Genomic DNA, 72089 nt, shown 5'->3' with positions numbered 1-72089 from the left:
GTAAAACCGAGTTGGAGCTAGTACCACCCCATATATATGTATGGAGTGGAGTTTGCAACTGAAAAGAAACTTTGTGTTCCCCACAAGCTAGGTGAAGGACGGCTTCCACACACACATGTCTCTCAGAACTGAGCATGTGGACAGACGTTCGTTCATCTAGAACAAAGGGAACGGGTTGTAGGAGAAACTTTTACTCTGGTTTCTCAGTCTGTTTCATAGTGCCGGTTTGAAATTCCTGCAGTTTTCACTGTAATACCGAGTTGGAGCTTGTACCTCCCCATATATATGTATGGAGTGGAGTTTGCAACTGAAAAGAATCTTTGTGTTCCCAACAAGCTAGGTGAAGGACGGCTTTCACACACACTTATCACTCAGAAATGAGCATGTGGAGAGACGTTCGTTCATCTAGCACAAAGGAACGGGTTGTAGGAGGAACTTTTACTCTGGTTTCTCAGTCTGTTTCAGAGTGCCGGTTTGAAATTACTGCAGTTTTCACTGTAAAACCGAGTTGGAGCTAGTACCTCCCCATATATATGTTTGGAGTAGAGTTTGCAACTGAAAAGATACTTTGTGTTCAAAACTAGCTACGTGAAGGACGGCTTACACACACAATTATCTCTCAGAACTGAGCATGTGGAGAGACGTTCTTTCATCTAGCACAAAGTGAACGGGTTGCAGGAGTAACTTTTACTCTGGTTTCTCAGTCTGTTTCCTAGTGCCGGTTTGACGTTCCTGCAGTTTTCACTGTAGAACCGTCTTGGAGCTAGTACTTCCCCATATATATGTATGGAGTGGAGTTTGCAACTGAAAATAAACTTTGTGTTCCCAACAAGCTAGGTGAAGTAAGGATTTCACACACACTTATCCCTCAGAAATGAGCATGTGGACAGACGTTCGTTCATCTAGCACAAAGGGAACGGGTTGTAGGAGAAACAATTACTCTGGTTTCTCAGTCTGTTTCCTAGTGCCGGTTTGAAATTCCTGCAGTTTTCACTGTAAAATCGATTTGGAGCTAGTACCTCCCCATATATATTTATGGAGTGAAGTTTGCACCTGAAAAGAAACTTTTTGTTCCCAACAAGCAAAGTGAAGGACGGCTTTCACACACACTTATCTCTCAGAACTGAGCATGTGGAGAGAAGTTCGTTCATCTAGTAAAAAAGGGAACGGGTTGTAGGAGAAATTTTTACTCTGGTTTCTCAGTCTGTTTCCTAGTGCCGGTTTGAAGTCCCTGCAGTTTTCACTGTAAAACCGAGTTGGAGCTAGTACATAACCATATATATGTATGGAGTGTAATTTGCAACTGAAAAGAATCTATGTGTTCCCAACTAGCTAGGTGAAGGACGGCTTTCACACACAATTATCTCTCAGAACTGAGCATGTGGAGAGACGTTCGTTCATCTAGCAAAAATGGAACGGGTTGTAGGAGAAACTATTACTCTGGTTTCTCAGTCTGTTTCCTAGTGCCGGTTTGAAGTTCCTGCAGTTTTCACTGTAAAACCGAGTTGGAGATAATACCTCCCCGTATATATATATGGAGTAGAGTTTGCAACTGAAAAGAAACTTTGTGTTCCCAACAAGCTAGGTGAAGGACGGCTTTCACACACACTTATCTCTCAGAACTGTGCATGTGGACAGAATTTCGTTCATCTAGCACAAATTGAATGGGTTGTAGGGGAAACTTTTCCTCTGGTTTCTCAGTCTGTTTCCTAGTGCCGGTTGGAATTTCCTGCAGTTTTCACTGTAAAACCGAGTTGGAGCTATTACCTCCCCGTATATATATATGGAGTAGAGTTTGCTACTGAAAAGAAACTTTGTGTTCCCAACAAGCTAGGTGAAGTACGGCTTTCACACACACTTATATCTCAGAACTGAACATGTGGACAGACGTTCGTTCATTAGCACTAAGGGAACTTGTTGTAGGAGAAACTTTTACTCTGGATTCTCAGTCTGTTTCCTAGTGCCGGTTTGAAGTTCCTGCAGTTTTCACTGTAAAACCGACTTGGAGCTAGTACATACCCACATATATTTATGGAGTGGAGTTTGCAACTGAAAAGAAACTTTGTGTTCCCAACAAGTTAGGTGAAGTACGGCTTTCACACACACTTATCTCTCAGAACTGAGCATGTGGAGAGACGTTCGTTCATCTAGCACAAATGGAACGGTTTGTAGGAGAAACTTTTACTCTGGTTTCTCAGTCTGTTTACTAGTGCAGGTTTGAAGTTCCTGCAGTTTTCACTGTAAAACCGAGTTGGAGCTAGTACCTCCCCTTATATATATATGGAGTAGAGTTTGCAACTGAAAAGAAACTTTGTGTTCCCAACAAGCTAGGTGAAGGACGGCTTTCATACACACTTATCACTCAGAACTGAGCATGTGGACAGACATTCGTTCATCTAGCACAAATTGAACGGATTGTAGGAGAAACTTTTACTCTGGTTTCTCAGTCTGTTTCCTAGTGCCGGTTTGAAGTTCCTGCAGTTTTCACTGTAAAACCGAGTTGGAGCTAGTACCTCCCAATATATATGTATGGAGTGGAGTTTGCAACTGAAAAGAAACTTTGTGTTCACAACAAGCTTGGTGAAGGACGGCTTTCACACACAGTTAACTCTCAGAAATGAGCATGTGGAGAGACGTTCGTTCATCTAGCACAAAGGGAACGGGTTGTAGGAGAAACTTTTACTCTGGTTTCTCAGTCTGTTTCCTAGTGCCGGTTTGAAATTCCTGCAGTTTTCACTGTAAAACAGATTTGGAGCTAGTACCTCCCCATATATATGTATGGAGTGGAGTTTGGAACTGAAAAGAATCTTTGTGTTCCCAACAAGCTAGGTGAAGGACGGCTTTCACACACACTTATCACTCAGAATGAGCATGTGGAGAGACGTTCGTTCATCTAGCACAAAGGAACGGGTTGTAGGAGAAACTTTTACTCTGGTTTCTCAGTCTATTTCCGAGTGCCGGTTTGAAGTTCCTGCAGTTTTCACTGTAAAACCGAGTTGGAACTAGTACCTCCCCATATATAAGTATGGATTGGAGTTTGCAACTGAAAAGAAACTTTGTGTTCCCAACAAGCTAGGTGAAGGACGGCTTTCACACACACTTATCTCTCAGAAATGAGCATGTGGACAGACGTTCGTTCATCTAGCACAAATGGAACGGGTTGTAGGAGAAACTTTTACTCTGGTTTCTCAGTCTGTTTACTAGTGCAGGTTTGAACTTCCTGCAGTTTTCACTGTAAAACCGAGTTGGAGCTTGTACCTCCCCGTATATATATATGGAGTAGAGTTTGCAACTGAAAAGAATCTCTGTGTTCCCAACAAGCTAGGTGAAGGACGGCTTTCACACACACTTATCACTCAGAACTGAGCATGTGGACAGACGTTCGTTCATCTAGCACAAATTGAACGGATTGTAGGAGAAACTTTTACTCTGGTTTCTCAGTCTGTTTCCTAGTGCCGGTTTGAAGTTCCTGCAGTTTTCACTGTAAAACCGAGTTGGAGATAGTACCTCCCAATATATATGTATGGAGTGGGGTTTGCAACTGAAAAGAAACTTTGTGTTCCCAACAAGCTTGGTGAAGGACGGCTTTCACACACACTTATCTCTCAGAACTGAGCATGTGGACAGACGTTCGTTCATCTTGCACAAAGGGAACGGGTTGTAGGAGAAACTTTTACTCTGGTTTCTCAGTCTTTTTCCTAGTGCCGGTTTGAAATTCCTGCAGTTTTCACTGTAAAACCGAGATGGAGATAGTACCTCCCCATATATATGTATGGAGTGGAGTTTGGAACTGAAAAGAATCTTTGTGTTCCCAACAAGCTTAGTGAAGGACGGATTTCACACACACTTATCACTCAGAATGAGCATGTGGAGAGAAATTCGTTCATCTAGTACAAAGTGAACGGGTTGTAGGGGAAATTTTTACTCTGGTTTCTCAATCTGTTTCCTAGTGCCGGTTTGAAGTTAATGCAGTTTTCACCGTAAAACCGAGTTGGAGCTAGTACCTAACCATATATATGTATGGAGTGTAATTTGCAACTGAAAAGAATCTATGTGTTCCCAACAAGCTAGGTGAAGGACGGCTTTCACACACACTTATCTCTCAGAACTGAGCATGTGGAGAGACGTTCGTTCATCTAGCACAAAGGGAACGGGTTGTAGGAGAAACTTTTACTCTGGTTTCTTAGTCTGTTTCTTAGTGCCGGTTTGAAATTCCTGCATTTTTCACTGTAAAACAGAGTTGGAGCTAGTGCCTCCCCATATATATGTATGGAGTGGATTTTGGAACTGAAAAGAATCTTTGTGTTCCCAACAAGCTAGGTGAAGGGCGGCTTTCACACACACTTAACACTCAGAAATGAGCATGTGGAGAGACGTTCGTTCATCTAGCAGAAAGGAACGGGTTGTAGGAGAAAGTTTTACTCTGGTTTCTCTGTCTGTTTCCTAGTGCCGGTTTGAAGTTCCTGCAGTTTTCACTTTAAAATCGAGTTGGAGCTAGTACCTCCCCATATATATGTATGGAGTGGAGTTTGTAACTGAAAAGAAACTTTTTGTTCCCAACAAGCTAAGTGAAGGACGGCTTTCACACACACTTATCTCTCAGAACTGAGCATGTGGAGAGAAGTTCGTTCATCTAGTACAAATGGAACGGGATGTAGGAGAAATTGTTACTCGGGTTTCTCAGTCTGTTTCCTAGTGCCTGTTTGAAGTTCCTGCAGTTTTCACTGTAAAACCGAGTTGGAGCTAGTACCTAACCATATATATGTATGGAGTGTAATTTGCAACTGAAAAGAATCTATGTGTTCCCAACTAGCTAGGTGAAGGACGGCTTTCACACACAATTATCTCTCAGAACTGAGCATGTGGAGAGACGTACGTTCATCTAGCAAAAATGGAAAGGGTTGTAGGGGAAACTATTACTGTGGTTTCTCAGTCTGTTTCCTAGTGCCGGTTTGAAGTTCCTGCAGTTTTCACTGTAAAACCGAGTTGGAGCTAGTACCTCCCCGTATATATATATGGAGTAGAGTTTGCAACTGAAAGAAACTTTGTGTTCCCAACAAGCTAGGTGAAGGACGGCTTTCACACACACTTATCTCTCAGAACTGAGCATGTGGACAGAATTTCGTTCATCTAGCACAAATTGAACGGGTTGTAGGAGAAACTTTTCCTCTGGTTTCTCAGTCTGTTTCCTAGTGCCGGTTTGAAGTTCCTGCAGTTTTCACTGTAAAACCGAGTTGGAGCTAGTACCTACCCGTATATATATATGGAGTAGAGTTTGCTACTGAAAAGAAACTTTGTGTTCCCAACAAGCTAGGTGTAGTACGGCTTTCACACACACTTATATCTCAGAACTGAACATGTGGACCGACGTTCGTTCATCTAGCACAAATTGAACTGCTTGTAGGAGAAACTTTTACTCTGGATTCTCAGTCTGTTTCCTAGTGCCGGTTTGAAGTTCCTGCAGTTTTCACTGTAAAACAGCGTTGGAGCTAGTACCTCCCCATATATATGTATGGAGTGGAGTTTGCAACTGAAAAGAAACTTTGTGTTCCCAACAAGCTAGGTAAAGGACGGCTTTCACACACACTTATCTCTCAGAAGTGAGCATGTGGACAGACGTTCGTTCATTAGCACTAAGGGAACTTGTTGTAGGAGAAACTTTTACTCTGGTTTCTCAGTCTGTTTCCAAGTGCCGGTTTGAAGTTCCTGCAGTTTTCACTGTAAAACCGACTTGGAGCTAGTACATACCCACATATATTTATGGAGTGGAGTTTGCAACTGAAAAGAATCATTGTGTTCCCAACAAGTTAGGTGAAGGGCGGCTTTCACACACACTTATCTCTCAGAACTGAGCATGTGGAGAGACGTTCTTTCATCTAGCACAAATTGAACGGATTGTAGGAGAAACTTTTAATCTGGTTTCTCAGTCTGTTTCCTAGTGCCGGTTTGAAATTCCTGCAGTTATCACTGTAAAACCGATTTGGAGGTAGTACCTCCCCATATATATGTATGGAGTGGAGTTTGGTACTGAAAAGAATCTTTGTGTTCCCAAAAAGCTAGGTGAAGGACGGCTTTCACACACACTTATCACTCAGAATGAGCATGTGGAGAGACGTTCGTTCATCTAGCACAAAGGAACGGGTTGTAGGAGAAACTTTTACTCTGGTTTCTCAGTCTGTTTCCGAGTGCCGGTTTGAAGTTCCTGCAGTTTTCACTGTAAAACCGAGTTGGAGCTAGTACATCCCAATATATATGTATGGAATGGGGTTTGCAACTGAAAAGAAACTTTGTGTTCCCAACAAGCTTGGTGAAGGACGGCTTTCACACAAACTTATCTCTCAGAACTGAGCATGTGGACAGACGTTCTTTCATCTAGCACAAAGGGAACGGGTTGTAGGAGAAATTTTACTCTGGTTTCTCAGTCTGTTTCCTAGTGCCGGTTTGAAATTCCTGCAGTTTTCACTGTAAATCCGAGATGGAGCTAGTACCTCCCCATATATATTATGGAGTGGAGTTTGGAACTGAAAAGAATCTTTGTGTTCCCAACAAGCTAGGTGAAGGACGGCTTTCACACACACTTATCACTCAGAAATGAGCATGTGGAGAGACGTTCGTTCATCTAGCACAAAGGAACGGGTTGTAGGAGAAACTTTTACTCTGGTTTCTCAGTCTGTTTCCGAGTGCCGGTTTGCAGTTCCTGCAGTTTTCACTGTAAAACCGAGTTGGAAATAGTACCTCCCCATATATATGTATGGATTGGAGTTTGCAACTGAAAAGAAACTTTGTGTTCCCAACAAGCTAGGTGAAGGACGGCATCCACACACACTTATCTCTCAGAACTGAGCATGTGGACAGACGTTCGTTCATCTAGAACAAAGGGAACGGGTTGCAGGAGAAAGTTTTACTCTGCTTTCTCAGTCTGTTTCCTAGTGCCGGTTAGAAGTTCCTGCAGTTTTCACTGTAAAACCGAGTTGGAGCTTGTACCTCCCCATATATATATATGGATTGGAGTTTGCAACTGAAAAGAAACTTTGTGTTCCCAACAAGCAATGTGAAGGACGGCTTTCACAAACACTTATCTCTCAGAACTGAGCATGTGGAGAGACGTTCGTTCATCTAGCACAAATGGAATGGTTTGCAGGAGAAATTTTTACTCTGCTTTCTCAGTCTGTTTCCTAGTGCCGGTTTGAAGTTCCTGCAGTTTTCTCTGTAAAACCGAGTTGGAGCTAGTACCTCCCCATATATATGTATGGAGTGGAGTTTGCAACTGAATAGAAACTTTGTGTTCCCAACAAGCTAGTTGAAGGACGGCTTCCACACACACATGTCTCTCAGAACTGAGCATGTGGACAGACGTTCGTTCATCTAGCACAAATGGAACGGGTTGTAGGAGAAACTTTTACTCTGGTTTCTCAGTCTGTTTCCTAGTGCCGGTTTGAAATTCCTGCAGTTATCACTGTAAAACCGAGTTGGAGCTAGTACCTCCCCATATATATGTATGGAGTTGAGTTTGCAACTGAAAAGAATCTTTGTGTTCCCAACAAGCTAGTTGAAGGACGGCTTTCACACACACTTATCACTCAGAATGAGCATGTGGAGAGACGTTCGTTGATCTAGCACAAATGAACGGGTTGTAGGAGAAACTTTTACTCTGGATTCTCAGTCTGTTTCCGAGTGCCGGTTTGAAGTTCCTGCAGTTTTCACTGTAAAACCGAGTTGGAGCTAGTACATCCCAATATATATGTATGGAATGGGGTTTGCAACTGAAAAGAAACTTTGTGTTCCCAACAAGCTTGGTGAAGGACGGCTTTCACACAAACTTATCTCTCAGAACTGAGCATGTGGACAGACGTTCGTTCATCTAGCACAAAGGGAACGGGTTGTAAGAGAAATTTTACTCTGGTTTCTCAGTCTGTTTCCTAGTGCCGGTTTGAAATTCCTGCAGTTTTCACTGTAAAACAGAGATGGAGCTAGTACCTCCCCATATATATGTATGGAGTGGAGTTTGGAACTGAAAAGAATCTTTGTGTTCCCAACAAGCTAGGAGAAGGACGGCTTTCACACACACTTATCACTCAGAAATGAGCATGTGGAGAGACGTTCGTTCATCTAGCACAAAGGAACGGGTTGTAGGAGAAACTTTTACTCTGCTTTCTCAGTCTGTTTCCGAGTGCCGGTTTGCAGTTCCTGCAGTTTTCACTGTAAAACCGAGTTGGAAATAGTACCTCCCCATATATATGTATGGATTGGAGTTTGCAACTGAAAAGAAACTTTGTGTTCCCAACAAGCTAGGTGAAGGACGGCTTTCACACACACTTATCTCTCAGAACTGAGCATGTGGACAGACGTTCGTTCATCTAGAACAAAGGGAACGGGTTGCAGGAGAAAGTTTTACTCTGCTATCTCAGTCTGTTTCCTACTGCCGGTTTGAAGTTCCTGCAGTTTTCAGTGTAAAACCGAGTTGGAGCTTGTACCTCCCCATATATATATATGGATTGGAGTTTGCAACTGAAAAGAAACTTTGTGTTCCCAACAAGCTAGGTGAAGGACGGCTTTCACAAACACTTATCTCTCAGAACTGAGCATGTGGAGAGACGTTCGTTCATCTAGCACAAATGGAATGGGTTGCAGGAGAAATTTTTACTCTGCTTTCTCAGTCTGTTTCCTAGTGCCGGTTTGAAGTTCCTGCAGTTTTCTCTGTAAAACCGAGTTGGAGCTAGTACCTCCCCATATATATGTATGGAGTGGAGTTTGCAACTGAAAAGAAACTTTGTGTTCCCAACAAGCTAGTTGAAGGACGGCTTCCACACACACATGTCTCTCAGAACTGAGCATGTGGACAGACGTTCGTTCATCTAGCACAAATGGAACGGGTTGTAGGAGAAACTTTTCCTCTGGTTTCTCAGTCTGTTTCCTAGTGCCGGTTTGAAATTCCTGCAGTTTTCACTGTAAAACCGAGTTGGAGCTAGTACCTCCCCATATATATGTATGGAGTGGAGTTTGCAACTGAAAAGAATCTTTGTGTTCCCAACAAGCTAGGTGAAGGACGGCTTTCAAACACACTTATCACTCAGAATGAGCATGTGGAGAGACGTTCGTTGATCTAGCACAAAGGAACGGGTTGTAGGAGAAACTTTTACTCTGGTTTCTCAGTCTGTTTCCGAGTGCCGGTTTGAAGTTCCTGCAGTTTTCACTGTAAAACCGAGTTGGAGCTAGTACATCCCAATATATATGTATGGAATGGGGTTTGCAACTGAAAAGAAACTTTGTGTTCCCAACAAGCTTGGTGAAGGACGGCTTTCACACAAACTTATCTCTCAGAACTGAGCATGTGGACAGACGTTCGTTCATCTAGCACAAAGGGAACGGGTTGTAGGAGAAATTTTACTCTGGTTTCTCAGTCTGTTTCCTAGTGCCGGTTTGAAATTCCTGCAGTTTTCACTGTAAAACCGAGATGGAGCTAGTACCTCCCCATATATATGTATGGAGTGGAGTTTGGAACTGAAAAGAATCTTTGTGTTCCCAACAAGCTAGGTGAAGGACGGCTTTCACACACACTTATCACTCAGAAATGAGCATGTGGAGAGACGTTCGTTCATCTAGCACAAAGGAACGGGTTGTAGGAGAAACTTTTACTCTGGTTTCTCAGTCTGTTTCCGAGTGCCGGTTTGCAGTTCCTGCAGTTTTCACTGTAAAACCGAGTTGGAAATAGTACCTCCCCATATATATGTATGGATTGGAGTTTGCAACTGAAAATAAACTTTGTGTTCCCAACAAGCTAGGTGAAGGACGGCTTTCACACACACTTATCTCTCAGAACTGAGCATGTGGACAGACGTTCGTTCATCTGGAACAAAGGTAACGGGTTGCAGGAGAAAGTTTTACTCTGCTTTCTCAGTCTGTTTCCTACTGCCGGTTTGAAGTTCCTGCAGTTTTCACTGTAAAACCGAGTTGGAGCATGTACCTCCCCATATATATATATGGATTGGAGTTTGCAACTGAAAAGAAACTTTGTGTTCCCAACAAGCTAGGTGAAGGACGGCTTTCACAAACACTTATCTCTCAGAACTGAGCATGTGGAGAGACGTTCGTTCATCTAGCACAAATGGAATGGGTTGCAGGAGAAATTTTTACTCTGTTTTCTCAGTCTGTTTCCTAGTGCCGGTTTGAAGTTCCTGCAGTTTTCACTGTAAAACCGATTTGGAGCTTGTACCTCCCCATATATATGTAAGGAGTGGAGTTTGCAACTGAAAAGAAACATTGTGTTCCCAACAAGCAAGGTGAAGGACGGCTTTCACACACACTTATCTCTCAGAACTGAGCATGTGGAGAGACGTTGTTTCATCTAGCACAAAGGAACGGGTTGTAGGAGAAACTTTTACTCTTGATTCTCAGTCTGTTTCCTAGTACCGGTTTGAAGTTCCTGCTGTTTTCTCTGTAAAACCGAGTTGGAGCTAGTACCTCCCCATATATATGTATGGAGTGGAGTTTGCAACTGAAAAGATACTTTGTGTTCCCAACAAGTTAGGTGAAGGACGGCTTCCACACACACATGTCTCTCAGAACTGAGCATGTGGACAGACGTTCGTTCATCTAGCACAAAAGGAACGGGTTGTAGGAGAAACTTTTACTCTGGTTTCTCAGTCTGTTTCCTAGTGCCGGTTTGAAATTCCTGCAGTTTTCACTGTAAAACCGATTTGGAGCTAGTACCTCCCCATATATATGTATGGAGTGGAGTTTGCAACTGAAAAGAAACTTTGTGTTCCCAACAAGCTAGGTGAAGGACGGCTTTCACACACACTTATCTCTCAGAACTGAGTATGTGTTGAGACGTTCGTTCATCTAGTACAAAGGGAACGGGTTGTAGGAGTAATTTTTACTCTGGTATCTCAGGCTGTTTCCCAGTGCCGGTTTGAAGTTCCTGCAGTTTTCACTGTAAAACCGAGTTGGAGCTTGTACCTCCCCATATATATATATGGATTGGAGTTTGCAACTGAAAAGAAACTTTGTGTTCCCAACAAGCTAGGTGAAGGACGGCTTTCACAAACACTTATTTCTCAGAACTGAGCATGTGGAGAGACGTTCGTTCATCTAGCACAAATGGAACGGGTTGCAGGAGAAACTTTTACTCTTCTTTCTCAGTCTGTTTCCTAGTGCCGGTTTGAAGTTCCTGCACTTTTCACTGTAAAACCGAGTGGAGCTAGTAACTCCCCATATATATGTATGGAATGGAGTTTGCAACTGAAAAGAAACTTTGTGTTCCCAACAAGCTAGGTGAAGGCGGCTTTCACACACACTTATCTCTCAGAACTGAGCATGTGGAGAGTCTTTCGTTCATCTAGCTGAAAGGGAACGGTTTGTAGGAGAAACTATTACTCTGTTTTCTCAGTCTGTTTCCGAGTGCTTGTTTGAAGTTCCTGCAGTTTTCACTGTAAAACCTATTTGGAGCTAGTACTTCCCCATATATATGTATGGAGTGGAGTTTGCAACTGAAAAGAATCTTTGTGTTCAAAACAAGCTAGGTGAAGGACGGCTTTCACACACACTTTTCCCTCAGAACTGAGCATGTGGACAGATGTTCGTTCATCTAGCACAAAGGGAACGGGTTGTAGGATAAACTTTTACTCTGGATTCTCAGTCTGTTTCCTAGTGCCGGTTTGAAGTTCCTGCAGTTTTCAATGTAAAACCGAGTTGGAGCTAGTACCTCCAAATATATATGTATGGAGTGGATTTTGCAACTGAAAATAAACTTTGTGTTCCCAACAAGCTATGTGAAGGACGGCTTTAACACACACTTATCACTCAGAACTGAGCATGTGGACAGACGTTCGTTCATCTAGCACAAATGGAACGGGTTGCAGGAGAAACTTTTACTCTGGTTTCTCAGTCTGTTTCCTAGTGCCGGTTTGAAGTTCCTGCAGTTTTCATTGTAAAACCGAGTTGGTGCTAGTACCTCCCCATATATATGTATGGAGTGGAGTTTGCAACTGAAAAGAAACTTTGTGTTCCCAACAAGCTAGTTGAAGGACGGCTTTCACACACACTTAACTCTGAACTGAGCATGTGGACAGACGTTCGTTCATCTAGCAGAAAGGGAACGGGTTTTAGAAGAAACTATTACTCTGGTTTCTCAGTCTGTTTCCTAGTGCCGGTTAGAAGTTCCTGCAATTTTCACTGTAAAACCGAGTTGGAGCTAGTACCTCAACTTATATATGTATGGAGTGTAGTTTGCAACTTTAAAGAAACTTTGTGTTCCCAACAAGCTAGGTGAAGGACGGCTTTCACACACACTTATCTCTCAGAACTAATCATGTGGACAGACTTTCGTTCATCTAGCAGAAAAAGAACGGGTTTTAGGAGAAACTTTTACTCTGGTTTCTCAGTCTGTTTCCTAGTGCCGGTTTGAAGTTCCTGCAATTTTCACTGTAAAACCGAGTTGGAACTAGTACCTCCCCTTATATATGTATGGAGTGGAGTTTGCAACTGAAAAGAAACTTTGTGTTCCCAACAAGCTAGTTGAAGGACGGCTTCCACACACATTTATCTCTCAGAACTGAGCATGTGGAGAGACGTTCGTTCATCTATCACAAAGAGAACGAGTTGTAGGAGCAACATTTACTCTGGTTTCTCAGTCTGTTTCCTACTGCCGGTTTGAAGTTCCTGCAGTTTTTATTGTAAAACCTAGTTGGAGCTAGTCCCTCCCCATATATATGTATGGACTGGAGATTGCAACTGAAAAGTAACTTTGTGTTCCCAAGAAGCTAGGTGAAGGACGGCTTTCAAACACACTTAATTCTCAGAACTGAGCATGTGGAGAGCAGTTCGTTCATCTAGCACAAAGGGAACGGTTTGTAGGAGAATCTTTTACTCTGGTTTCTCAGTCTGTTTCCTAGTGCCGGTTTGAAGTTCCTGTAAATTTCACTGTAAAACCGAGTTGGAGCTAGTACATCCCCATATATATGTATGGAGTGTAGTTTGCAAATGAATAGAACCTTTGTGTTCACAAAAATCTAGGTGAAGGACGGCATTCACACTCACATATCTCTCAGAACTGAGCATGTGGACAGACGTTCGTTCATCTAGCACAAATGGAACGGGATATAGGAGAAACTTTTACTCTGGTTTCTCAGTCTGTTTCCTAATGCCGGTTTGAAATTCCTGCAGTTTTCACTGTTAAACCGAGTTGGAGCTAGTACCTCCAAATATATATGTATGGAGTGGAGCTTGCAACTGAAAAGAAACTTTGTGTTCCCAACAAGCTAGGTGAAGGACGGCTATCAAACACAGATTTCTCTCAGAACTGAGCATGTGGAGAGACGTTGTTTCATCTAGTAGAAATGGAACGGGTTGTAGGAGAAACTTTTACTCTGGTTTCTCAGTCTGTTTCCTAGTGCCGGTTTGAAGTTCCTGCAGTTTTCACAGTAAAACCTAGTTGGAGCTAGTACCTCCCAATATATATGTATGGAGTGGAGTTTGCAACTGAAAAGAAACTTTGTGTTCCCAACAAGCTAGGTGAAGGACGGCTTTCACACTCACTTATCTCTCAGAACTGAGCATGGGGAGAGAAATTTGTTCATCTAGCAGAAAGGGAACTGGTTGTAGGAGAAACTTTTACTCTGCTTTCTCACTCTGTTTCCTAGTGCCGGTTTGAAGTTCCTGCAGTTTTCAAAGTAAAATCGAGTTGGAGCTAGAACCTCCCCATATATATGTATGGAGTGGAGTTTGCAACTGAAAACAAACTATGTGTTCCCAAAAAGCTATGTGAAATAACGCATTCACACACACTTAACTCTCAGAACTGAGCATGTGGAAAGACGTTCGTTCATCTAGCAAAAAGGGAACGGGTTGCAGGAGAAACTTTTACTCTGGTTTCTCAGTCTGTTTCCTAGTGCCGGTTTGAAGTTCCTGCAGTTTTCACTGTAAAATCGAGTTGGAGCTAGAACCTTCCCATATATATGTATGGAGTGGAGTTTGCAACTTAAAAGAAACTTTGTGTTCCCAACAAGCTAGGTGAAGGCGGCTTTCACACACACTTATCTCTCAGAACTGAGCATGTGGATAGACTTTCGTTCATCTAGCTGAAAAGGAACGGTTTGTAGGAGAAACTATTACTCTGTTTTCTCAGTCTGTTTCCGAGTGCCTTTTTGAAGTTCCTGCAGTTTTCACTGTAAAACATAGTTGGAGCTAGTACCTCCCCATATATATGTATGGAGTGGAGTTTGCAACTGAAAAGAAACTTTGTGTTCAAAACAAGCTAGGTGAAGGACGGCTTTCACACACACTTATCTCTCAGAACTGAGCAAGTGGACAGACGTTCGTTCATCTAGCACAAAGGGAACGGGTTGCAGGGGAAAGTTTTACTCTGGTTTCTCAGTCTCTTTCCTAGTGCCGGTTTGAAGTTCCTGCTGATTTCACTGTAAAACAGATTTGGGGCTAGTACCTCCCCGTATATATGTATGGATTGGAGTTTGCAACTTAAAAGAAACTTTGTGTTCCCAGCAAGCTAGGTGAAGGACGGCTTTCACACACACATATCTCTCTGAATTGAGCATGTGGAGAGACGTTCGTTCATCTAGCACCAAGGGAACGTGTTGTAGGAGAAACTTTTACTCTGGTTTCTCCGTCTGTTTCCTAGTGCCCTTTTGAAGTTCCTGCAGTTTTCACTGTAAAACGGAGTTGGAGCTAGTACCCCCCCATATATATATATGGATTGGAGTTTGCAACTGAAAAGGTACTTTGTGTTCCCAAAAAGCTAGGTGAAGGACGGCTTTCACACACACTTATCTCACAGAACTGAGCATGTGGACAGACGTTCGTTCATCTAGAACAAAGGGAACGGTTTGCAGGGAAAGTTTTGCTCTGTTTCTCAGTCTATTTCCTAGTGCCGGTTTGAAGCTCCTGCAGTTTTCACTGTAAAACCGAGTTGGAGCTTGTACCTCCCCATATATATATATGGATTGGAGTTTGCAACTGAAAAGAAACTTTGTGTTCCCAAAAAGCAAGGTGAAGGACAGCTTTCACAAACACTTATTTCTCAGAACTGAGCATGTGGAGAGACGTTCGTTCATCTAGCACAAATGGAACGGGTTGCAGGAGAAACTTTTACTCTGCTTTCTCAGTCTGTTTCCTAGTGCCGGTTTGAAGTTCCTGCAGTTTTCACTGTAAAACCGAGTTGGAGCTAGTACCTCCCCATATATATGTATGGAGTGGAGTTTGCAACTGAAAAGAAACATTGTGTTCCCAACAAGCAAGGTGAAGGACGGCTTTCACACACACTTATCTCTCAGAACTGAGCATGTGGAGAGACGTTGTTTCATCTAGCAGAAAGGGAACGGGTTGTAGGAGAAACTTTTACTCTGGTTTCTCAGTCTGTTTCCTAGTGCCGGTTTGAAGTTCCTGCAGTTTTCACTGTAAAACCGAGTTGGAGCTACTACCTCCCCATATATATGTATGGAGTGGAGTTTGCAAAAAAAAGTAACTTTGTGTTCCCAACAAGCTAGTTTAAGTACGGCTTTCACTCAAACTTATCTCTCAGAACTGAGCATGTGGAGAGACTTTGTTTCATCTAGCAGAAAGGGAACGGGTTGTAGGAGAAATTTTTACTCTGGTTTCTCAGTCTGTTTCCTACTGCCGGTTTGAAATTCCTGCAGTTTTCTCTGTAAAACTGAGTTGGAGCTAGTACCTCCCCATATATATGTATGGAGTGGAGTTTGCAACTTAAAAGAAACTATGTGTTCCCAAAAAGCTAGTTGAATGACGGCATTCACACTCACTTATCTCTCAGAACTGAGCATGTGGACAGACGTTCGTTCATCTAGCACAAATGGAACGGGTTTCAGGAGAAACTTTTACTCTGCTTTCTCAGTCAGCTTCCTAGTGCCTGTTTGAATTTCCTGCAGTTTTCACTGTAAAACCGAGTTGGAGCTAGTACCTCCCTATATATATTTATGGAGTGGAGTTTGCAACTGAAAAGAGACTTTGTGTTCCCAACAAGATATGTGAAGGACGGCTTTCACACACACTTATCCCTCAGAACTGAGCATGTGGACAGATGTTCGTTCATCTAGCACAAAGAGAACGGGTTTTAGGATAAACTTTTACTCTGGTTTCTCAGTCTGTTTCCTAGTGCCGGTTTGAATTTCCTGCAATTTTCACTGTAAAACCGAGTTGGAGCTAGTACCTCAACTTATATATGTATGGAGTGTAGTTTGCAACTTTAAAGAAACTTAGTGTTCCCAACAAGCTAGGTGAAGGACGGTTTTCACACACACTTATCTCTCAGAACTGAGCATGTGGAGAGACGTTGTTTCATCTAGAAGAAAGGGAACGGGATGTAGGGGAAACTTTTACTCTGGATTCTCAGTCTGTTTCCTAGTGCCGGTTTGAAGTTCCTGCAGTTTTCACTGTAAAACCGTGTTGGAGCTAGAACCTCCCCATATATATGTATGGAGTGGAGTTTGCAACTGAAAAGAAACTTTGTGTTCCCAACAAGCTAGGTGAAGGACGGCTTTCACACACAATTATCTCTCAGAATTGAGCATGTGGACAGACGTTCGTTCATTTAGCACAAAGGGAACGGGTTGTAGGAGAAACTTTTACTCTGGTTTCACAGTCTGTTTCCTGCAGCCGGTTTGAACTTCCTGCAGTTTTTATTGTAAAACAGAGTTGGAGCTAGTACCTCCCCATATATATGTATGGAGTGGAGTTTGCAACTGAAAAGAAACTTTGGGTTCCCAACAAGCTAGTTGAAGGACGGCTTTCACACACACTTATCCCTCAGAACTGAGCATGTGGACAGATGTTCGTTCATCTAGCACAAAGGGAACGGGTTGTAGGATAAACTTTTACTCTGGTTTCTCAGTCTGTTTCCTAGTGCCGATTTGAACTTCCTGCAGTTTTCACTGTAAACCGATTTGGAGCTAGTACCTACCCATATATAAGTTTGGAGTGGATTTTGCAACTGAAAAGAAACTTTGTGTTCCCAATAAGCTAGGTGAAGGACGGCTTTCACACACACTTATCTCTCAGAATTAATCATGTGGACAGACGTTCGTTCATCTAGCAGAAAAAGAAAGGGTTTTAGGAGAAACATTTACTCTGGTTTCTCAGTCTGTTTCCTAGTGCCGGTTTGAAGTTCCTGCAATTTTCACTGTAAAACCGAGTTGGAGCTAGTACATCCCCTTATATATGTATGGAGTGGAGTTTGCAACTGAAAAGAATCTTTGTGTTCCCAAAAAGCTAGTTGAAGGACGGCTTCAACACACATTTATCTCTCAGAACTGAGCATGTGGAGAGACGTTCGTTCATCTAGCACAAAGAGAACGGGTTGTAGGAGCAACATTTACTCTGGTTTCTCAGTCTGTTTCCTACTGCCGGTTTGAAGTTCCTGCAGTTTTTATTGTAAAACCGAGTTGAAGCTAGTACCTCCCCATATATATGTATGGACTGGAGATTGCAACTGAAAAGTAACTTTGTGTTCCCAACAAGCTAGGTGAAGGACGGCTTTCAAACACACTTATCTCTCAGAACTGAGCATGTGGAGAGCAGTTCGTTCATCTAGCACAAAGGGAACGGGTTTTAGGAGAATCTTTTACTCTGGTTTCTCAGTCTGTTTCCTAGTGCCGGTTTGAAGTTCCTGTAGTTTTCACTGTAAAACCGAGTTGGAGCTAGAACATCCCCATATATATGTATGGAGTGTAGTTTGCAAATGAATAGAAACTTTGTGTTCCAAAAAAGCTAGGTGAAGGACGGCATTCACACTCACTTATCTCTCAGAACTGAGCATGTGGACAGACTTTCGTTCATCTAGCACAAATGGAACGGGTTGTAGGAGAAACTTTTACTCTGGTTTCTCAGTCTGTTTCCTAATGCCGGTTTGAAATTCCTGCAGATTTCACTGTTAAACCGAGTTGGAGCTAGTACCTCCAAATATATATGTATGGAGTGGAGCTTGCAACTGAAAAGAAACTTTGTTTTCCCAACAAGCTAGGTGAAGGACGGCTATCAATCACAGTTTTCTCTCAGAACTGAGCATGTGGAGAGACGTTGTTTCATCTAGCAGAAAGGGAACGGGTTGTAGGAGAAACTTTTACTCTGGTTTCTCAGTCTGTTTCCTAGTGCCGGTTTGAAGTTCCTGCAGTTTTCACTGTAAAATCTAGTTGGAGCTAGTACCTCCCCATATATATGTATGGAGTGGAGTTTGCAACTGAAAAGAAACTTTGTGTTCCCAACAAGCTAGGTGAAGGACGGCTTTCACACTCACTTATCTCTCAGAACTGAGCATGGGGAGAGAAGTTTGTTCATCTAGCAGAAAGGGAACTGGTTGTAGGAGAAACTTTTACTCTGGTTTCTCAGTCTGTTTCCTACTGCCGGTTTGAAGTTCCTGCAGTTTTCATTGTAAAACCGAGTTGGATCTAGTACCTACCCATATATATGTATGGAGTGGAGTTTGCAACTGAAAAGAAACTTTGTGTTCCCAACAAGCTAGGTGAAGGACGGCTTTCACACACACTTAACTCTCAGAACTGAGCATGTGGACAGACGTTCGTTCATCTAGCAGAAATGGAACGGGTTTTAGGAAAAACTTTTACTCTGGTTTCTCAGTCTCTTTCCTAGTGCCGGTTTGAAGTTCCTGCAATTTTCACTGTAAAACCGTGTTGGAGCTAGTACCTCCACTTATATATGTATGGAGTGTAGTTTGCAACTTTAAAGAAACTTTGTATTCCCAACAAGCTAGGTGAAGGACGGCTTTCACACACACTTATCTCTCAGAACTGAGCATGTGGAGAGACGTTGTTTCATCTAGCAGAAAAGGAACGGGATGTAGGGGAAACTTTTACTCTGGTTTCTCAGTCTGTTTCCTAGTGCCGGTTTGAAGTTCCTGCAGTTTTCACTGTAAAAACGTGTTGGAGCTAGTACCTCCTCATTTATATGTATGGAGTGGAGTTTGCAACTGAAAAGAATCTATGTGTTCCCAAAAAGCTTGGTGAAGGACAGCATTCACACTCACTTATCTCACAGAACTGAGCATGTGGACAGACGTTCGTTCATCTAGCAAAAAGGGAACGGGGTGTAGGAGAAACTTTTACTCTGCTTTCTCAGTCTGCTTCCTAGAGCCTGTTTGAAGTTCCTGCAGTTTTCACTGTAAAACCGAGTTGGAGCTAGTACCTCACTATATATATTTATGGAGTGTAGTTTGCAACTGAAAAGAAACTTTGGGTTCCCAACAAGCTAGGTGAAGGACGGCTTTCACACACACTTATCCCTCAGAACTGAGCATGTGGACAGATGTTCGTTCATCTAGCACAAATGGAACGGGTTGAAGTGAAACTTTAACTCTGGTTTCTCAGTCTGTTTCCTAGTGCCGGTTTGAAGTTCCTGCAGTTTTCACTGTAAAACCGAGTTGGAGCTAGTACCTACCCATATATATGTTTGGAGTGGATTTTGCAACTGAAAAGAAACTTTTTGTTCCCAACAAGCTAGGTGAAGGACGGTTTCACACACACTTATCTCTCAGAAATAATCATGTGGACAGACGTTCGTTCATCTAGCAGAAAAAGAACGGGTATTAGGAGAAACTTTTACTCTGGTTTCTCAGTCTGTTTCCTAGTGCCGGTTTGAAGTTCCTGCAATTTTCACTGTAAAACCGAGTTTGAGCTAGTACCTCCCCTTATATATGTATGGAGTGGAGTTTGCAACTGAAAAGAATCTTTGTGTTCCCAACAAGCTAGTTGAAGGACGGCTTCCACACACACTTAACTCTCAGAACTGAGCATGTGGACAGACGTTCGTTCATCTAGCAGAAAGGGAACGGATTTTAGGAAAAACTTTTACTCTGGTTTCTCAGTCTGTTTCCTAGTGCCGGTTTGAAGTTCCTGCAATTTTCACTGTAAAACCGAGTTGGAGCTAGTACCTCAACTTATATATGTATGGAGTGTAGTTTGCAACTTTAAAGAAACTTTGTGTTCCCAACAAGCTAGGTGAAGGACGGCTTTCACACACACTTATCTCTCAGAAATGAGCATGTGGAGAGACATTGTTTCATCTAGCAGAAAGGGAACGGGATGTAGGGGAAACTTTTACTCTGGTTTCACAGTCTGTTTCCTACAGCCGGTTTGAAGTTCCTGCAGTTTTTATTGTAAAACAGATTTGGAGCTAGTACCTCCCCATATATATGTATGGAGTGGAGTTTGCAACTGAAAAGAAACTATGTGTTCCCAAAAAGCTAGGTGAAGGACGGCATTCACACTCACTTATCTCACAGAACTGAGCATGTGTACAGACGTTCGTTCATCTAGCACAAAGGGAACGGGTTGCAGGAGTAACTTTTTCTCTGCTTTCTCAGTCTACTTCCTAGAGCCTGTTTGAAGTTCCTGCAGTTTTCACTGTAAAACCGAGTTGGAGCTAGTACCTCACTATATATATTTATGGAGTGTAGTTTGCAACTGAAAAGAAACTTTGGGTTCCCAACAAGCTAGGTGAAGGACGGCTTTCACACACACTTATCCCTCAGAACTGAGCATGTGGACAGATGTTCGTTCATCTAGCACAAAGGGAACGGTTTGTAGGAGAACCTTTTACTCTGGTTTCTCAGTCTGTTTCCTAGTGCCGGTTTGAAGTTCCTGTAATTTTCACTGTAAACACGAGTTGGAGCTAGTACATCCCCATATATATGTATGGAGTGTAGTTTGCAACTGAATAGAAACTTTGTGTTCCCAAAAAGCTAGGTGAATGACGGCATTCACACTCACTTATCTCTCAGAAATGAGCATGTGGACAGACGTTCGTTCATCTAGCACAAATGGAACGGGTTGTACGAGAAACTTTTACTCTGGTTTCTCAGTCTGTTTCCTAATGCCGGTTTGAAATTCCTGCAGTTTTCACTGTTAAACCGAGTTGGAGCTAGTACCTCCAAATATATATGTATGGATTGGAGCTTGCAACTGAAAAGAAACTTTGTGTTCCCAACAAGCTAGGTGAAGGACGGCTATCAAACACAGATTTCTCTCAGAACTGAGCATGTGGAGAGACGTTGTTTCATCTAGAAGAAAGGGAACGGGTTGTAGGAGAAACTTTTACTCTGGTTTCTCAGTCTGTTTCCTAGTGCCGGTTTGAAGTTCCTGCAGTTTTCACTGTAAAACTTATTTGGAGCTAGTACCTCCCCATATATATGTATGGAGTGGAGTTTGCAACTGAAAAGAAACTTTGTGTTCCCAACAAGCTAGGTGAAGGACGGCTTTCACACTCACTTATCTCTCAGAAATGAGCATGGGGAGAGAATTTTGTTCATCTAACAGAAAGGGAACTGGTAGTAGGAGAAACTTTTACTCTGCTTTGTCAGTCTGTTTCCTACTGCCGGTTTGATGTTCCTGCAGTTTTCATTGTAAAACCGAGTTGGATCAAGTACCTACCCATATATATGTATGGAGTGGAGTTTGCAACTGAAAAGAAACTTTGTGTTCCCAACAAGCTAGGTGAAGGACGGCTTTCACACACACTTAACTCTCAGAACTGAGCATGTGGAGAGACATTCGTTCATCTAGCTCAAATGAATCGGGTTGTAGGAGAAACTTTTACTCTGCTTTCTCAGTCTGTTTCCTAGTGCCGGTTTGAATTTCCTGCAGTTTTAACTGTAAAACCGAGTTGGAGCTAGTACCTCCCCATATATATGTATGGAGTGGAGTTTGCAACTGAAAACAAACTATGTGTTCCCAAAAAGCTAGGTGAAATAAGGCATTCACACACACTTAACTCTCAGAACTGAGCATGTGGACAGACTTTCGTTCATCTAGCACAAAGGGAACGGGTTGCAGGAGAAACTTTTACTCTGCTTTCTCAGTCTGTTTCCTAGTGCCGGTTTGAAGTTCCTGCAGTTTTCACTGTAAAACCGAGTTGGAGCTAGTACCTCCCCTTATATATGTATGGAGTGGAGTTTGCAACTGAAAAGAAACTTTGTGTTCCCAACAAGCTAGTTGAAGGACGGCTTCCACACACATTTATCTCTCAGAACTGAGCATGTGGAGAGACGTTCGTTCATCTAGCACAAAGAGAACGGGTTGTAGGAGCAACATTTACTCTGGTTTCTCAGTCTGTTTCCTAGTGCCGGTTTGAAGTTCCTGTAGTTTTCACTGTAAAACCGAGTTGGAGCTAGTACATCCCCATATATATGTATGGAGTGTAGTTTGCAAATGAATAGAAACTTTGTGTTCCCAAAAAGCTTGGTGAAGGACGGCATTCACACTCACTTATATCTCAGAACTGAGCATGTGGACAGACGTTCGTTCATCTAGCACAAATGGAACGGGTTGTAGGAGAAACTTTTACTCTGGTCTCTCAGTCTGTTTCCTACTGCCGGTTTGAAGTTCCTGCAGTTTTCATTGTAAAACCGAGTTGGATCTAGTACCTACCCATATATATGTATGGAGTGGAGTTTGCAACTGAAAAGAAACTTTGTGTTCCCAACAAGCTAGGTGAAGGACGGCTTTCACACACACTTATCTCTCAGAACTGAGCATGTGGACAGACGTTCGTTCATCTAGCAGAAAGGGAACGGGTTTTAGGAAAAACTTTTACTCTGGTTTCTCAGTCTGTTTCCTAGTGCCGGTTTGAAGTTCCTGCAATTTTCACTGTAAAACCGAGTTGGAGCTAGTACCTCAACTTATATATGTATGGAGAGTAGTTTGCAACTTTAAAGAAACTTTGTGTTCCCAACAAGGTAGGTGAAGGACGGCTTTCACACACACTTATCTCACAGAACTGAGCATGTGGAGAGACATTGTTTCATCTAGCAGAAAGGGAACGGGATGTAGGGGAAACTTTTACTCTGGTTTCTTAGTCTGTTTCTTAGTGCCGGTTTGAAGTTCCTGCAGTTTTCACTGTAAAACCGTGTTGGAGCTAGTACCTCTCCATATATATGTATGGAGTGGAGTTTGCAACTGAAAAGAAACTATGTGTTCCCAAAAAGCTAGGTGAAAGACGGCATTCACACTCACTTATCTCACAGAACTGAGCATGTGGACAGAGGTTCGTTCATCTAGCACAAAGGGAACGGGTTGCAGGAGAAACTTTTTCTCTGCTTTCTCAGTCTACTTCCTAGAGCCTGTTTGAAGTTCCTGCAGATTTCACTGTAAAACCGTGTTGGAGCTAGTATCTACCCATATATATGTTTGGAGTGGATTTTGCAACTGAAAAGAAACTTTGTGTTCCCAACAAGCTAGTTGAAGGACGGCTTTCACACACATTTATCTCTCAGAACTGAGCATGTGGAAAGACGTTCGTTCATCTAGCACAAAGAGAACGGGTTGTAGGAGCAACAATTACTCTGGATTCTCAGTCTGTTTCCTACTGCCGGTTTGAAGTTCCTGCAGTTTTTATTGTAAAACCGAGTTGGAGCTAGTACCTCCCCATATATATGTATGGACTGTAGATTGCAACTGAAAAGTAACATTGTGTTCCCAACAAGCTAGGTGAAGGACGGCTTTCAAACACACTTATCTCTCAGAACTGAGCATGTGGAGAGCAGTTCATTCATCTAGCACAAAGGGAACGGTTTGTAGGAGAATCTTTTACTCTGGTTTCTCAGTCTGTTTCCTAGTGCCGGTTTGAAGTTCCTGTAATTTTCACTGTAAACACGAGTTGGAGCTAGTACATCCCCATATATATGTATGGAGTGTAGTTTGCAACTGAATAGAAACTTTGTGTTCCCAAAAAGCTAGGTGAAGGACGGCATTCACACTCACTTATCTCTCAGAAATGAGCATGTGGACAGACGTTCGTTCATCTAGCACAAATGGAACGGGATGTACGAGAAACTTTTACTCTGATTTCTCAGTCTGTTTCCTAATGCCGGTTTGAAATTCCTGCAGTTTTCACTGTTAAACCGAGTTGGAGCTAGTACCTCCAAATATATATGTATGGATTGGAGCTTGCAACTGAAAAGAAACTTTGTGTTCCCAACAACTAGGTGAAGGACGGCTATCAAACACAGTTTTCTCTCAGAACTGAGCATGTGGAGTGACGTTCGTTCGTCTATCACAAATGGAACGGGTTGTAGGATAAACATTTACTCTGGTTTCTCTGTCAGTTTACTAGTGCCGGTTTGAAGTTCCTGCAGTTTTCAGTGTAAAACCGAGTTGGAGCTAGTACCTCCCCGTATATATATATGGAGTAGAGTTTGCAACTGAAAAGAATCTTTGTGTTCATAACAAGCTAGGTGAAGGACGGCTTTCACACTCATTTATCACTCAGAACTGAGCATGTGGACAGACGTTCCTTCATCTAGCACAAATTGAACGGATTGTAGGAGAAACTTTTACTCTGGTTTCTCAGTCTGTTTCCTAGTGCCGGTTTGAAGTTCCTGCAGTTTTCACTATAAAACCGAGTTGGAGCTAGTACCTCCCAATATATATGTATGGAGTGGAGTTTGCAACTGAGAAGAAACTTTGTGTTCCCAACAAGCTTGGTGAAGGACGGCTTTCACACACAATTATCACTCAGAAATGAGCATGTGGAGAGACGTTGTTTCATCTAGCAGAAAGGAACGGGTTGTAGGAGAAACTTTTACTCTGGTTTCTCAGTCTGTTTCCTAGTGCCGGTTTGAAGTTCCTGCAGTTTTCACTGTAAATCCGAGTTGGAGCTAGTACCTCCCCATATATATGTATGGAGTGGAGTTTGCAACTGAAAAGGAACTTTGTGTTCAAAACTAGCTAGTTGAAGGACGGCTTACACACACACTTATCTCTCAGAACTGAGCATGTGGAGAGACGTTCTTTCATCTAGCACAAAGTGAACGGGTTGTAGGAGAAACTTTTACTCTGGTTTCTCAGTCTGTTTCCTAGTGCCGGTTTGAAGTTCCTGCAGTTTTCACTGTAAAATCGAGTTGGAGCTAGTACCTTCCCATATATATGTATGGAGTGGAGTTTGAAACTTAAAAGAAACTTTGTGTTCCCAACAAGCTAGGTGAATGCGGCTTTCACACACACTTATCTCTCAGATCTGAGCATGTGGAGAGTCTTTCGTTCATCTAGCTGAAAGGGAACGGTTTGTAGGAGAAACTATTACTCTGTTTTCTCAGTCTGTTTCCGAGTGCCGGTTTGAAGTTCCTGCAGTTTTCACTGTAAAAATTAGTTGGAGCTAGTACCTCCCCTTATATATGTATGGAGTGGAGTTTGCAACTGAAAAGAAACTTTGTGTTCAAAACAAGCTAGATGAAGGACGGCTTTCACACACACTTATCCCTCAGAACTGAGCATGTGGACAGATGTTCGTTCATCTAGCACAAAGGGAACGGGTTGTAGGATAAACTTTTACTCTGGATTCTCAGTCTGTTTCCTAGTGCCGGTTTGAAGTTCCTGCAGTTTTCACTGTAAAACCGAGTTTTAGCTAGTAACTCAACTTATATATGTATGGAGTGTAGTTTGCAACTTTAAAGAATCTTTGTGTTCCCAACAAGCTAGGTGAAGGACGGCTTTCACACACACTTATCTCTCAAAACTGAGCATGTGGAGAGACGTTGTTTCATCTAGCAGAAAGGGAAAGGGATGTTGGGGAAACTTTTACTCTGGTTTCTCAGTCTGTTTCCTAGTGCCGGTTTGAAGTTCCTGCAGTTTTCACTGTAAAACCGTTTTGGAGCTAGTACCTCCCCATATATATGTATGGATTGGAGTTTGCAACTGAAAAGAAACTTTGTGTTCACAACAAGCTAGGTGAAGGACGGCTTTCAGACACAATTATCTCTCAGAATTGAGCATGTGGACAGACCGTTCGTTCATTTAGCACAAAGGGAACGGGTTGTAGGAGAAACTTTTACTCTGCTTTCTCAGCCTGCTTCCTAGAGCCTGTTTGAAGTTCCTGCAGTTTTCACTGTAAAACCGAGTTGGAGCTAGTACCTCACTATATATATTTATGGAGTGTAGTTTGCAACAGAAAAGAAACTTTGGGTTCCCAACAAGCTAGGTGAAGGACGGCTATCAAACACAGATTTCTCTCAGAACTGAGCATGTGGAGAGACGTTGTTTCGTCTAGCAGAAAGGGAACGGGTTGTAGGACAAACTTTTACTCTGGTTTCTCAGTCTGTTTCCTAGTGCCGGTTTGAAGTTCCTGCAGTTTTCTCTGTAAAACCGAGTTGGAGCTAGTACCTCCCCATATATATGTATGGAGTGGAGTTTGCAACTGAAAAGAAACTTTGTGTTCCCAACAAGCTAGGTGAAGGACGGCTTCCACACACACATGTCTCTCAGAACTGAGCATGTGGACAGACGTTCGTTCATCTAGCACAAAGGTAACGGGTTGTAGGAGAAACGTTTACTCTGGTTTCTCAGTCTGTTTCCGAGTGCCGGTTTGAAGTTCCTGCAGTTTTCACTGTAAAACCGAGTTGGAGCTAGTACCTCCCCATATATAAGTATGGAGTGGAGTTTGCAACTGAAAAGAATCTTTGTGTTCCCAACAAGCTAGGTGAAGGACGGCTTTCACACACACTTATCACTCAGAAATGAGCATGTGGAGAGACGTTCGTTCATCTATCACAAAGGAACGGGTTGTAGGAGAAACTTTTACTCTGGTTTCTCAGTCTCTTTCCGAGTGCCGGTTTGAAGTTCCTGCATTTTCACTGTAAAACCTAGTTGGAGCTAGTACCTCCCCATATATATGTATGGAGTGGAGTTTGGAACTGAAAAGAATCTCTGTGTTCCCAACAAGCTAGGTGAAGTACGGCTTTCACACACACATAACTCTCAGAACTGAGCATGTGGACAGACGTTCGTTCATCTAGAACAAAGGGAACGGGTTGCAGGAGAAAGTTTTACTCTGCTCTCTCAGTCTGTTTCTTGTGCCGGTTTGAAGTTCCTGCAGTTTTCACTGTAAAACAGAGTTGGAGCTAGTACCTCCCCATATATATGTATGGAGTGGAGTTTGCAACTGAAAAGAAACATTGTGTTCCCAACAAGCAAGGTGAAGGACGGCTTTCACACACACTTATCTCTCAGAAATGAGCATGTGGAGAGACGTTGTTTCATCTAGCAGAAAGGGAACGGGTTGTAGGAGAAACTTTTACTCTGGTTTCTCATTCTGTTTCCTAGTGCCGGTTTGAAGTTCCTGCAGTTTTCACTGTAAAACCGAGTTGGAGCTAGTACCTCCCCATATATATGTATGGAGTGGAGTTTGCAAAAAAAGTAACTTTGTGTTCCCAACAAGCTAGGTGAAGGACGGCTTTCACTCAAACTTATCTCTCAGAACTGAGCACGTGTAGAGACGTTGTTTCATCTAGCAGAAAGGGAACGGGATGTAGGAGAAACTTTTACTCTGGTTTCTCAGTCTGTTTCCTACTGCCGGTTTGAATTTCCTGCAGTTTTCACTGTAAAACCGAGTTGGAGCTAGTACCTCCCCATATATATGTATGGAGTGGAGTTTGCACCTGAAAAGAAACTATGTGTTCCCAAAAAGCTAGTTGAAGGACGGCATTCACACTCACTTATCTCTCAGAACGGAGCATGTGGACAGACGTTCGTTCATCTAGCACAAAGGGAACGGGTTGCAGGGGAAACTTTTACTCTGCTTTCTCAGTCTGCTTCCTAGTGCCTGTTTGAAGTTCCTGCAGTTTTCACTGTAAAACCGAGTTGGAGCTAGTACCTCCCTATATATATTTATGGAGTGGAGTTTGCAACTGAAAAGAGACTTTGTGTTCCCAACAAGCTAGGTGAAGTACGGCTTTCACACACACACTTATCCCTCAGAACTGAGCATGTGGACAGATGTTGGTTCATCTAGCACAAAGGGAACGGGTTGTAGGATAAACTTTTACTCTGGTTTCTCAGTCTGTTTCCTAGTGCCGGTTTGAATTTCCTGCAGTTTTCACTGTAAAACCGAGTTGGAGCTAGTACCTCCAAATATATATGTATGGAGTGGATTTTGCAACTGAAAAGAAACTTTGTGTTCCCAACAAGCTAAGTGAAGGACGGCTTTAACACACACTTATCACTCAGAACTGAGCATGTGGACAGACGTTCGTTCATCTAGCACAAATGGAACGGGTTGCAGGAGAAACTTTTACTCTGGTTTCTCAGTCTGTTTCCTAGTGCCGGTTTGAAGTTCCTGCAGTTTTCACTGTAAAAGCAAGTTGGAGCTAGTACCTCCCCATATATATGTATGGAGAGGATTTTGCAACTGAAAAGAAACTTTGTGTTCCCAACAAGCTAGGTGAAGGACGGCTTTCACACTCACTTATCTCTCAGAACTGAGCATGGGGAGAGAAGTTTGTTCATCTAGCAGAAAGGGAACTGGTTGTAGGAGAAACTTTTACTCTGGTTTCTCAGTCTGTTTCCTACTGCCGGTTTGAAGTTCCTGCAGTTTTCATTGTAAAACCGAGTTGGATCTAGTACCTCCCCATATATATGTATGGAGTGGAGTTTGCAACTGAAAAGAAACTTTGTGTTCCCAACAAGCTAGGTGAAGGACGGCTTTCACACACAATTATCTCTCAGAATTGAGCATGTGGACAGATGTTCGTTCATTTAGCACAAAGGGAACGGGTTGTAGGAGAAACTTTTACTCTGGTTTCACCGTCTGTTTCCTACAGCCGGTTTGAAGTTCCTGCAGTTTTTATTGTAAAACAGAGTTGGAGCTAGTACCTCCCCATATATATGTATGGAGTGGAGTTTGCAACTGAAAAGAAACTATGTGTTCCCAAAAAGCTAGGTGAAGGACGGCATTCACACTCACTTATCTCTCAGAACTGAGCATGTGGACAGACGTTCGTTCATCTAGAACAAAGGGAACGGTTTGCAGGAGAAACGTTTACTCTGCTTTCTCAGTCTGCTTCCTAGAGCCTGTTTGAAGTTCCTACAATTTTCACTGAAAAACCGAGTTGGAGCTAGTACCTCACTATATATATTTATGGAGTGTAGTTAGCAACTGAAAAGAAACTTTGGGTTCCCAACAAGCTAGGTGAAGGACGGCTTTCACACACACTTATCCCTCAGAACTGAGCATGTGGACAGATATTCGTTCATCTAGCACAAAGGGAACGGGTTGTTGGATAAACTTTTACTCTGGTTTCTCAGTCTGTTTCCTAATGCCGGTTTGAAGTTCCTGCACTTTTCACTTAAAACCGAGTTGGAGCTAGTACCTCCCCATATATATCTATGGAGTGGAGTTTGCAACTGAAAAGAAACTATGTGTTCCCAAAAAGCTAGGTGAAGGACGGCATTCACACTCACTTATCTGTCAGAAATGAGCATGTGGACAGACGTTCGTTCATCTAGCACAAAGGGAACGGGTTGCAGGAGAAACTTTTACTCTGCTTTCTCAGTCTGTTTCCTAGTGCCGGTTTGAAGTTCCTGCAGTTTTCACTGTAAAACCGAGTTGGAGCTAGTACCGCCCCATATATATGTATGGAGTGGAGTTTGCAAAAAAAAGTAACTTTGTGTTCCCAACAAGCTAGTTTAAGGACGGCTTTCACTCAAACTTTTCTCTCAGAACTGAGCATGTGGACAGACGTTCGTTCATCTAGCACAAATGGAACGGGTTTTCGGAGAAACTTTTACTCTGCTTTCTCAATCTGCTTCCTAGTGCCTGTTTCAAGTTCCTGCAGTTTTCACTGTAAAACCGAGTTGGAGCTAGTACCTCCCTATATAAATTTATGGAGTGTTGTTTGCAACTGAAAAGAGACTTTGTGTTCCCAACAAGATAGGTGAAGGACGGCTTTCACACACACTTATCCCTCAGAACTGAGCATGTGGACAGATGTTCGTTCATCTAGCACAAAGAGAACGGGTTGTAGGATAAACTTTTACTCTGGTTTCTCAGTCTGTTTCCTAGTGCCGGTTTGAAGTTCCTGCAGTTTTCACTGTAAATCCGAGTTGGAGCTAGTACCACCAAATATACATGTATGGAGTGGATTTTGCAACGGAAAAGAAACTTTGTGTTCCCAACAAGCTAGGTGAAGGACGGCTTTAACACACACATATCACTCAGAACTGAGCATGTGGACAGACGTTCGTTCATCTAGCACAAAGGGAACGGGTTGCAGGGGAAACTTTTACTCTGCTTTCTCAGTCTGCTTCCTAGTGCCTGTTTGAAGTTCCTGCAGTTTTCACTGTAAAACCGAGTTGGAGCTAGTACCTCCCTATATATATTTATGGAGTGGAGTTTGCAACTGAAAAGAGACTTTGTGTTCCCAACAAGCTAGGTGAAGTACGGCTTTCACACACACACTTATCCCTCAGAACTGAGCATGTGGACAGATGTTGGTTCATCTAGCACAAAGGGAACGGGTTGTAGGATAAACTTTTACTCTGGTTTCTCAGTCTGTTTCCTAGTGCCGGTTTGAATTTCCTGCAGTTTTCACTGTAAAACCGAGTTGGAGCTAGTACCTCCAAATATATATGTATGGAGTGGATTTTGCAACTGAAAAGAAACTTTGTGTTCCCAACAAGCTAAGTGAAGGACGGCTTTAACACACACTTATCACTCAGAACTGAGCATGTGGACAGACGTTCGTTCATCTAGCACAAATGGAACGGGTTGCAGGAGAAACTTTTACTCTGGTTTCTCAGTCTGTTTCCTAGTGCCGGTTTGAAGTTCCTGCAGTTTTCACTGTAAAAGCGAGTTGGAGCTAGTACCTCCCCATATATATGTATGGAGAGGATTTTGCAACTGAAAAGAAACTTTGTGTTCCCAACAAGCTAGGTGAAGGACGGCTTTCACACTCACTTATCTCTCAGAACTGAGCATGGGGAGAGAAGTTTGTTCATCTAGCAGAAAGGGAACTGGTTGTAGGAGAAACTTTTACTCTGGTTTCTCAGTCTGTTTCCTACTGCCGGTTTGAAGTTCCTGCAGTTTTCATTGTAAAACCGAGTTGGATCTAGTACCTCCCCATATATATGTATGGAGTGGAGTTTGCAACTGAAAAGAAACTTTGTGTTCCCAACAAGCTAGGTGAAGGACGGCTTTCACACACAATTATCTCTCAGAATTGAGCATGTGGACAGATGTTCGTTCATTTAGCACAAAGGGAACGGGTTGTAGGAGAAACTTTTACTCTGGTTTCACCGTCTGTTTCCTACAGCCGGTTTGAAGTTCCTGCAGTTTTTATTGTAAAACAGAGTTGGAGCTAGTACCTCCCCATATATATGTATGGAGTGGAGTTTGCAACTGAAAAGAAACTATGTGTTCCCAAAAAGCTAGGTGAAGGACGGCATTCACACTCACTTATCTCTCAGAACTGAGAATGTGGACAGACGTTCGTTCATCTAGAACAAAGGGAACGGTTTGCAGGAGAAACGTTTACTCTGCTTTCTCAGTCTGCTTCCTAGAGCCTGTTTGAAGTTCCTACAATTTTCACTGAAAAACCGAGTTGGAGCTAGTACCTCACTATATATATTTATGGAGTGTAGTTAGCAACTGAAAAGAAACTTTGGGTTCCCAACAAGCTAGGTGAAGGACGGCTTTCACACACACTTATCCCTCAGAACTGAGCATGTGGACAGATATTCGTTCATCTAGCACAAAGGGAACGGGTTGTTGGATAAACTTTTACTCTGGTTTCTCAGTCTGTTTCCTAATGCCGGTTTGAAGTTCCTGCACTTTTCACTTAAAACCGAGTTGGAGCTAGTACCTCCCCATATATATCTATGGAGTGGAGTTTGCAACTGAAAAGAAACTATGTGTTCCCAAAAAGCTAGGTGAAGGACGGCATTCACACTCACTTATCTGTCAGAAATGAGCATGTGGACAGACGTTCGTTCATCTAGCACAAAGGGAACGGGTTGCAGGAGAAACTTTTACTCTGCTTTCTCAGTCTGTTTCCTAGTGCCGGTTTGAAGTTCCTGCAGTTTTCACTGTAAAACCGAGTTGGAGCTAGTACCGCCCCATATATATGTATGGAGTGGAGTTTGCAAAAAAAAGTAACTTTGTGTTCCCAACAAGCTAGTTTAAGGACGGCTTTCACTCAAACTTTTCTCTCAGAACTGAGCATGTGGACAGACGTTCGTTCATCTAGCACAAATGGAACGGGTTTTCGGAGAAACTTTTACTCTGCTTTCTCAATCTGCTTCCTAGTGCCTGTTTCAAGTTCCTGCAGTTTTCACTGTAAAACCGAGTTGGAGCTAGTACCTCCCTATATAAATTTATGGAGTGTTGTTTGCAACTGAAAAGAGACTTTGTGTTCCCAACAAGATAGGTGAAGGACGGCTTTCACACACACTTATCCCTCAGAACTGAGCATGTGGACAGATGTTCGTTCATCTAGCACAAAGAGAACGGGTTGTAGGATAAACTTTTACTCTGGTTTCTCAGTCTGTTTCCTAGTGCCGGTTTGAAGTTCCTGCAGTTTTCACTGTAAATCCGAGTTGGAGCTAGTACCACCAAATATACATGTATGGAGTGGATTTTGCAACTGAAAAGAAACTTTGTGTTCCCAACAAGCTAGGTGAAGGACGGCTTTAACACACACATATCACTCAGAACTGAGCATGTGGACAGACGTTCGTTCATCTAGCACAAATGGAACGGGTTGCAGGAGAAACTTTTACTCTGGTTTCTCAGTCTGTTTCCTAGTGCCGGTTTGATGTTCCTGCTGTTTTCATTGTAAAACCGAGTTGGAGCTAGTACCTCCCCATATATATGTATGGAGTGGATTTTGCAACTGAAAAGAAACTTTGTGTTCCCAACAAGCTAGGTGAAGGACGGCTTTCACACACACTTATCTCTCAGAACTGAGCATGTGGACAGACTTTCGTTCATCTAGCAGAAAGGGAACGGGATGTAGGGGAAACTTTTACTCTGGATTCTCAGTCTGTTTCCTAGTGCCGGTTTGAAGTTCCTGCAGTTTTCACTGTAAAACCGTGTTGGAGCTAGAACCTCCCCATATATATGTATGGAGTGGAGTATGCAACTGAAAAGAAACTTTGTGTTCCCAACAAGCTAGGTGAAGGACGGCTTTCACACACAATTATCTCTCAGAATTGAGCATGTGGACAGACGTTCGTTCATTTAGCACAAAGGGAACGGGTTGTAGGAGAAACTTTTACTCTGGTTTCAAAGTCTGTTTCCTAAAGCCGGTTTGAACTTCCTGCAGTTTTTATTGTAAAACAGAGTTGGAGCTAGTACCTCCCCATATATATGTATGGAGTGGAGTTTGCAAGTGAAAAGAAACTTTGGGTTCCCTACAAGCTAGGTGAATTACGGCCTTCACACACACTTATCCCTCAGAACTGAGCATGTGGACAGATGTTCGTTCATCTAGCACAAAGGGAACGGGTTGTAGGATAAACTTTTACTCTGGTTTCTCAGTCTGTTTCCTAGTGCCGGTTTGAACTTCCTGCAGTTTTCACTGTAAACCGATTTGGAGCTAGTACCTACCCATATATATGTTTGGAGTGGATTTTGCAACTGAAAAGAAACTTTGTGTTCCCAATAAGCTAGGTGAAGGACGGCTTTCACACACACTTATCTCTCAGAACTAATCATGTGGACAGACGTTCGTTCATCTAGCAGAAAAAGAAAGGGTTTTAGGAGAAACATTTACTCTGGTTTCTCAGTCTGTTTCCTAGTGCCGGTTTGAAGTTCCTGCAATTTTCACTGTAAAACCGAGTTGGAGCTAGTACCTCCACTTATATATGTATGGAGTGTAGTTTGCAACTTTAAAGAAACTTTGTGTTCCCAACAAGCTAGGTGAAGGACGGCTTTCACACACACTTATCTCTCAGAACTGAGCATGTGGAGAGACGTTGTTTCATCTAGCAGAAAAGGAACGGGATGTAGGGGAAACTTTTACTCTGGTTTCTCAGTCTGTTTCCTAGTGCCGGTTTGAAGTTCCTGCAGATTTCATTGTAAAACCGTGTTGGAGCTAGTACCTCCTCATTTATATGTATGGAGTGGAGTTTGCAACTGAAAAGAAACTTTGTGTTCCCAACAAGCTATGTGAAGGACGGCTTTCACACACAATTATCTCTCAGAATAGAGCATGTGGACAGACGTTCGTTCATTTAGCACAAAGGGAACGGGTTGTAGGAGAAACTTTTACTCTGGTTTCACAGTCTGTTTCCTACAACCGTTTTGAAGTTCCTGCAGTTTTTATTGTAAAACAGAGTTGGAGCTAGTACCTCCCCATATATATGTATGGAGTGGAGTTTGCAACTGAAAAGAATCTATGTGTTCCCAAAAAGCTAGGTGAAGGACGGCATTCACACTCACTTATCTCACAGAACTGAACATGTGGACAGACGTTCGTTCATCTAGCAAAAAGGGAACGGGTTGCAGGAGAAACTTTTACTCTGCTTTCTCAGTCTGCTTCCTAGAGCCTGTTTGAAGTTCCTGCAGTTTTCACTGTAAAACCGAGTTGGAGCTAGTACCTCACTATATATATTTATGGAGTGTAGTTTGCAACTGAAAAGAAACTTTTGGTTCCCAACAAGCTAAGTGAAGGACGGCTTTCACACACACTTATCCCTCAGAACTGAGCATGTGGACAGATGTTCGTTCATCCAGCACAAAGGGAACGGGTTGTAGGATAAACTTTTACTCTGGTTTCTCAGTCTCTTTCATAGTGCCTGTATGAAGTTCCTGCAGATTTCACTCTAAAACCGAGTTGGAGCTAGTACCTCCCCATATATATGTATGGACTGGAGATTGCAACTGAAAAGTAACTTTGTGTTCCCAACAAGCTAGTTGAAGGACGGCTTTCAAACACACTTATCTCTCAGAACTGAGCATGTGGAGAGCAGTTCGTTCATCTAGCACAAAGGGAACGGGTTGTAGGAGAATCTTTTACACTGGTTTCTCAGTCTGTTTCCTAGTGCCGGTTTGAAGTTCCTGTAATTTTCACTGTAAAACCGAGTTGGAGCTAGTACATTCCCATATATATGTATGGAGTGTAGTTTGCAACTGAATAGAAACTTTGGGTTCCCAAAAAGCTAGGTGAAGGACGGCATTCACACTCACTTATCTCTCAGAACTGAGCATGTGGACAGACGTTCGTTCATCTAGCACAAATGGAACGGGTTGAAGTGAAACTTTTAGTCTGGTTTCTCAGTCTGTTTCCTAGTGCCGGTTTGAAGTTCCTGTAATTTTCACTGTAAAACCGAGTTGGAGCTAGTACCTACCCATATATAAGTTTGGAGTGGATTTTGCAACTGAAAAGAAACATTTTGTTCCCAACAAGCTAGGTGAAGGACGGTTTCACACACACTTATCTCTCAGAAATAATCATGTGGACAGACGTTCGTTCATCTAGCAGAAAAAGAACGGGTTTTAGGAGAAACTTTTACTCTGGTTTCTCAGTCTGTTTCCTAGTGCCGGTTTGAAGTTCCTGCAATTTTCACTGTAAAACCGAGTTTGAGCTAGTACCTCCCCTTATATATGTATGGAGTGGAGTTTGCAACTGAAAAGAAACTTTGTGTTCCCAACAAGCTAGTTGAAGGACGGCTTCCACACACATTTATCTCTCAGAACTGAGCATGTGGAGAGACGTTCGTTCATCTAGCACAAAGAGAACGGGTTGTAGGAGCAACATTTACTCTGGTTTCTCAGTCTGTTTCCAAGTGCCGGTTTGAAGTTCCTGTAGTTTTCACTGTAAAACCGAGTTGGAGCTAGTACATCCCCATATATATGTATGGAGTGTAGTTTGCAAATGAATAGAAACTTTGTGTTCCCAAAAAGCTAGGTGAAGGACGGCTTTCACACTCACTTATCTCTCAGAACTGAGCATGTGGACAGACGTTCGTTCATCTAGCACAAATGGAACGGGTTGTAGGAGAAACTTTTACTCTGGTTTCTCAGTCTGTTTCCTAATGCCGGTTTGAAATTCCTGCAGTTTTCACTGTTAAACCGAGTTGGAGCTAGTACCTCCAAATATATATGTATGGAGTGGAGCTTGCAACTGAAAAGAACTTTGTGTTCCCAACAAGCTAGGTGAAGGAAGGCTATCAAACACAGTTTTCTCTCAGAACTGAGCATGTGGAGAGACGTTGTTTCATCTAGCAGAAAGGGAACGGGTTGTAGGAGAAACTTTTACTCTGGTTTCTCAGTCTGTTTCCTAGTGCCGGTTTGAAGTTCCTGCAGTTTACACTGTAAAACCTAGTTGGAGCTATTACCTCCCCATATATATGTATGGAGTGGAGTTTGCAACTGAAAAGAAACTTTGTGTTCAAAACAAGCTAGGTGAAGGACGGCTTTCACACTCACTTATATCTCAGAACTGAGCATGGGGAGAGAAGTTTGTTCATCTAGCAGAAAGGGAACTGTTGTAGGAGAAACTTTTACTCTGGTCTCTCAGTCTGTTTCCTACAGCTGGTTTGAAGTTCCTGCAGTTTTCATTGTAAAACCGAGTTGGATCTAGTACCTACCCATATATATGTATGGAGTGGAGTTTGCAACTGAAAAGAAACTTTGTGTTCCCAAAAAGCTAGGTGAAGGACGGCTTTCACACACACTTAACTCTCAGAACTGAGCATGTGGACAGACGTTCGTTCATCTAGCAGAAAGGGAACGGGTTTTAGGAAAAACTTTTACTCTGGTATCTCAGTCTGTTTCCTAGTGCCGGTTTGAAGTTCCTGTAATTTTCACTGTAAAACCGAGTTGGAGCTAGTACCTCAACTTATATATGTATGGAGAGTAGTTTGCAACTTTAAAGAAACTTTGTGTTCCCAACAAGCTAGGTGAAGGACGGCTTTCACACACACTTATCTCTCAGAACTGATCATGTGGAGAGACATTGTTTCATCTAGCAGAAATGGAACGGGATGTAGGGGAAACTTTTACTCTGGTCTCTCAGTCTGTTTCCTACAGCCGGTTTGAAGTTCCTGCAGTTTTTATTGTAAAACAGAGTTGGAGCTAGTACCTCCCCATATATATGTATGGAGCGGAGTTTGCAACTGAAAAGAAACTATGTGTTCCCAAAAAGCTAGGTGAAGGACGGCATTCACACTCACTTATCTCACAGAACTGAGCATGTGGACAGACGTTCGTTCATCTAGCACAAAGGGAACTGGTTGCAGGAGAAACTTTTTCTCTGCATTCTCAGTCTACTTCCTAGAGCCTGTTTGAAGTTCCTGCAGTTTTCACTGTAAAACCGTGTTGGAGCTAGTACCTCACTATATATATTTATGGAGTGTAGTTTGCAACTGAAAAGAAACTTTGGGTTCCCAACAAGCTAGTTGAAGGACGGCTTTCACACACACTTATCCCTCAGAACTGAGCATGTGGACAGATGTTCGTTCATGTAGCACAAAGGGAACGGGTTGTAGGAGAATCTTTTACTCTTGTTTCTCAGTCTGTTTCCTAGTGCCGGTTTGAAGTTCCTGTAATTTTCACTGTAAACACGAGTTGGAGCTAGTACATCCCCATATATATGTATGGAGTGTAGTTTGCAACTGAATAGAAACTTTGTGTTCCCAAAAAGCTAGGTGAAGGACGGCATTCACACTCACTTATCTCTCAGAAATGAGCATGTGGACAGACGTTCTTTCATCTAGCACAAATGGAACGGGTTGTAGGAGAAACTTTTACTCTGGTTTCTCAGTCTGTTTCCTAATGCCGGTTTGAAATTCCTGCAGTTTTCACTGTTAAACCGAGTTGGAGCTAGTACCTCCAAATATATATGTATGGATTGGAGCTTGCAACTGAAAAGAAACTTTGTGTTCCCAACAAGCTAGGTGAAGGACGGCTATCAAACACAATTTTCTCTCAGAACTGAGCATGTGGAGAGACGTTGTTTCATCTAGCAGAAAGGGAACTGGTTGTAGGAGAAACTTTTACTCTGGTTTCTCAGTCTGTTTCCTACAGCCGGTTTGAAGTTCCTGCAGTTTTTATTGTAAAACAGAGTTGGAGCTAGTACCTCCCCATATATATGTATGGAGCGGAGTTTGCAACTGAAAAGAAACTATGTGTTCCCAAAAAGCTAGGTGAAGGACGGCATTCACACTCACTTATCTCACAGAACTGAGCATGTGGACAGACGTTCGTTCATCTAGCACAAAGGGAACTGGTTGCAGGAGAAACTTTTTCTCTGCATTCTCAGTCTACTTCCTAGAGCCTGTTTGAAGTTCCTGCAGTTTTCACTGTAAAACCGTGTTGGAGCTAGTACCTCACTATATATATTTATGGAGTGTAGTTTGCAACTGAAAAGAAACTTTGGGTTCCCAACAAGCTAGTTGAAGGACGGCTTTCACACACACTTATCCCTCAGAACTGAGCATGTGGACAGATGTTCGTTCATGTAGCACAAAGGGAACGGGTTGTAGGAGAATCTTTTACTCTGGTTTCTCAGTCTGTTTCCTAGTGCCGGTTTGAAGTTCCTGTAATTTTCACTGTAAACACGAGTTGGAGCTAGTACATCCCCATATATATGTATGGAGTGTAGTTTGCAACTGAATAGAAACTTTGTGTTCCCAAAAAGCTAGGTGAAGGACGGCATTCACACTCACTTATCTCTCAGAAATGAGCATGTGGACAGACGTTCTTTCATCTAGCACAAATGGAACGGGTTGTAGGAGAAACTTTTACTCTGGTTTCTCAGTCTGTTTCCTAATGCCGGTTTGAAATTCCTGCAGTTTTCACTGTTAAACCGAGTTGGAGCTAGTACCTCCAAATATATATGTATGGATTGGAGCTTGCAACTGAAAAGAAACTTTGTGTTCCCAACAAGCTAGGTGAAGGACGGCTATCAAACACAATTTTCTCTCAGAACTGAGCATGTGGAGAGACGTTGTTTCATCTAGCAGAAAGGGAACGGGTTGTAGGAGAAACTTTTACTCTGGTTTCTCAGTCTGTTTCCTAGTGCCGGTTTGAAGTTCCTGCAGTTTTCACTGTAAAACTTAGTTGGAGCTAGTACCTCCCCATATATATGTATGGAGTGGAGTTTGCAACTGAAAAGAAACTTTGTGTTCCCAACAAGCTAGGTGAAGGACGGCTTTCACACTCACTTATCTCTCAGAACTGAGCATGGGGAGAGAATTATGTTCATCTAGCAGAAAGGGAACTGGTAGTAGGACAAACTATTACTCTGCTTTGTCAGTCTGTTTCCTACTGCCGGTTTGAAATTCCTGCAGTTTTCATTGTAAAACCGAGTTGGATCTAGTACCTACCCATATATATGTATGGAGTGGAGTTTGCAACTGAAAAGAAAGTTTGTGTTCCCAACAAGCTAGGTGAAGGACGGCTTTCACACACACTTAACTCTCAAAACTGAGCATATGGAGAGACATTCGTTCATCTAGTACAAATGGAACGGGTTGTAGGAGAAACTTTTACTCTGCTTTCTCAGTTTGTTTCCTAGTGCCGGTTAGAAGTTCCTGCAGTTTTCACTGTAAAACCGAGTTGGAGCTAGTACCTCCCCATATATATGTATGGAGTGGAGTTTGCAACTGAAAACAATCTATGTGTTCCCAAAAAGCTAGGTGAAATAAGGCATTCACACACACTTAACTCTCAGAAGTGAGCATGTGGACAGACTTTCGTTCATCTAGCACAAATGGAACGGGTTGCAGGAGAAACTTTTACTCTGCTTTCTCAGTCTGTTTCCTAGTGCCGGTTTGAAGTTCCTGCAGTTTTCACTGTAAAACCGAGTTGGAGCTAGTACATCCCCATATATATGTATGGAGTGTAGTTTGCAAATGAATAGAAACTTTGTGTTCCCAAAAAGCTAGGTGAAGGACGGCATTCACACTCACTTATCTCTCAGAACTGAGCATGTGGACAGACGTTCGTTCATCTAGCACAAATGGAACGGTTTGTAGGAGAAACTTTTACTCTGGTTTCTCAGTCTGTTTCCTAATGCCGGTTTGAAATTCCTGCAGTTTTCACTGTTAAACCGAGTTGGAGCTAGTACCTCACTATATATATTTATGGAGTGTAGTCTGCAACTGAAAAGAAACTTTGGGTTCCCAACAAGCTATTTGAAGGACGGCTTTCACACACATTTATCTCTCAGAACTGAGCATGTGGAGAGACTTTCGTTCATCTAGCACAAAGAGAACGGGTTTTAGGATAAAATTTTACTCTGGTTTCTCAGTCTGTTTCCTAGTGCCGGTTTGAAGTTCCTGCAGATTTCACTGTAAAACCGTGTTGGAGCTAGTATCTACCCATATATATGTTTGGAGTGGATTTTGCAACTGAAAAGAAACTTTGTGTTCCCAACAAGCTAGTTGAAGGACGGCTTTCACACACATTTATCTCTCAGAACTGAGCATGTGGAGAGACGTTCGTTCATATAGCACAAAGAGAACGGGTTGTAGGAGCAACAATTACTCTGGTTTCTCAGTCTGTTTCCTACTGCCGGTTTGAAGTTCCTGCAGTTTTTATTGTAAAACCGAGTTGGAGCTAGTACCTCCCCATATATATGTATGGACTGGAGATTGCAACTGAAAAGTAACATTGTGTACCCAACAACCTAGGTGAAGGACGGCTTTCAAACACACTTATCTCTCAGAACTGAGCATGTGGAGAGCAGTTCGTTCATCTAGCACAAAGGGAACGGGTTGTAGGAGAATCTTTTACTCTGGTTTCTCAGTCTGTTTCCTAGTGCCGGTTTGAAGTTCCTGTAATTTTCACTGTAAACACGAGTTGGAGCTAGTACATCCCCATATATATGTATGGAGTGTAGTTTGCAACTGAATAGAAACTTTGTGTTCCCAAAAAGCTAGGTGAAGGACGGCATTCACACTCACTTATCTCTCAGAAATGAGCATGTGGACAGACGTTCGTTCATCTAGCACAAATGGAACGGGTTGTACGAGAAACATTTACTCTGGTTTCTCAGTCTGTTTCCTAATGCCGGTTTGAAATTCCTGCAGTTTTCACTGTTAAACCGAGTTGGAGCTAGTACCTCCAAATATATATGTATGGATTGGAGCTTGCAACTGAAAAGAAACTTTGTGTTCCCAACAAGCTAGGTGAAGGACGGCTATCAAACACAGTTTTCTCTCAGAACTGAGCATGTGGAGAGACGTTGTTTCATCTAGCAGAAAGGGAACGGGTTGTAGGAGAAACTTTTACTCTGGTTTCTCAGTCTGTTTCCTAGTGCCGGTTTGAAGTTCCTGCAGTTTTCACTGTAAAACCTAGTTGGAGCTAGTACCTCCCCATATATATGTATGGAGTGGGGTTTGCAACTGAAAAGAAAGTTTGTGTTCCCAACAAGCTAGGTGAAGGACGGCTTTCACACTCACTTATCTCTCAGAACTGAGCATGGGGAGAGAATTTTGTTCATCTAGCAGAAAGGGAACTGGTAGTAGGAGAAACTTTTACTCTGCTTTGTCAGTCTGTTTCCTACTGCCGGTTTGAAGTTCCTGCAGTTTTCATTGTAAAACCGAGTTGGATCTAGTACCTACCCATATATATGTATGGAGTGGAGTTTGCAACTGAAAAGAAAGTTTGTGTTCCCAACAAGCTAGGTGAAGGACGGCTTTCACACACACTTAACTCTCAGAACTGAACATGTGGAGAGACATTCGTTCATCTAGCACAAATGGAACGGGTTGTAGGTGAAACTTTTACTCTGCTTTCTCAGTCTGTTTCCTAGTGCCGGTTTGAAGTTCCTGCAGTTTTCACTGTAAAACCGAGTTGGAGCTAGTACCTCCCCATATATATGTATGGAGTGGAGTATGCAACTGAAAACAAACTATGTGTTCCCAAAAAGCTAGGTGAAATAAGGCATTCACACACACTTAACTCTCAGAACTGAGCATGTGGACAGACTTTCGTTCATCTAGCACAAAGGGAACGGGTTGCAGGAGAAACTTTTACTCTGCTTTCTCAGTCTGTTTCCTAGTGCCGGTTTGAAGTTCCTGCAGTTTTCACTGTCAAACCGAGTTGGAGCTAGTACCTCCCCATATATATGTATGGAGTGGAGTTTGCAACTGAAAAGAAACTTTGTGTTCCCATCAAGCAAGATTAAGGACGGCTTTCACACACACATATTCCTCAGAACTGAGCATGTGGACAAATGTTCGTTCATCTAGCACAAATGGAACGGTTTGTTGGAGAAACATTTACTCTGGTTTCTCACTCTGTTTCCTAGTGCCGGTTTGAAGTTCCTGCAGTTTTCACTGTAAAACCGAGTTGGAGCTATTACCTCGAAATATATATGTATGGAGTGGATTTTGCAAATGAAAAGAAACTTTGTGTTCCCAACAAGCTTGGTGAAGGACGGCTTTCTCACACACTTATCTCTCAGAACTGAGCATGTGGACAGACGTTCGTTCATCTAGCACAAATGGAACGGGTTGCAGGAGAAACTATTACTCTCGTGTCTCAGTCTGTTTCCTAGTGCCGGTTTGAAATTCCTGCAGTTTTCACTGTAAAACCGTGTTGGAGCTTGTACCTCCCCATATATATATATGGATTGGAATTTGCAACTGAAAAGAAACTTTGTGTTCCCAACAAGCTATGTGAAGGACGGCTTTCACAAACACTTATTTCTCAGAACTGAGCATGTGGAGAGACGTTCGTTCATCTAGCAGAAAGGGAACGGGTTGTAGGAGAAACTTTTACTCTGGTTTCTCAGTCTGTTTCCTAGTGCCGGTTGGAAGTTCCTGCAGTATTCACTGTAAAACCGTGTTGGAGCTAGTACCTCCCCATTTATATGTATGGAGTGGAGTTTGCAACTGAAAAGAAACTTTGTGTTCCCACAAGCTAGGTTAAGGACGGCTTTCACACACAATTATCTCTCAGAATTGAGCATGTGGACAGACGTTCGTTCATTTAGCACAAAGGGAACGGGTTGTAGGAGAAACTTTTACTCTGGTTTCACAGTCTGTTTCCTACAACCGGTTTGAAGTTCCTGCAGTTTTTATTGTAAAACAGAGTTGGAGCTAGTACCTCCCCATATATATGTATGGAGTGGAGTTGGCAACTGAAAAGAATCTATGTGTTCCCAAAAAGCTAGGTGAAGGACGGCATTCACACTCACTTATCTCACAGAACTGAGCATGTGGACAGACTTTCGTTCATCTAGCAAAAAGGGAACGGGTTGCAGGAGAAACTTTTACTCTGCTTTCTCAGTCTGCTTCCTAGAGCCTGTTTGAAGTTTCTGCAGTTTTCACTGTAAAACCGAGTTGGAGCTAGTACCTCACTATATATATTTATGGAGTGTAGTTTGCAACTGAAAAGAAACTTTGGGTTCCCAACAAGCTAGGTGAAGGACGGCTTTCACACACACTTATCCCTCAGAACTGAGCATGTGGACAGATGTTCGTTCATCTAGCACAAAGGAACGGTTTGTAGGATAAACTTTTACTCTGGTTTCTCAGTCTCTTTCATAGTGCCGATTTGAAGTTCCTGCAGATTTCACTGTAAAACCGAGTTGGAGCTAGTACCTCCCCATATATATGTATGGACTGGAGATTGCAACTAAAAAGTAACTTTGTGTTCCCAACAAGCTAGTTGAAGAACGGCTTTCAAACACACTTATCTCTCAGAACTGAGCATGTGGAGAGCAGTTCGTTCATCTAGCACAAAGGGAACGGGTTGTAGGAGAATCTTTTACACTGGTTTCTCAGTCTGTTTCCTAGTGCCGGTTTGAAGTTCCTGTAGTTTTCACTGTAAAACCGAGTTGGAGCTAGTACATCCCCATATATATGTATGGAGTGTAGTTTGCAACTGAATAGAAACTTTGTGTTCCCAAAAAGCTAGGTGAAGGACGGCATTCACACTCACTTATCTCTCAGAACTGAGCATGTGGACAGACGTTCGTTCATCTAGCACAAATGGAACGGGTTGAAGTGAAACTTTTACTCTGGTTTCTCAGTCTGTTTCCTAGTGCCGGTTTGAAGTTCCTGCAGTTTTCACTGTAAAACCGATTTGGAGCTAGTACCTACCCATATATAAGTTTGGAGTGGATTTTGCAACTGAAAAGAAACTTTGTGTTCCCAACAAGCTAGGTGAAGGACGGCTTTCACACACACTTATCTCTCAGAAATAATCATGTGGACAGACGTTCGTTCATCTAGCAGAAAAAGAACGGGTTTTAGGAGAAACTTTTACTCTGGTTTCTCAGTCTGTTTCCTAGTGCCGGTTTGAAGTTCCTGCAATTTTCACTGTAAAACCGAGTTTCAGCTTGTACCTCCCCTTATATATGTATGGAGTGGAGTTTGCAACTGAAAAGAAACTTTGTGTTCCCAACAAGCTAGTTGAAGGACGGCTTCCACACACATTTATCTCTCAGAACTGAGCATGTGGAGAGACGTTCGTTCATCTAGCACAAAGAGAACGGGTTGTAGGAGCAACATTTACTCTGGTTTCTCAGTCTGTTTCCTAGTGCCGGTTTGAAGTTCCTGTAGTTTTCACTGTAAAACCGAGTTGGAGCTAGTACATCCCCTTATATATGTATGGAGTGTAGTTTGCAAATGAATAGAAACTTTGTGTTCCCAAAAAGCTAGGTGAAGGACGGCATTCACACTCACTTATCTCTCAGAACTGAGCATGTGGACAGACGTTCGTTCATCTAGCACAAATGGAACGGGTTGTAGGAGAAACTTTTACTCTGGTTTCTCAGTCTGTTTCCTAGTGCCGGTTTGAAGTTCCTGCAGTTTTCACTGTAAAACCGAGTTGGAGCTAGTACCTCCAAATATATATGTATGGAGTGGATTTTGCAACTGAAAAGAAACTTTGTGTTCCCAACAAGCTAGGTGAAGGACGGCTTTCACACACAATTATCACTCAGAAATGAGCATGTGGACAGACGTTAGTTCATCTAGCACAAAGGAATCGGGTTGCAGGAGAAACTTTTACTCTGGTTTCTCAGTCTGTTTCCTACTGCCGGTTTGAAGTTCCTGCAGTTTTCACTGTAAAACCTAGTTGGAGCTAGTACCTCCCCATATATATGTATGGAGTGGAGTTTGCAACTGAAAAGAATCTTTGTGTTCCCAACAAGCTAGGTGAAGGACGGCTTCCACACTAACTTATCTCTCAGAACTGAGCATGGGGATGAAGTTTGTTCATCTAGCAGAAAGGGAACGGGTTGTAGGAGAAACTTTTACTCTGGTTTCTCAGTCTGTTTCCTACTGCCGGTTTGAAGTTCCTGCAGTTTTCATTGTAAACCCGAGTTGGATCTAGTACCTACCCATATATATGTATGGAGTGGAGTTTGCAACTGAAAAGAAACTTTGTGTTCCCAACAAGCTTGGTGAAGGACGGCTTTCACACACACTTATCTCTCAGAACTGAGCATGTGGACAGACGTTCGTTCATCTAGCAGAAAGGGAACGGGTTGTAGGAGAAACTTTTTCTCTGGTTTCTCAGTCTGTTTCCTAGTGCCGGTTTGAAGTTCCTGCAGTTTTCACTGTAAAACCGAGTTGGAGCTGGTACCTCCCCATATATATGTATGGAGTGGAGTTTGCAACTGAAAAGAAACTTTGTGTTCCCAACAAGCTAGGTGAAGGACGGCTTTCACACACAATTATCACTCAGAAATGAGCATGTGGACAGACGTTAGTTCATCTAGCACAAAGGAATCGGGTTGCAGGAGAAACTTTTACTCTGGTTTCTCAGTCTGTTTCCTAGTGCCGGTTTGAAGTTCCTGCAGTTTTCACTGTAAAACCGAGTTGGAGCTAGTACCTCCAAATATATATGTATGGAGTGGATTTTGCAACTGAAAAGAAACTTTGTGTTCCCAACAAGCTAGGTGAAGGACGGCTTTCACACACAATTATCACTCAGAAATGAGCATGTGGACAGACGTTAGTTCATCTAGCACAAAGGAATCGGGTTGCAGGAGAAACTTTTACTCTGGTTTCTCAGTCTGTTTCCTAGTGCCGGTTTGAAGTTCCTGCAGTTTTCACTGTAAAACCGAGTTGGAGCTAGTACCTCCAAATATATATGTATGGAGTGGATTTTGCAACTGAAAAGAAACTTTTTGTTCCCAACAAGCTAGGTGAAGGACGGCTTTCACACACACTTATCTCTCAGAACTGAGCATGTGGACAGACGTTCGTTCATCTAGCACAAATGGAACGGGTTGTAGGAGAAACTATTACTCTGGTTTCTCAGTCTGTTTCCTAGTGCCGGTTTGAAGTTCCTGCAGTTTTCACTGTAAAACCGAGTTGGAGCTAGTACCTCCACATATATATGTATGGAGTGGAGTTTGAAACTGAAAAGAAACTGTGTTCCCAACAAGCTAGGTGAAGGACGGCTTTCACACACACTTATCTCTCAGAACTGAGCATGTGGACAGACGTTCGTTCATTTAGCACAAATGGAACGGGTTGCAGGAGAAACTATTACTCTCGTGTCTCAGTCTGTTTCCTAGTGCCGGTTTGAAGTTCCTGCAGTTTTCACTGTAAAACCGAGTTGGAGCTAGTACCTTCCCATATATATGTATGGAGTGTAGTTTGCAACTGAATAGAAACTTTGTGTTCCCAAAAAGCTAGGTGAAGGACGGCATTCAAACTCACTTATCTCTCAGAATTGAGCATGTGGACAGACGTTCGTTCATCTAGCACAAATGGAACGGTTTGTAGGAGAAACTTTTACTCTGGTTTCTCAGTCTGTTTCCTAATGCCGGTTTGAAATTCCTGCAGTTTTCACTGTTAAACCGAGTTGGAGCTAGTACCTCCAAATATATATGTACGGAGTGGAGCTTTCAACTGAAAAGAAAATTTGTGTTCCCAACAAGCTAGTTGAAGGACGGCTATCAAACACAGTTTTCTCTCAGATCTGAGCATGTGGAGAGACGTTGTTTCATCTAGCAGAAAGGGAACGGGTTGCAGGAGAAACTTTTACTCTGGTTTCTCAGTCTGTTTCCTAGTGCCGATTTGAAGTTCCTGCAGTTATCACTGTAAAACCTAGTTGGAGCTAGTACCTCCCCATATATATGTATGGAGTGGAGTATGCAACTGAAAAGAACTTTGTGTTCCCAACAAGTTAGGTGAAGGACAGCTTTCACACACACTTATCTCTCAGAACTGAGCATGGGGAGAGAAATTTGTTCATCTAGCAGAAAGGGAACTGGTTGTAGGAGAAACTTTTACTCTGGATTCCCAGTCTGTTTCCTTCTGCCGGTTTGAAGTTCCTGCAGTTTTCATTGTAAAACCGAGTTGGATCTAGTACCTACCCATATATATGTACGGAGTGGAGTTTGCAACTGAAAAGAATCTTTGTGTTCCCAACAAGATAGGTGAAGGACGGCTTTCACACACACTTATCTCTCAGAACTGAGCATGTGGACAGACGTTCGTTCATCTAGCACAAATGGAACGGGTTGTAGGAGAAACTTTTACTCTGGTTTCTCAGTCTGTTTCCTAATGCCGGTTTGAAATTCCTGCAGTTTTCACTGTTAAACCGAGTTGGAGCCAGTATCTCCAAATATATATGTATGGAGTGGAGCTTGCAAGTGAAAAGAAACTTTGTGTTCCCAACAAACTAGGTGAAGGACGGCTATCAAACACAATTTCCTCTCAGAACTGAGCATGTGGAGAGACGTTGTTTCATCTAGCAGAAAGGGAACGGGTTGTAGGAGAAACTTTTACTCTGGTTTCTCAGTCTGTTTCCTACTGCCGGTTTGAAGTTCCTGCAGTTTTCACTGTAAAACCTAGTTGGAGCTAGTACCTCCCCATATATATGTATGGAGTGGAGTTTGCAACTGAAAAGAATCTTTGTGTTCCCAACAAGCTAGGTGAAGGACGGCTTCCACACTAACTTATCTCTCAGAACTGAGCATGGGGATGAAGTTTGTTCATCTAGCAGAAAGGGAACGGGTTGTAGGAGAAACTTTTACTCTGGTTTCTCAGTCTGTTTCCTACTGCCGGTTTGAAGTTCCTGCAGTTTTCATTGTAAACCCGAGTTGGATCTAGTACCTACCCATATATATGTATGGAGTGGAGTTTGCAACTGAAAGAAACTTTGTGTTCCCAACAAGCTTGGTGAAGGACGGCTTTCACACACACTTATCTCTCAGAACTGAGCATGTGGACAGACGTTCGTTCATCTAGCAGAAAGGGAACGGGTTGTAGGAGAAACTTTTTCTCTGGTTTCTCAGTCTGTTTCCTAGTGCCGGTTTGAAGTTCCTGCAGTTTTCACTGTAAAACCGAGTTGGAGCTGGTACCTCCCCATATATATGTATGGAGTGGAGTTTGCAACTGAAAAGAAACTTTGTGTTCCCAACAAGCTAGGTGAAGGACGGCTTTCACACACAATTATCACTCAGAAATGAGCATGTGGACAGACGTTAGTTCATCTAGCACAAAGGAATCGGGTTGCAGGAGAAACTTTTACTCTGGTTTCTCAGTCTGTTTCCTAGTGCCGGTTTGAAGTTCCTGCAGTTTTCACTGTAAAACCGAGTTGGAGCTAGTACCTCCAAATATATATGTATGGAGTGGATTTTGCAACTGAAAAGAAACTTTGTGTTCCCAACAAGCTAGGTGAAGGACGGCTTTCACACACAATTATCACTCAGAAATGAGCATGTGGACAGACGTTAGTTCATCTAGCACAAAGGAATCGGGTTGCAGGAGAAACTTTTACTCTGGTTTCTCAGTCTGTTTCCTAGTGCCGGTTTGAAGTTCCTGCAGTTTTCACTGTAAAACCTAGTTGGAGCTAGTACCTCCCCATATATATGTATGGAGTGGAGTTTGCAACTGAAAAGAATCTTTGTGTTCCCAACAAGCTAGGTGAAGGACGGCTTCCACACTAACTTATCTCTCAGAACTGAGCATGGGGATGAAGTTTGTTCATCTAGCAGAAAGGGAACGGGTTGTAGGAGAAACTTTTACTCTGGTTTCTCAGTCTGTTTCCTACTGCCGGTTTGAAGTTCCTGCAGTTTTCATTGTAAACCCGAGTTGGATCTAGTACCTACCCATATATATGTATGGAGTGGAGTTTGCAACTGAAAAGAAACTTTGTGTTCCCAACAAGCTTGGTGAAGGACGGCTTTCACACACACTTATCTCTCAGAACTGAGCATGTGGACAGACGTTCGTTCATCTAGCAGAAAGGGAACGGGTTGTAGGAGAAACTTTTTCTCTGGTTTCTCAGTCTGTTTCCTAGTGCCGGTTTGAAGTTCCTGCAGTTTTCACTGTAAAACCGAGTTGGAGCTGGTACCTCCCCATATATATGTATGGAGTGGAGTTTGCAACTGAAAAGAAACTTTGTGTTCCCAACAAGCTAGGTGAAGGACGGCTTTCACACACAATTATCACTCAGAAATGAGCATGTGGACAGACGTTAGTTCATCTAGCACAAAGGAATCGGGTTGCAGGAGAAACTTTTACTCTGGTTTCTCAGTCTGTTTCCTAGTGCCGGTTTGAAGTTCCTGCAGTTTTCACTGTAAAACCGAGTTGGAGCTAGTACCTCCAAATATATATGTATGGAGTGGATTTTGCAACTGAAAAGAAACTTTGTGTTCCCAACAAGCTAGGTGAAGGACGGCTTTCACACACAATTATCACTCAGAAATGAGCATGTGGACAGACGTTAGTTCATCTAGCACAAAGGAATCGGGTTGCAGGAGAAACTTTTACTCTGGTTTCTCAGTCTGTTTCCTAGTGCCGGTTTGAAGTTCCTGCAGTTTTCACTGTAAAACCGAGTTGGAGCTAGTACCTTCAAATATATATGTATGGAGTGGATTTTGCAACTGAAAAGAAACTTTGTGTTCCCAACAAGCTAGGTGAAGGACGGCTTTCACACACACTTATCTCTCAGAACTGAGCATGTGGACAGACGTTCGTTCATCTAGCACAAATGGAACGGGTTGTAGGAGAAACTATTACTCTGGTTTCTCAGTCTGTTTCCTAGTGCCGGTTTGAAGTTCCTGCAGTTTTCACTGTAAAACCGAGTTGGAGCTAGTACCTCCACATATATATGTATGGAGTGGAGTTTGAAACTGAAAAGAAACTGTGTTCCCAACAAGCTAGGTGAAGGACGGCTTTCACACACACTTATCTCTCAGAACTGAGCATGTGGACAGACGTTCGTTCATTTAGCACAAATGGAACGGGTTGCAGGAGAAACTATTACTCTCGTGTCTCAGTCTGTTTCCTAGTGCCGGTTTGAAGTTCCTGCAGTTTTCACTGTAAAACCGAGTTGGAGCTAGTACCTTCCCATATATATGTATGGAGTGTAGTTTGCAACTGAATAGAAACTTTGTGTTCCCAAAAAGCTAGGTGAAGGACGGCATTCAAACTCACTTATCTCTCAGAATTGAGCATGTGGACAGACGTTCGTTCATCTAGCACAAATGGAACGGTTTGTAGGAGAAACTTTTACTCTGGTTTCTCAGTCTGTTTCCTAATGCCGGTTTGAAATTCCTGCAGTTTTCACTGTTAAACCGAGTTGGAGCTAGTACCTCCAAATATATATGTACGGAGTGGAGCTTTCAACTGAAAAGAAAATTTGTGTTCCCAACAAGCTAGTTGAAGGACGGCTATCAAACACAGTTTTCTCTCAGATCTGAGCATGTGGAGAGACGTTGTTTCATCTAGCAGAAAGGGAACGGGTTGCAGGAGAAACTTTTACTCTGGTTTCTCAGTCTGTTTCCTAGTGCCGATTTGAAGTTCCTGCAGTTATCACTGTAAAACCTAGTTGGAGCTAGTACCTCCCCATATATATGTATGGAGTGGAGTATGCAACTGAAAAGAACTTTGTGTTCCCAACAAGTTAGGTGAAGGACAGCTTTCACACACACTTATCTCTCAGAACTGAGCATGGGGAGAGAAATTTGTTCATCTAGCAGAAAGGGAACTGGTTGTAGGAGAAACTTTTACTCTGGATTCCCAGTCTGTTTCCTTCTGCCGGTTTGAAGTTCCTGCAGTTTTCATTGTAAAACCGAGTTGGATCTAGTACCTACCCATATATATGTACGGAGTGGAGTTTGCAACTGAAAAGAATCTTTGTGTTCCCAACAAGATAGGTGAAGGACGGCTTTCACACACACTTATCTCTCAGAACTGAGCATGTGGACAGACGTTCGTTCATCTAGCAGAAAGGGAACGGGTTGTAGGAGAAACTTTTTCTCTGGTTTCTCAGTCTGTTTCCTAGTGCCGGTTTGAAGTTCCTGCAGTTTTCACTGTAAAACCGAGTTGGAGCTGGTACCTCCCCATATATATGTATGGAGTGGAGTTTGCAACTGAAAAGAAACTTTGTGTTCCCAACAAGCTAGGTGAAGGACGGCTTTCACACACAATTATCACTCAGAAATGAGCATGTGGACAGACGTTAGTTCATCTAGCACAAAGGAATCGGGTTGCAGGAGAAACTTTTACTCTGGTTTCTCAGTCTGTTTCCTAGTGCCGGTTTGAAGTTCCTGCAGTTTTCACTGTAAAACCGAGTTGGAGCTAGTACCTCCCCATATATATGAATGGAGTGGAGTTTGCTTCTGAAAAGAAACTATGTGTTCCCAAAAAGCTAGTTGAAGGACGGCATTCACACTCACTTAACTCTCAGAACAGAGCATGTGGACAGACGTTCGTTCATCTAGCACAAATGGAACGGGTTGCAGGAGAAACTTTTAATCTGCTTTTTCAGTCTGTTTCCTAATGCCGGTTTGAAGTTCCTGCAGTTTTCACTGTAAAACCGAGTTGGAGGTTGTACCTCCCCATATATATATATGGAGTGGAGTTGCAACTGAAAAGAAACTTTGTGTTCCCAACAAGCTAGGTGAAGGACGGCTTTCACACACACATATCCCTCAGAACTGAGCATGTGGACAGATGTTCGTTCATCTAGCACAAAGGGAACGGTTTGTAGGAGAAACTTTTACTCTGGTTTCTCAGTCTGTTTCCTAGTGCCGGTTTGAAGTTCCTGCAGTTTTCACTGTAAAACCGAGTTGGAGCTAGTACCTCCAAATATATATGTATGGAGTGGATTTTGCAACTGAAAAGAAACTTTGTGTTCCCAACAAGCTAGGTGAAGGACGGCTTTCACACACACTTATCTCTCAGAACTGAGCATGTGGACAGACGTTCGTTCATCTAGCACAAATGGAACGGGTTGCAGGAGAAACTATTACTCTGGTTTCTCAGTCTGTTTCCTAGTGCCGGTTTGAAGTTCCTGCAGTTTTCACTGTAAAACCGAGTTGGAGCTAGTACCTCCACATATATATGTATGGAGTGGAGTTTGAAACTGAAAAGAAACTGTGTTCCCAACAAGCTAGGTGAAGGACGGCTTTCACACACACTTATCTCTCAGAACTGAGCATGTGGACAGACTTTCGTTCATCTAGAAGAAAGGGAACGGGTTGTAGGAGAAACTTTTACTCTGGTTTCTCAGTCTGTTTCCTAGTGCCGGTTTGAAGTTCCTGCAGTTTTCACTGTAAAACCTAGTTGGAGCTAGTACTTCCCCATATATATGTATGGAGTGGAGTATGCAACTGAAAAGAAACTTTGTGTTCCGAACAAGTTAGGTGTAGGACAGCTTTCACACACACTTATCTCTCAGAACTGAGCATGGGGAGAGAAATTTGTTCATCTAGCAGAAAGGGAACTGGTTGTAGGAGAAACTTTTACTCTGGATTCCCAGTCTGTTTCCTACTGCCGGTTTGAAGTTCCTGCAGTTTTCATTGTAAAACAAGTTGGATCTAGTACCTACCCATATATATGTACGGAGTGGAGTTTGCAACTGAAAAGAAACTTTGTGTTCCCAACAAGATAGGTGAAGGACGGCTTTCACACACACTTATCTCTCAGAACTGAGCATGTGGACAGACGTTCGTTCATCTAGCAGAAAGGGAACGGGTTGTAGGAGAAACTTTTTCTCTGGTTTCTCAGTCTGTTTCCTAGTGCCGGTTTGAAGTTCCTGCAGTTTCCACTGTAAAACCGAGTTGGAGCTAATACCTCCCCATATATATGTATGGAGTGGAGTTTGCAACTGAAAAGAAACTTTGTGTTCCCAAAAAGCTAGGTGAAGGACGGCTTTCACACACACTTATCACTCAGAAATGAGCATGTGGACAGACGTTCGTTCATCTAGCAGAAAGGAATCGGGTTGCAGGAGAATCTTTTACTCTGGTTTCTCAGTCTGTTTCCTAGTGCCGGTTTGAAGTTCCTGCAGTTTTCACTGTAAAACCGAGTTGGAGCTAGTACCTCCCCATATATATGTATGGAGTGGAGTTTGCATCTGAAAAGAAATTATGTGTTCCCAAAAAGCTAGGTGAAGGACGGCATTCACACTCACTTAACTCTCAGAACTGAGCATGTGGACAGACGTTCGTTCATCTAGCACAAATGGAACGGGTTGAAGGAGAAACTTTTAATCTGCTTTTTCAGTCTGTTTCCTAATGCCGGTTTGAAGTTCCTGCAGTTTTCACTGTAAAACCGAGTTGGAGGTTATACCTCCGCATATATATATATGGAGTGGAGTTGCAACTGAAAAGAAAATTTGTGTTCCCAACAAGCTAGGTGAAGGACTTCTTTCACACACACATATCCCTCAGAACTGAGCATGTGGACAGATGTTCGTTCATCTAGCACAAAGGGAACGGTTTGTAGGAGTAACTTTTACTCTGGTTTCTCAGTCTGTTTCCAAGTGCCGGTTTGAAGTTCCTGCAGTTTTCACTGTAAAACCGAGTTGGAGCTAGAACCTCCAAATATATATGTATGGAGTGGATTTTGCAACTGAAAAGAAACTTTGTGTTCCCAACAAGCTAGGTGAAGGACGGCTTTCACTCACACTTATCTCTCAGAACTGAGCATGTGGACAGACGTTCGTTCATCTAGCACAAATGGAACGGGTTGCAGGAGAATCTATTACTCTGGTTTCTCAGACTGTTTCCTAGTGCCGGTTTGAATTTCCTGCAGTTTTCACTGTAAAACCGAGTTGGAGCTAGAACCTCCCCATATATATGTATGGAGTGGAGTTTGCAACTGAAAAGAAACTGTGTTCCAACAAGCTAGGTGAAGGACGGCATTCACACACACTTATCTCTCAGAACTGAGCATGTGGACAGACTTTCGTTCATCTAGCAGAAAGGGAACGGGTTGTAGGAGAAACTTTTACTCTGGTTTCTCAGTCTGTTTCCTAGTGCCGGTTTGAAGTTCCTGCAGTTATCACTGTAAAACCGAGTTGGAGCTTGTACCTCACCTTATATATGTATGGAGTGGAGTTTGCAACTGAAAAGAAACTTTGTGTTCCCAACAAGCTAGGTGAAGGACGGCTTTCACACACAATTATCACTCAGAAATGAGCATGTGGACAGACGTTAGTTCATCTAGCACAAAGGAATCGGGTTGCAGGAGAAACTTTTACTCTGGTTTCTCAGTCTGTTTCCTAGTGCCGGTTTGAAGTTCCTGCAGTTTTCACTGTAAAACCGAGTTGGAGCTAGTACCTCCCCATATATATGAATGGAGTGGAGTTTGCTTCTGAAAAGAAACTATGTGTTCCCAAAAAGCTAGGTGAAGGACGGCATTCACACTCACTTAACTCTCAGAACAGAGCATGTAGACAGACGTTCGTTCATCTAGCACAAATGGAACGGGTTGCAGGAGAAACTTTTAATCTGCTTTTTCAGTCTGTTTCCTAATGCCGGTTTGAAGTTCCTGCAGTTTTCACTGTAAAACCGAGTTGGAGGTTGTACCTCCCCATATATATATATGGAGTGGAGTTGCAACTGAAAAGAAACTTTGTGTTCCCAACAAGCTAGGTGAAGGACGGCTTTCACACACACATATCCCTCAGAACTGAGCATGTGGACAGATGTTCGTTCATCTAGCACAAAGGGAACGGTTTGTAGGAGAAACTTTTACTCTGGTTTCTCAGTCTGTTTCCTAGTGCCGGTTTGAAGTTCCTGCAGTTTTCACTGTAAAACCGAGTTGGAGCTAGTACCTCCAAATATATATGTATGGAGTGGATTTTGCAACTGAAAAGAAACTTTGTGTTCCGAACAAGTTAGGTGAAGGACAGCTTTCACACACACTTATCTCTCAGAACTGAGCATGGGGAGAGAAATTTGTTCATCTAGCAGAAAGGGAACTGGTTGTAGGAGAAACTTTTACTCTGGATTCCCAGTCTGTTTCCTACTGCCGGTTTGAAGTTCCTGCAGTTTTCATTGTAAAACCGAGTTGGATCTAGTACCTACCCATATATATGTACGGAGTGGAGTTTGCAACTGAAAAGAAACTTTGTGTTCCCAACAAGATAGGTGAAGGACGGCTTTCACACACACTTATCTCTCAGAACTGAGCATGTGGACAGACGTTCGTTCATCTAGCAGAAAGGGAACGGGTTGTAGGAGAAACTTTTTCTCTGGTTTCTCAGTCTGTTTCCTAGTGCCGGTTTGAAGTTCCTGCAGTTTCCACTGTAAAACCGATTTGGAGCTAGTACCTCCCCATATATATGTGTGGAGTGGAGTTTGCAACTGAAAAGAAACTTTGTGTTCCCAAAAAGCTAGGTGAAGGACGGCTATCACACACACTTATCACTCAGAAATGAGCATGTGGACAGACGTTCGTTCATCTAGCACAAAGGAATCGGGATGCAGGAGAATCTTTTACTCTGATTTCTCAGTCTGTTTCCTAGTGCCGGTTAGAAGTTCCTGCAGTTTTCACTGTAAAACCGAGTTGGAGCTAGTACCTCCCCATATATATGTATGGAGTGGAGTTTGCATCTGAAAAGAAACTATGTGTTCCCAAAAAGCTAGGTGAATGACGGCATTCACACTCACTTAACTCTCAGAACTGAGCATGTGGACAGACGTTCGTTCATCTAGCACAAATGGAACGGGTTGCAGGAGAAACTTTTAATCTGCTTTTTCAGTCTGTTTCCTAATGCCGGTTTGAAGTTCCTGCAGTTTTCACTGTAAAACCGAGTTGGAGGTTGTACCTCCCCATATATATATATGGAGTGGAGTTGCAACTGAAAAGAAACTTTGTGTTCCCAACAAGCTAGGTGAAGGACGGCTTTCACACACACATATCCCTCAGAACTGAGCATGTGGACAGATGTTCGTTCATCTAGCACAAAGGGAACGGTTTGTAGGAGTAACTTTTACTCTGGTTTCTCATTCTGTTTCCTAGTGCCGGTTTGAAGTTCCTGCAGTTTTCACTGTAAAACCGAGTTGGAGCTAGTACCTCCAAATATATATGTATGGAGTGGATTTTGCAACTGAAAAGAAGCTTTGTGTTCCCAACAAGCTAGGTGAAGGACGGCTTTCACTCACACTTATCTCTCAGAACTGAGCATGTGGACAGACGTTCGTTCATCTAGCACAAATGGAACGGGTTGCAGGAGAATCTATTACTCTGGTTTCTCAGTCTGTTTCCTAGTGCCGGTTTGAATTTCCTGCAGTTTTCACTGTAAAACCGAGTTGGAGCTAGTACCTCCCCATATATATGTATGGAGTGGAGTTTGCAACTGAAAAGAATCTGTGTTCCAACAAGCTAGGTGAAGGACGGCTTTCACACACACTTATCTCTCAGAACTGAGCATGTGGACAGACTTTCGTTCATCTAGCAGAAAGGGAACGGGTTGTAGGAGAAACTTTTACTCTGGTTTCTCAGTCTGTTTCCTAGTGCCGGTTTGAAGTTCCTGCAGTTTTCACTGTAAAACCGAGTTGGAGCTTGTACCTCACCTTATATATGTATGGAGTGGAGTTTGCAACTGAAAAGAAACTTTGTGTTCCCAACAAGCTAGGTGAAGGACGGCTTTCACACACACTTATCTCTCAGAACTTATCATGTGTAGAGACGTTCGTTCATCTAGCAGAAAGGGAACGGTTTGTAGTAGAAACTTTTACTTTGGTTTCTCACTCTGTTTCCTAGTGCCGGTTTGATGTTCCTGCAGTTTTCACTGTAAAACCGAGTTGGAGCTAGTACCTCCCCATATATATGTTTGTACTGGTGTTTGCAACTGAAAAGTAACTTCGTCTTCCCAACAAGCTAGGTGAAGGACGGCTTTCACACACACTTATCTCTCAGAACTGAGCATGTGGACAGACGTTCGTTCATCTAGCACAAAGGGAACGGGTTGCAGGAGAAAATTTTACTCTGGATTCCCAGTCTGTTTCCTAGTTCCGGTTTGAAGTTCCTGCAGTTTTCACTGTAAAACCGTGTTGGAGCTAGTACCTACCAATATATTTGTATGGAGTGGAGTTTGCAACTGGAAAGAAACTTTGTGTTCCCAACAAGCTAGGTGAAGGATGGCTTTCACACACAATTATCTCTCAGAAATGAGCTTGTGGACTGACGTTCGTTCATCTAGAATAAAGGGAACGGTTTGCAGAAGAAACAATTACTCTGGTTTCTCAGTCTGTTTCCTAGTGCTGGTTTGAAGTTCCTGCAGTTTTCACTGTAAAACCGAGTTGGAGCTAGTACCTCCCCATATATATGTATGGAGTGGAGTTTGCAACTGAAAAGAAACTTTGTGTTCCCAACAAGCTATGTGAAGGACGGCTTTCACACACACTTATCTCTCAGATCTGAGCATGTGGACAGACGTTCGTTCAACTAGCACAAAGGGAACGGGTTGCAGGGAAACTTTTACTCTGGTTTCTCAGTCTGTTTCCTAGTGCCGGTTTGAAGTTCCTGCAGTTTTCACTGTAAAACCGAGTTGGAGCTAGTACCTCCACATATATATGTATGGAGTGCAGTTTGCAACTGAAAAGAAACTTTTGTTCCCAACAACTTGGTGAAGGACGGCTTTCACACACACTTTTCTCTCAGAACTGAGCATGTGGAGAGACGTTCGTTCATCTAGCGGAAATGGAACTGGTTGTAGGAGAAACTTTTACTCTAGTTTCTCAGTCTGTTTCCTAGTGCAGGTTTGAAGTTTTTGCTGTTTCACTGTAAAACCGAGTTGGAGATAGTACCTCCCCATATATATGTATGGAGTGGAGTTTGCAACTGAAAAGAAACTTTGTGTTCCCAAAAAGCTAGGTGAAGTACGGCTTTCACACACACTTATCTCTCAGAACTGAGCATGTGGACATACGTTCGTTCAACTAGCACAAAGGGAACGGGTTGCAGGGGAAACTTTTCTCTGCTTTCTCAGTCTGTTTCCTAGTGCCGGTTTGAAGTTCCTGCAGTTTTCACTGTAAAACCGAGTTGGAGCTTGTACATCCCCATATATATGTATGGAGTGAAGTTTGCAACTGAAAAGAAACTTTGTGTTCCCAACAAGCTAGGTGAAGGACGGCTTTCACACACACTTATCTCTCAGAACTGAACATGGGGACAGACTTTCGTTCATCGAGCACAAATGGAACGGGTTGCAGGAGAAACTTTTACTCTGGTTTCTCAGTCTGTTTCCTAGTGCCGGTTTGAAGTTCCTGTAATTTTCACTGTAAAACCGAGTTGGAGCTAGTACCTCCCAATATATTTGTATGGAGTGGAGTTTGCAACTGAAAAGAAACTTTGTGTTCCCAACAAGCAAGGTGAAGGACGGCTTACACACACAATTATCTCTCAGAAATGAGCATGTGGAGAGACGTTCGTTCATCTTGCATAAGGGGAACGGTATGCATTAGAAACATTTACTCTGGTTTCTCAGTCTGTTTCCTAGTGCCGATTTGATGTTCCTGCAGTTTTCACTGTAAAACCGAGTTGGAGCTTGTACCTCCCCATATATATGTATGGAGTGGAGTTGGCAACTGAATAGAAACTTTGTGTTCCCAACAAGCTAGGTGAAGGACGGCTTTCACACACACTTATCTCTCAGAACTGAGCATGTGGACAGACGTTCGTTCAACTAGCACAAAGGGAACGGGTTGCAGGGGAAACTTTTACTCTGGTTTCTCAGTCTGTTTCCTAGTGCCGGTTTGAAGTTCCTGCAGTTTTCACTGTAAAACCGAGTTGGAGCTAGTACCTCCACATATATATGTATGGAGTGGAGTTAGCAACTGAAAAGAAACTTTGTGTTCCCAACAAGCTAGTTGAAGGACGGCTTTCACACACACTTATCTCTCAGAACTGAGCATGTGGACAGACGTTCGTTCATCTAGCACAAATGGAATGGGTTGCAGGAGAAACTATTACTCTGGTTTCTCAGTCTGTTTCCTAGTGCCGGTTTGAAGTTCCTGCAGTTTTCACTGTAAAACCGAGTTGGAGCTAGTACCTCCACATATATATGTATGGAATGGAGTTTGAAACTGAAAAGAAATTTTGTGTTCCCAACAAGCTAGGTGAAGGACGGCTTTCACACACACTTATCTCTCAGAACTGAGCATGTGGACAGACTTTCGTTCATATAGCACAATGGGAATGGGTTGCAGGAGAAAATTTTACTCTGGTTTCCCAGTCTGTTTCTTAGTGCCGGTTTGAAGTTCCTGAAGTTTTCACTGTAAAACCGAGTTGGAGCTAGTACCTCCCAATATATTTGTACGGAGTGGAGTTTGCAACTGAAAAGAAACTTTGTGTTCCCAACAAGCTAGGTGAAGGATGGCTTTCACACACAATTATCTCTCAGAAATGAGCATGTGGACTGACGTTCGTTCATCTAGCATAAAGGGAACGGTTTGCAGGAGAAACAATTACTCTGGTTTCTCAGTCTGTTTCCTAGTGCCGGTTTGAAGTTCCTGCAGTTTTCACTGTAAAACCGAGTTGGAGCTAGTACCTCCCCATATATATGTATGGAGTGGAGTTTGCAACTGAAAAGAAACTTTGTGTTCCCAACAAGCTAGGTGAAGGACGGCTTTCACACACACTTATCTCTCAGAACTGAGCATGTGGACAGACGTTCGTTCAACTAGCACAAAGTGAACGGGTTGCAGGGGAAACTTTTCTCTGCTTTCTCAGTCTGTTTAATAGTGCCGGTTTGAAGTTCCTGCAGTTTTCACTGTAAAACCGAGTTGGAGCTTGTACATCCCCATATATATGTATGGAGTGGGGTTTGCAACTGAAAAGAACCTTTGTGTTCCCAACAAGCTAGGTGAAGGACGGCTTTCACACACACTTATCTCTCAGAACTGAACATGTGGACAGACGTTCGTTCATCTAGCACAAATGGAAGGGGTTGCAGGAGAAACTTTTACTCTGGATTCTCAGTCTGTTTCCTAGTGCCGGTTTGAAGTTCCTGCAGTTTTCACTGTAAAACCGAGTTGGAGCTAGTACCTCCCAATATATTTGTATGTATTGGAGTTTGCAACTGAAAAGAAACTTTGTGTTCCCAACAAGCAAGGTGAAGCACGGCTTACACACACAATTATCTCTCAGAAATGAGAATGTGGAGAGACGTTCGTTCATCTTGCATAAAGGGAACGGTTTGCAGTAGAAACGTTTACTCTGGTTTCTCAGTCTGTTTCCTAGTGCCGGTTTGAAGTTCCTGCAGTTTTCTCTGTAAAATCGAGTTGGAGCTTTTACCTCCCCATATATATCTATGGAGTGAAGTAGGCAACTTAAAAGAAACTTCGAGTTCCCAACAAGCTTGGTGAAGGACGGCTTTCACACACACTTATCTCTCAGAACTGAACATGTGGACAGACGTTCGTTCATCTAGCACAAATGGAAGGGGTTGCAGGAGAAACTTTTACTCTGGTTTCTCAGTCTGTTTCCTAGTGCCGGTTTGAAGTTCCTGCAGTTTTCACTGTAAAACCGAGTTGGAGCTTGTACCTACCCTTATATATGTATGGAGTGGGGTTTGCAACTGAAAAGAAACTTTGTGTTCCCAACAAGCTAGTTGAAGGACGGCTTTCACACACACTTATCTCTCAGAACTTATCATGTGGAGAGACGTTCGTTCATCTAGCAGAAATGGAACGGGTTGTTGTAGAAACTTTTACTTTGGTATCTCACTCTGTTTCCTAGTGCCGGTTTGATGTTCCTGCAGTTTTCACTGTAAAACCGAGTTGGAGCTACTACCTCTCCATATATATATATGGAGTGGAGTTGGCAACTGAAAAGAAACTTTGTGTTCCCAACAAGCTAGGTGAAGGACGGCTTTCACACACACTTATCTCTCAGAACTGAGCATGTGGACAGACTTTCGTTCATCTAGCACAATGGAAACGGGTTGCAGGAGAAAATTTTACTCTGGTTTCCCAGTCTGTTTCCTAGTGCCGGTTTGAAGTTCCTGCAGTTTTCACTGTAAAACCGAGTTGGAGCTAGTACCTCCCAATATATTTGTATGGAGTGGAGTTTGCAACTGAAAAGAAACTTTGTGTTCCCAACAAGCTAGGTGAAGGATGGCTTTCACACACAATTATCTCTCAGAAATGAGCATGTGGACTGACGTTCGTTCATCTAGCATAAAGGGAACGGTTTGCAGGAGAAACAATTAGTCTGGTTTCTCAGTCTGTTTCCTAGTGCCGGTTTGAAGTTCCTGCAGTTTTCACTGTAAAACCGAGTTGGAGCTAGTACCTCCCCATATATATGTATGGAGTGGAGTTTCCAACTGAAAAGAAACTTTGTGTTCCCAACAAGCTAGGTGAAGGACGGCTTTCACACACACTTATCTCTCAGAACTGAGCATGTGGACAGACGTTCGTTCAACTAGCACAAAGGGAACGGGTTGCAGGGGAAACTTTTCTCTGCTTTCTCAGTCTGTTTAATAGTGCCGGTTTGAAGTTCCTGCAGTTTTCACTGTAAAACCGAGTTGGAGCTAGTACATCCCCATATATATGTATGGAGTGGAGTTTGCAACTGAAAAGAAACTTTGTGTTCCCAACAAGCTAGGTGAAGTACGGCTTTCACACACACTTATCTCTCAGAACTGAACATGTGAACAGACGTTCGTTCATCTAGCACAAATGATACGGGTTGCAGGAGAAACTTTTACTCTGGATTGTCAGTCTGTTTCCTAGTGCCGGTTTGAAGTTCCTGCAGTTTTCACTGTAAAACCGAGTTGGAGCTAGTACCTACCAATATATTTGTATGGAGTGGAGTTTGCAACTTAAAAGAAACTTTGTGTTCCCAACAAGCAAGGTGAAGCACGGCTTACACACACAATTATCCCTCAGAAATGAGCATGTGGAGAGACGTTCGTTCATCTTGCATAAAGGGAACGGTTTTCAGTAGAAACGTTTACTCTGGTTTCTCAGTCTCTTTCCTAGTGCCGGTTTGAAGTTCCTGCAGTTTTCACTGTAAAACCGAGTTGGAGCTTGTACCTCCCCATATATATGTATGGAGTGGGTTGGCAACTGAATAGAAACTTTGAGTTCCCAACAAGCTTGGTGAAGGACGGCTTTCAAACACACTTATCTCTCAGAACTGAGCATGTGGACAGACGTTCGTTCAACTAGCCCAAAGGGAACGGGTTGCAGGGAAACTTTTACTCTGTTTTCTCAGTCTGTTTCCTAGTGCCGGTTTGAAGTTCCTGCAGTTTTCACTGTAAAACCGAGTTGGAGCTAGTACCTCCTCATATATATGTATGGAGTGCAGTTTGCAACTGAAAAGAAACTTTTTGTTCCCAACAACTTGATGAAGGACGGCTTTCACACACACTTTTCTCTCAGAACTGAGCATGTGGAGAGACGTTCGTTCATCTAGCAGAAATGGAACTGGTTGTAGGAGAAACTTTTACTCTGGTTTCTCAGTCTTTTTCCTAGTGCAGGTTTGAAGTTCCTGCAGTTTTCACTGTAAAACCGAGTTGGAGCTAGTACCTCCCCATGTATATGTATGGAGTGGAGTTTGCAACTGAAAAGAAACTTTGTGTTCCCAACAAGCAAGGTGAAGGACGGCTTTCACACACACTTATCTCTCAGAACTGAGCATGTGGACAGACGTTCGTTCAACTAGCACAAAGGGAACGGGTTGCAGGGGAAACTTTTCTCTGCTTTCTCAGTCTGTTTAATAGTGCCGGTTTGAAGTTCCTGCAGTTTGCACTGTAAAATAGAGTTGGAGCTAGTACATCCCCATATATATGTGGAGTGGAGTTTGCAACTGAAAAGAAACTTTGTGTTCCCAACAAGTTAGGTGAAGGACGGCTTTCAAACACAATTATCTGTCAGAACTGAGCATGTGGACAGACGTTCGTTCATCTAGCACAAACTGAACGGGTTGTACGAGAAAATTTTACTCTGGTTTCTCAGTCTGTTTCCTTGTGCCGGTTTGAAGTTCCTGCAGTTTTCACTGTAAAACCGAGTTGGAGCTAGTACCTCCCCATATATTTGTATGGAGTGGAGTTTGCAACTGAAAAGAAACTTTGTGTTCCCAACAAGTTAGGTGAAGTACGGCTTTCACACACACTTATCTCTCAGAAATGAGCATGTGGAGAGACGTTCGTTCATCTAGCATAAAGGGAACGGTTTGCAGGGGAAACTTTTACTCTGGTTTCTCAGTCTGTTTCCTAGTGCCGGTTTGAAGTTCCTGCAGTTTTCACTGTAAAACCGAGTTGGAGCTAGTACCTCCCCATATATATGTATGGAGTGGAGTTTGCAACTGAAAAGAAACTTTGTGTTCCCAACAAGCTAGGTGAAGTACGGCTTTCACACACACTTATCTCTCAGAACTGAGCATGTGGACAGACGTTCGTTCAACTAGCACAAAGGGAATGGGTTGCAGGGGAAACTTTTCTATGCTTTCTCAGTCTGTTTCCTAGTGCCGGTTTGAAGTTCCTGCAGTTTTGACTGTAAAACAGAGTTGAAGCTAGTACATCCCCATATATATGTATGGAGTGAAGTTTGCAACTGAAAAGAAACTTTGTGTTCCCAACAAGCTAGGTGAAGGACGGCTTTCACACACAGTTATCTCTCAGAACTGAACATGGGGACAGACGTTCGTTCATCTAGCAAAAATGGAACGGGTTGCAGGAGAAACTTTTACTCTGGATTCTCAGTCTGTTTCCCAGTGCCGGTTTGAAGTTCCTGCAGTTTTCACTGTAAAACCGATTTGGAGCTAGTACCTCCCAATATATTTGTATGGAGTGGAGTTTACAACTGAAAAGAAACTTTGTATTCCCAACAAGCAAGGTGAAGGATGGCTTACACACACAATTATCTCTCAGAAATGAGCATGTGGAGAGACTTTCGTTCATCTTGCATAAAGGGAACGGTTTGCAGTAGAAACATTTACACTGGTTTCTCAGTCTGTTTCCTAGTGCCGGTTTGAAGTTCCTGCAGTTTTCACTGTAAAACCGAGTTGGAGCTTGTACCTCCCCATATATATGTATGGAGTGGAGTTGGCAACTGAAAAAAAACTTTGTGTTCCCAACAAGCTAGGTGAAGGACGGCTTTCACACACACTTATCTCTCAGAACTGAGCATGTGGACAGACGTTCGTTCAACTAGCACAAAGGGAACGGGTTGAAGGGGAAACTTTTACTCTTGTTTCTCAGTCTGTTTCCTAGTGCCGGTTTGAAGTTCCTGCAGTTTTCACTGTAAAACAGAGTTGGAGCTAGTACCTCCACATATATATGTATGGATTGGAGTTTGCAACTGAAAAGAAATTTTGTGTTCCCAACAAGCTAGGTGAAGGACGGCTTTCACACACACTTATCTCTCAGAACTGAGCATGTGGACAGACGTTCGTTCAACTAGCACAAAGGGAACGGGTTGCAGGGGAAACTTTTCTCTGCTTTCTCAGTCTGTTTAATAGTGCCGGTTTGAAGTTCCTGCAGTTTGCACTGTAAAATAGAGTTGGAGCTAGTACATCCCCATATATATGTGGAGTGGAGTTTGCAACTGAAAAGAAACTTTGTGTTCCCAACAAGTTAGGTGAAGGACGGCTTTCAAACACAATTATCTGTCAGAACTGAGCATGTGGACAGACGTTCGTTCATCTAGCACAAACTGAACGGGTTGTACGAGAAAATTTTACTCTGGTTTCTCAGTCTGTTTCCTTGTGCCGGTTTGAAGTTCCTGCAGTTTTCACTGTAAAACCGAGTTGGAGCTAGTACCTCCCCATATATTTGTATGGAGTGGAGTTTGCAACTGAAAAGAAACTTTGTGTTCCCAACAAGTTAGGTGAAGTACGGCTTTCACACACACTTATCTCTCAGAAATGAGCATGTGGAGAGACGTTCGTTCATCTAGCATAAAGGGAACGGTTTGCAGGGGAAACTTTTACTCTGGTTTCTCAGTCTGTTTCCTAGTGCCGGTTTGAAGTTCCTGCAGTTTTCACTGTAAAACCGAGTTGGAGCTAGTACCTCCCCATATATATGTATGGAGTGGAGTTTGCAACTGAAAAGAAACTTTGTGTTCCCAACAAGCTAGGTGAAGTACGGCTTTCACACACACTTATCTCTCAGAACTGAGCATGTGGACAGACGTTCGTTCAACTAGCACAAAGGGAATGGGTTGCAGGGGAAACTTTTCTATGCTTTCTCAGTCTGTTTCCTAGTGCCGGTTTGAAGTTCCTGCAGTTTTGACTGTAAAACAGAGTTGAAGCTAGTACATCCCCATATATATGTATGGAGTGAAGTTTGCAACTGAAAAGAAACTTTGTGTTCCCAACAAGCTAGGTGAAGGACGGCTTTCACACACAGTTATCTCTCAGAACTGAACATGGGGACAGACGTTCGTTCATCTAGCAAAAATGGAACGGGTTGCAGGAGAAACTTTTACTCTGGATTCTCAGTCTGTTTCCCAGTGCCGGTTTGAAGTTCCTGCAGTTTTCACTGTAAAACCGATTTGGAGCTAGTACCTCCCAATATATTTGTATGGAGTGGAGTTTACAACTGAAAAGAAACTTTGTATTCCCAACAAGCAAGGTGAAGGATGGCTTACACACACAATTATCTCTCAGAAATGAGCATGTGGAGAGACTTTCGTTCATCTTGCATAAAGGGAACGGTTTGCAGTAGAAACATTTACACTGGTTTCTCAGTCTGTTTCCTAGTGCCGGTTTGAAGTTCCTGCAGTTTTCACTGTAAAACCGAGTTGGAGCTTGTACCTCCCCATATATATGTATGGAGTGGAGTTGGCAACTGAAAAAAAACTTTGTGTTCCCAACAAGCTAGGTGAAGGACGGCTTTCACACACACTTATCTCTCAGAACTGAGCATGTGGACAGACGTTCGTTCAACTAGCACAAAGGGAACGGGTTGAAGGGGAAACTTTTACTCTTGTTTCTCAGTCTGTTTCCTAGTGCCGGTTTGAAGTTCCTGCAGTTTTCACTGTAAAACAGAGTTGGAGCTAGTACCTCCACATATATATGTATGGATTGGAGTTTGCAACTGAAAAGAAATTTTGTGTTCCCAACAAGCTAGGTGAAGGACGGCTTTCACACACACTTATCTCTCAGAACTGAGCATGTGGACAGACGTTCGTTCATCTAGCACAATGGGAACGGGTTGCAGGAGAAAATTTTACTCTGGTTTCCCAGTCTGTTTCCTAGTGCCGGTTTGAAGTTCCTGCAGTTTTCACTGTAAAACCGAGTTGGAGCTAGTACCTACCAATATATTTGTATGGAGTGGAGTTTGCAACTGAAAAGAAACCTTGTGTTCCCAACAAGCTAGGTGAAGTACGGCTTTCACACACACTTATCTCTCAGAACTGAACATGTGGACAGACGTTCGTTCATCTAGCACAAATGGAACTGGTTGCAGGAGAAACTTTTACTCTGGATTGTCAGTCTGTTTCATAGTGCCGGTTTGAAGTTCCTGCAGTTTTCACTGTAAAACCGAGTTGGAGCTAGTACCTACCAATATATTTGTATGGAGTGGAGTTTGCAACTGAAAAGAAACTTTGTGTTAACACAACAAGCAAGGTGAAGCACAGCTTACACACACAATTATCTCTCAGAAATGAGCATGTGGAGAGACTTTCTTTCATCTTGCATAAAGGGAACGGTTTGCAGTAGAAACATTTACTCTGGTTTCTCAGTCTGTTTCCTAGTGCCGGTTTGAAGTTCCTGCAGTTTTCACTGTAAAACCGAGTTGGAGCTTGTACCTCCCCATATATATATTTATGGAGTGGAGTTGGCAACTGAAAAGAAACTTTGAGTTCCCAACAAGCTTGGTGAAGGACGGCTTTCACACACACTTATCTCTCAGAACTGAGCATGTGGACAGACGTTCGTTCAACTAGCCCAAAGGGAACGGGTTGCAGGGAAACTTTTACTCTGGTTTCTCAGTCTGTTTCCTAGTGCCGGTTTGAAGTTCCTGCAGATTTCACTGTAAAACCGAGTTGGAGCTAGTACCTCCACATATATATGTATGGAGTGCAGTTTGCAACTGAAAAGAAACTTTTTGTTCCCAACAACTTGGTGAAGGACGGCATTCACACACACTTTTCTCTCAGAACTGAGCATGAGGAGAGACGTTCGTTCATCTAGCAGAAATGGAACTGGTTGTAGGAGAAACTTTTACTCTGGATTCTCAGTCTTTTTCCTAGAGCAGGTTTGAAGTTTTTGCTGTTTTCACTGTAAAACCGAGTTGGAGCTTGTACCTCCCCATATATATGTGGAGTGGAGTTTGCAACTGAAAAGAAACTTTGTGTTCCCAACAAGTTAGGTGAAGGACGGCTTTCACACACACTTATCTCTCAGAACTGAGCATGTGGACAGACGTTCGTTCAACTAGCACAAAGGGAACGGGTTGAAGGGGAAACTTTTATTCTTGTTTCTCAGTCTGTTTCCTAGTGCCGGTTTGAAGTTCCTGCAGTTTTCACTGTAAAACAGAGTTGGAGCTAGTACCTCCACATATATATGTATGGATTGGAGTTTGCAACTGAAAAGAAATTTTGTGTTCCCAACAAGCTAGGTGAAGGACGGCTTTCACACACACTTATCTCTCAGAACTGAGCATGTGGACAGACGTTCGTTCATCTAGCACAATGGGAACGGGTTGCAGGAGAAAATTTTACTCTGGTTTCCCAGTCTGTTTCCTAGTGCCGGTTTGAAGTTCCTGCAGTTTTCACTGTAAAACCGAGTTGGAGCTAGTACCTCCCCATATATTTGTATGGAGTGGAGTTTGCAACTGAAAAGAAACCTTGTGTTCCCCACAAGCTAGGTGAAGTACGGCTTTCACACACACTTATCTCTCAGAACTGAACATGTGGACAGACGTTCGTTCATCTAGCACAAATGGAACTGGTTGCAGGAGAAACTTTTACTCTGGATTGTCAGTCTGTTTCATAGTGCCGGTTTGAAGTTCCTGCAGTTTTCACTGTAAAACCGAGTTGGAACTAGTACCTACCAATATATTTGTATGGAGTGGAGTTTGCAACTGAAAAGAAACTTTGTGTTAACACAACAAGCAAGGTGAAGCACGGCTTACACACACAATTATCTCTCAGAAATGAGCATGTGGAGAGACTTTCTTTCATCTTGCATAAAGGGAACGGTTTGCAGTAGAAACATTTACTCTGGTTTCTCAGTCTGTTTCCTAGTGCCGGTTTGAAGTTCCTGCAGTTTTCACTGTAAAACCGAGTTGGAGCTTGTACCTCCCCATATATATATTTATGGAGTGGAGTTGGCAACTGAAAAGAAACTTTGAGTTCCCAACAAGCTTGGTGAAGGACGGCTTTCACACACACTTATCTCTCAGAACTGAGCATGTGGACAGACGTTCGTTCAACTAGCCCAAAGGGAACGGGTTGCAGGGAAACTTTTACTCTGGTTTCTCAGTCTGTTTCCTAGTGCCGGTTTGAAGTTCCTGCAGTTTTCACTGTAAAACCGAGTTGGAGCTAGTACCTCCACATATATATGTATGGAGTGCAGTTTGCAACTGAAAAGAAACTTTTTGTTCCCAACAACTTGGTGAAGGACGGCATTCACACACACTTTTCTCTCAGAACTGAGCATGAGGAGAGACGTTCGTTCATCTAGCAGAAATGGAACTGGTTGTAGGAGAAACTTTTACTCTGGTTTCTCAGTCTTTTTCCTAGAGCAGGTTTGAAGTTTTTGCTGTTTTCACTGTAAAACCGAGTTGGAGCTTGTACCTCCCCATATATATGTGGAGTGGAGTTTGCAACTGAAAAGAAACTTTGTGTTCCCAACAAGTTAGGTGAAGGACGGCTTTCACACACAATTATCTGTCAGAACTGAGCATGTGGACAGACGTTCGTTCATCTAGCACAAACTGAACGGGTTGTAGGAGAAAATTTTACTCTGGTTTCTCAGTCTGTTTCCTTGTGCCGGTTTGAAGTTCCTGCAGTTTTCACTGTAAAACCGAGTTGGAGCTAGTACCTCCCCATATATTTGTATGGAGTGGAGTTTGCAACTGAAAAGAAACTTTGTGTTCCCAACAAGTTAGGTGAAGTACGGCTTTCACACACACTTATCTCTCAGAAATGAGCATGTGGAGAGACGTTCGTTCATCTAGCATAAAGGGAACGGTTTGCAGGGGAAACTTTTACTCTGGTTTCTCAGTCTGTTTCCTAGTGCCGGTTTGAAGTTCCTGCAGTTTTCACTGTAAAACCGAGTTGGAGCTAGTACCTCCCCATATATATGTATGGAGTGGAGTTTGCAACTGAAAAGAAACTTTGTGTTCCCAACAAGCTAGGTGAAGTACGGCTTTCACACACACTTATCTCTCAGAACTGAGCATGTGGACAGACGTTCGTTCAACTAGCACAAATGGAACGGGTTGCAGGGGAAACTTTTCTCTGCTTTCTCAGTCTGTTTCCTAGTGCCGGTTTGAAGTTCCTGCAGTTTTGACTGTAAAACCGAGTTGAAGCTAGTACATCCCCATATATATGTATGGAGTGAAGTTTGCAACTGAAAAGAAACTTTGTGTTCCCAACAAGCTAGGTGAAGTACGGCTTTCACACACAGTTATCTCTCAGAACTGAACATGGGGACAGACGTTCGTTCATCTAGCACAAATGGAACGGGTTGCAGGAGAAACTTTTACTCTGGATTCTCAGTCTGTTTCCTAGTGCCGGTTTGAAGTTCCTGCAGTTTTCACTGTAAAACAGATTTGGAGCTAGTACCTCCCAATATATTTGTATGGAGTGGAGTTTGCAACTGAAAAGAAACTTTGTGTTCCCAACAAGCAAGGTGAAGGATGGCTTACACACACAATTATCTCTCAGAAATGAGCATGTGGAGAGACGTTCGTTCATCTTGCATAAAGGGAACGGTTTGCAGTAGAAACGTTTACTCTGGTTTCTCAGTCTGTTTCCTAGTGCCGGTTTGAAGTTCCTGCAGTTTTCACTGTAAAACCGAGTTGGAGCTTGTACCTCCCCATATATATGTATGGAGTGGAGTTGGCAAGTGAAAAGAAACTTTGAGTTCCAAACAAGCTTGGTGAAGGACGGCTTTCACACACACTTATCTCTCAGAACATATCATGTGGAGAGACGTTCGTTCATCTAGCAGAAAGGGAACGGGTTGTAGTAGAAATTTTACTTTGGTTTCTCACTCTGTTTCCTAGTGCCGGTTTGAAGTTCCTGCAGTTTTCACTGTAAAACCGAGTTGGAGCTATTACCTCCCCATATATATGTATGGAGTGGAGTTGGCAACTGAAAAGAAACTTTGTGTTCCCAACAAGCTAGGTGAAGGACGGCTTTCACACACACTTATCTCTCAGAACTGAGCATGTGGACAGACTTTCGTTCATCTAGCACAAAGGGAACGGGTTGCAGGAGAAAATTTTACTCTGGTTTCCCAGTCTGTTTCCTAGTGCCGGTTTGAAGTTCCTGCAGTTTTCACTGTAAAACCGAGTTGGAGCTAGTACCTTCCAATATATTTGTATGGAGTGGAGTTTGCAACTGAAAAGAAACTTTGTGTTCCCAACAAGCTAGTTGAAGGATGGCTTTCACACACAATTATCTCTCAGAAATGAGCATGTGGACTGACGTTCGTTCATCTAGCATAAAGGGAACGGTTTGCAGGAGAAACAATTATTCTTATTTCTCAGTCTGTTTCCTAGAGCCGGTTTGAAGTTCCTGCAGTTTTCACTGTAAAACCGAGTTGGAGCTAGTACCTCCCCATATATATGTATGGAGTGGAGTTTGCAACTGAAAAGAAACTTTGTGTTCCCAACAAGCTAGGTGAAGGACGGCTTTCACACACACTTATCTCTCAGAACTGAGCATGTGGACAGACGTTCGTTCATCTAGCACAAAGGGAACGGGGTGCAGGGGAAACTTTTACTCTGGTTTCACAGTCTGATTCCTAGTTCCGGTTTGAAGTTCCTGCAGTTTTCACTGTAAAACAGTGTTGGAGCTAGTACCTCCCTATATATTTGTATGGAGTGGAGTTTGCAACTGAAAAGAAACTTTGTGTTCCCAACAAGCTAGGTGAAGGACGGCATTCACACACATTTATCTCTCAGAACTGAGCATGTGGACAGACGTTCGTTCATCTAGCACAAATGGAACGGGTTGCAGGAGAAACTATTACTCTGGTTTCTCAGTCTGTTTCCTAGTGCCGGTTTGAAGTTCCTGCAGTTTTCACTGTAAAACCGAGTTGGAGCTTGTACCTCCCCATATATATGTATGGAGTGGAGTTTGCAACTGAAAAGAAACTTTGTGTTCCCAACAAGCTAGGTGAAGGACGGCTTTCACACACACTTATCTCTCAGAACTGAGCATGTGGACAGACGTTCGTTCATCTAGCAGAAAGGGAACGGGTTGTAGGAGAAAGTTTTACTCTGGTTTCTCAGTCTGTTTCCTAGTGCCGGTTTGAAGTTCCTGCAGTTTTCACTGTAAAACCGAGTTTGAGTTAGTACCTCCCCTTATATATGTATGGAGTGGAGTTTGCAACTGAAAAGAAACTTTGTGTTCCCAACAAGCTAAGTGAAGGACGGCTTTAACACCCAATTATCTCTCAGAACTGAGCATGTGGAGACACGTTCGTTCATCTAGCAGAAAGGAAATGGGTTGTAGTAGAAACTTTTACTCTGGTTTCTCATTCTGTTTCCTAGTGCCGGTTTGAAGTTCCTGCAGTGTTCACTGTAAAACGGATTTGGAGTTAGTACCTCCCCATATATATGTATGGAGTGGAATTAGCAAATGAAAAGAAACTTTCTGTTCCCAACAAGCTAGTTGAAGGACGGCTTTCACACACACTTATCTCTCAGAACTGAGCATGTGGACAGACGTTCGTTCATCTAGCAGAAAGGGAACGGGTTGTAGTAGAAACTTTTTCTCTGGTTTCTCAGTCTATTTCCGAGTGCCAGTTACAAGTTCCTGCAGTTTTCAATGTAAAACCGAGTTGGAGCCAATACCTCCCCATATATATGTATGGAGTGGAGTTTGCAACTGAAAAGAACCTTTGTGTTCCCAACAAGCTAGGTGAAGGACGGCTTTCACACACACTTATCTCTCAGAACTGTGCATGTGGACAGATGTTCGTTCAACTAGCACAAAGGGAACGGGTTGCTGGGAAACTTTTCTCTGCTTTCTCAGTCTGTTTCCTAGT

Source organism: Camelus dromedarius, chromosome 33 (genome assembly GCF_036321535.1).
Source record: "Camelus dromedarius isolate mCamDro1 chromosome 33, mCamDro1.pat, whole genome shotgun sequence".
Taxonomy (NCBI): domain Eukaryota; kingdom Metazoa; phylum Chordata; class Mammalia; order Artiodactyla; family Camelidae; genus Camelus; species Camelus dromedarius.
The sequence above is the reverse complement of the archived record's forward strand: the minus strand, read 5'-3'. Positions refer to the sequence as shown.